General features: G+C 42.7%; 1 protein-coding gene across 1 annotated transcript; it reads left to right on the forward strand.

Annotated features, from left to right (window-relative positions):
* The first annotated feature begins 27,466 nt into the window (after positions 1-27,466).
* Positions 27,467-43,487, forward strand: Tnfsf4 (TNF superfamily member 4). The gene is made up of 5 exons (XM_071619756.1): positions 27,467-27,600; positions 29,236-29,250; positions 35,417-35,432; positions 41,414-41,459; positions 42,880-43,487. The coding sequence occupies exons 1-5, from the start codon at positions 27,467-27,469 to the stop codon at positions 43,215-43,217; spliced, it is 549 nt and encodes a 182-aa protein (XP_071475857.1). The 3' UTR covers positions 43,218-43,487.
* The last annotated feature ends 28,602 nt before the right edge of the window (positions 43,488-72,089 follow it).

Consider the following 72,089-nt stretch of genomic DNA (forward strand, 5'->3'; position numbering starts at 1 on the left):
TTACTTCAAGATGTGTGTTTATAAGGGGATTAAAATATTTCATGTCAAAATTTAGTTTGAACACTACTGATGCAATAGAGCCCATGCTAGTCATCATTTAAAACTAAAATCACACCAGTTGAATGTTGATGCCCATCTAAAGTAACACAGGAAGAAAAGGTCCAATTACAGCACCTATAAGAAACACATTGTACAGTGTATGTGAGTTCTCTTTCTCTCCACACACACACACACACACACACACACACAGAAATACTCTATGCAAAGGTACTCGGAATAGGCTGTTACACAGTACGAAGCAACTTGTTGTGTTTGCATATCCAAATATCATTTGGGCAGTGGGGTCAACTTGACCCTCCTGGAAAGCTATAAGTGCTCCTCAATCATTTACTAACTCCAGAGCTTAAGTGTCCATGGTTGTTTCTGGCTCAAAACTGGCGCTGCGTAGAATTAGCTGTACTCATGAACGGCCGCCCTGTCCAGCCAGCACTTCCCCTCCTTGCTGAGGGGCCTGCCCTTCCAGTATTGACTGTGAGAACTTGAGGGCACAGAGAAACCCCTCAGGAGACGATTTCAGAGAACAAAGCCTGCTTTATTGTGCAGCAAAAATAGCTTTTATAGTGGGAATTTGCCAATTTACATGTTAACAGTTACCAGAGGCCTGAAGTGATATACAACATGTCATCTCATGGAAGTCCAGACACAGAGAGTTCAGAAACTACCACTTAGGCTGACCTTTCACCAACAGGGGAGTAACTCCTTGTCAATGGGGCAAGGAAATGGCACTTGCCAGTGTTCTGACAGCACTGTCCCAAACATAGCGTTCTATGTTAGGACTTCCCTGCTGCCCCGTGAGCAAGATAAGCATTCCTCCATGAGTGTCCAAGGTCAGGCCCTCCAGGGTCCAAGGTCAGGCCCTGCAACACCTCCTTTTGACCGGATGTGGGACTTGGCCCTAAGACATAATAAATAATCCGTTTCTTTTGGAATGGTTTGGTTCAGTGCTGAATTGACAGAAATTTTGTTTTGTCAGATACATTGTTGTCATAGTCTATGTGAGCTTTATAATTCAAATATTTAGTCTTTATTCCCTAGTATGTAGACATTTACAAGATCAGGGGAAAGAGAAGAGGCTTTTACAGGCCTGGGAAAGACAAACCATGCTCTCCAGCACCCCACCCCACATTATGTGAGTGCACTAAGGTCATTTGGAAATTGCAAGTGGAGACTCCCGGTTTGGGACAACTCCTCAAGACTCCCTTTGCTGAGCCTATTCTGGGGACCCAGCGACATGGTTAGAAGGATTGTGGAGCAGAAGGGGACAAAACCAAGAGTAGAGACACAACAGAGACAGTGACCTCAGCACGAGCTAGTGGAGCCGTGAGGAAGGCCTATGGGAAGAACAGGCAGGTGGGCTGGGGCTGTGGCTCGAGCGGCAACGCGCTTGCCTAGCATGTGTGGGGCGCTGGGTTCGATCCTCAGCACCACATACAATAAAATAAAGATGTTGTGTCCTCCGAAAACTAAAAATAAATATTAAAAAAATTCTCTCTCTCTCTCTCTTTAAAAAAAAAAAAAAAGAACAGGCAGGTCCTGGAACCCGAGGTCAGGGAGGGAAGAGACAGGGCCACCACCTCCAGGTGGAGGGTGAGGAGTGAGAGACAGTGAGGGAGGGCAGCTGGCAGGGTGGTGGGGAAAGGGGGAGTCCTGTGGGGCGGAAAGACATTTGTCAGGAGGAGGCTGTTTCAGAACTGCCCAATTTAGGGATGTGTGACCACAAACCCACCCAGGGGCTTAAAACAATCCAAATTTATTAAAGTCCTTTTGGACGGGACTTTGACATAAGTCTCTTCACTGAGCTAAAACCAAGGTGTCATGGGGTGTGTACCTCCAGAGACCCTGGAGGAGTCGGCTCCCTTGCCCTTTCCTGAGGCTGCCAGGCTCCGGCTCCTGGGCCTTCCCCCGGCTGCAGAGTGGCAGCATTGCTTCCCTGGTCACCTCTCCCTCTGCAGGTGCTCTCTGCTTCCAGGGACTCACGTGGCTAGGACCTCAAGTTTCTTTCCTTCATTATGTCTGCAAGATCCCTTTACTATGTGAGGTACTCCGACAAGCCATTATTCTGCCCCCACAGGGTGATGCCTTGTGTGGCTTCAGTGCTACTCTAATTCTTTTTTAAAAAAAATTAATTAATTAATTTTTAATTGATTTTTAAAAATTAATCAATCAATTAATTAATTTTTTAAAATTAATTTTTTATTTGTTTTAGTTAGTTATACATGACAGTAGAATGCATTCCTATACTTTGATATACATAGATGGAATATAATTTCTCATTTTTCTTAATATACATATAATAGGATACATTGGTCATGCAGTCACATACATACATAAAGTAATAATGTCAGTTTCATTCTACTATCTTTCTAATCCCCACATCCCCTACCTTCCCCTCATTTCACTTCCCTCTACCTAATCTAAGGTAATGCTATTCTTTTTTTTTTTTTTTTGCCTTTTTACATGTACTTTGTTGGTTTTTTTGCATTACAATTTTTAATACACATAAATACCACAATTTTTGTATCTCTATTTGTATATACAGTTTGTTGACACCCAATTCAAGTCTTCATACATGTACTTTGTATGATGATATCCATCACATTTCACCATCCTTGCCAATCCCCTGCCCCCTCCCTTTCCCTCCCACCCCTCTTCCCTATCTAGAATTCATCTATTCCTCCCATGCTCCCCCTCCCTACCCCACTACGAGTCAGCCTCCTTATATCAGAGAAAACATTCGCCATTTGTTTTTTTTGGGATTGGCTAACTTCACTTAGCATTATCTTCTCCAACTCCATCCATTTCCTGTAAATGCCATGATTTTATTCTCTTTTATTGCTGAGTAAAATTCCATTGTGTATATATGCAACATTTTTTTTATCCCTCCATGTGTCCCTGTAGTATACTGTTTTTAAGTCCTTTGGGTATAGTCCAAGGAGCGGGATAGCTGGGTCAAATGGTGGTTCCATTCCCAGATTTCCAAGGAATCTCCACACTGCTTTCTATATTGGCTGTACCAATTTGCATTCCCACTAGCAATGTGTGAGTGTGCCTTTTTCTCCCCATCCTCACCAACACTTATTATTGTTTGTCTTCATAATAGCTCCCATTCTGACTGGAGTGAGATGGTATCTTAGAGTAGTTTTGATTTGTATTTCTCTAATTGCTAGAGATGATGAGCATTTTTTCATATATTTGTTGATTGATTGTATATCCTCTTCTAAGAAGTGTCTGTTCAGGTCCTTGGCCCATTCATTGATTGGGTTATTTGTTTTTTGGTTTTTTTTTTTTTTTTTTTGGTGCTTAGCTTTTTGAGTTCTTTATATATCCTAGAGATTAGTGCTTTATCTAATGTGTGAGGGGTAAACATTTTCTCCCAGGATGTAGGCTCTCTGTTCACCTCACAGATTGTTTCTTTTGCTGAGAAGAGTGAAGCAGATGGCATCTCTATATCAGACCTTAAACTATACTACAGAGCAATGGTATTGTCACCAAAACAGACTGGTCGAACCATGATACAGAATAGAGGACACAGAGACTAACCCACAAAATTACAACTATATTAGACAAAGTTGCCAAAAACATGCACTGGAGAAAAGATAGCATTTTCAACAAATGGTGCTGGGAAAACTGGAAATCCATATGCAACAAAATGAAATTAAGCCTCTATCTCTCACCATGCACAAAACTTAACTCAAAATGGTTCAAGGACCTAGGAATTAAACCAGAGACTCTGTGTCTAATAGGAGAAAAAATAGACCCTATCCTAATCTTCATCATGTGGGATTAGGTCCCAACTTCCTTAATAAGACTCCTATAGTACAAGAATTAAAATCAAGGATCAATAAATGGGATGGAATCTAATTCTTTTAATCTCAACAAAATTGAGGTCACTATTACTAGCCAGCTCTCTATTGCCTATGGAATTCATTGTCAAGAGAGGTCCTGCTATTATCTACATCTCTTCTGCCCTATTTAAAGCACAAAGTCTCTAAATATCTGAGTGGTCCTGGCTCAGTTTCTTGGTGCTTGGAGGGTGGATCACAAAGCAGGCTGCCCATGAAAGGAGATGAGTATCTTGACCACTCTCATTTTTTTTTTCATCTGGGGAAACACTGTGCTCTGCAGAGCTACCCAATCCAAACACTCTTAAGGTCATCTAAAAACCTAGCATTCTGAATACCACTTTGACTCCTTTGAGTTTCATGAGATCCCAAAGGCTTGGCTTTGAGGCCTCTTGTCCTTGCCGGGTATGCTCTCCACCCAAAGAGAAAGGCTCTGTACCTGGTTATTCCTCTGTTGGCCAGACCAGTTGCACCCCACCCGTATGCAGCCTTGGGAGCCAGCCCATGAACTACTCAAAGAAGCAACACCCCTGCCACCTTGTTACTACTCAGCCTGCCTCCCACAGCCCTGCTGCTTCTCTCTGCTCCTGAGCACCTCCTGTGTGTACAACGTACTTTCCTGGGCTTGAGCCTATGTCAGATGTCATATGTGCAGCATTTGGTGCTATTCATGGGGCTGGGAGTCCCTCCTCTGCCACGTGGGTGAATAGGAGGGGATCAGGGCCCATGTCTGCTGCTCTTGTTGCCAAAGTATCTAGCACATCCTTTGGAAAAAGAAACATTACTCTCCTGGTCCCTTCCTATGAGCCGCAGGCACAGTCTTCATATGCAAAAGGAAAAAATGAATACACAATTAGATCAGAGGCTCTCAGGATTCTTCTAGAGGGTTCCAGGAACACTGCTGAAATGTGGCAGGGGACAGAACATTAGATATTGGTTTTACAGGAAATTCGTGAGCTTCCTGGGTATAACATGACCTTCTGACACTAAGTGAATAAACTTAGAATGTGTGGGGAGGGAGAGGAACTTGGCTAGACAAAGCCCCATTCCATCTCACTTTGCAATGGTTTCTTGTCTTGAATTAAAAAAAAAAAAATAGGAAGAGATTGATATCTAGAATGTCAAAGGAATTTATAAGAATCTGCTAGGAAAAGAGAGGAAATTTAATAACAGAACACAAAGGGTATGACTAGGCAATTGGCAGAAATCCAACGAGAGAATCCTGATGGCTAATAAATGTTTGAAGAGATGCTAAATCTCACTAGTAGTCAAGAGAACGCAGATCAAAATAATGATGCTGCCTTACGCTCATTATTTGGCAGTCACAAGAAAATCAGAATATCACATACTGGCAAAATGTGTGGCAACTGGGACTCCACGCACTGTGGGGACAGTGTGGGTGGCTGCAGTTACCCAGGGTGCAGTCCCACCTAATGAGTGACTGGAGCCTCCTGTGCTCTGTGACTAGCACTGTCGTTCCCGGGGGACAATCCCAGAGAAGTCCTCAAGGAGGGGCTCATGAGGGAGTTCAGTCTAGTGGTATTTTTGTTTTTGCTTTTCGTGGTGCAGAGGATTGAACCCGGGGTCTTGCGAATGCTGGGCAAGTGCTCTCTCTACCACTGAGTTATACCCCCAGCTCCAAGTGGCATTTATGGTAGGAATGAATTGGAAGCAAACTACATGATCATTGATTGCCAAGGCAATGGATAGAATGTGATGAGATGATTGGATTATCAGCTTAGTCAGAAAATGTGATTTAGATGTATATTTAACAACATGGCTAAATCTCACATAATATTGAATAAAAACTAAGAGACAAGGTAACACTTAGAGATAATCCCCTTTATTTAAATGGAAATACAAACACAAAACATGCCACATTTAAAATGCACTTATCTCTAAGGAAATTATGAAAGGTGAAATGGACAGAGAATATTTGCCTATGAAAGGGGAAAGAGACTTTGAGTGGAGATGGAGATTAAAAAATAATAATAATAAAGGAAGTATAGCCATGGTCCTCCCTTGACAGGTAGTGATAGTGTACTTCAAAATGGGGGTCATAGGAACTCAATTCTGTGTACCGATTTCAAAGGGGTGAAGAAGGAAGGGAGGAAGAGAGGGAGGAAGGGGAAGAAGGAGAGAGGGAGGAGTGGAATGTGGGGGCCAGGTTACAGAAATCTGACTTTAGGAGGGTGAACTCCAAACACTGAGCCGAGTCTCTTGCAGCCACTTTGGGCCCCTTTCCTAGTGAGGACAGAGCCTTAGACACTGACGGCCTCTTGACCTAGCAGAAAGGAACTTGGAGTGGAAGAGACATGCACCCTCCTTTGAGTTTGGCTATAAGCAGGCTGAGTAATCTTGGTTAGCTGGCAGGACGTGTCCTCTCTTAGGGATAACAACATCTGCTCTGCCTGCCCTGCAGGGTCTTCTGAGAAGAAGAACACGTGATGGAAAAAGTTGAACGCTTTTGTAAAAGTCAGATGACTGATCTATTGTGACACTGAGGGTGGACGTACCAGATGATTCTGGTACAGAAGAGGCTGTACCCTGAACTGATCTGGTCTTGGTTCCCTAAAGGACTGAGAGAACAAAACCCAGGTCCATAGAGTTCCCTTTTCCTGCCCTCCCCTCAGGGCTTATTTGCTTCCTTCTGAAGTTCAAACCAAATGCTCTGAGTGTTGTCCACAGTGAGATCCTTGGGTGAGTACCTTTCTGTTCTGGGAGGAGGGCAGACCCGGCTCCTGAGCAGGCTGGGCCTAGTAGGTACTGGGAGTGAACCCCTGAAGGACAGAGGAAGGGGAGTTCCCTTCTTGAGTGCCAGGAGTTGATGGAAGGCCTTGTGTAATTAAGCAACAGTCCAGCTCAGTTGCAACCACTGTGCCCATCTCAGAGACGAGGTGAAACACTCTGGGAGACTTCAAGTGTTCTCGGTGACCATCAGTGTCGTACACACACAATGGCAGCGTTGAGGTTCAAATCTGATTGATGCCAGAGCCTGTCATTCTGCCCTGCACCTCCAGGGACCATGGAGGTCACCCCGCAACTGTCTCCTCCTCCAGGGCTCACCCTGCGTTTCAGATGAGAAAACTGAGGCCTTCAGTGTTAATGACCGCCCTTTGCTGTCACATACTTGGGTGAAGGCAAAAGTGGGTTTGGAGCTGGAGAGCGGTGACTTCCATCTTCTGTTATTGTTTGATGCTTCCGTAGTTGCAAAATCAGATTATTTATAATCTATTTATGGTAAGAAATATTTTTCTTTCTTTCTTTTTTTACCTTAACTCATTTCTTAAAATCTTGATCCTCATTTCATGTGACAGGCTGCTCCATAGCCTCTTTTTGGAAACATCTGTGGCTGCTCTGACAGACCTCAGACAGCACCCATGGCAGGGAATTCTGAGGCACTCAGCCTATGAGCATCAGCAGGGCCCTGAGTCTGGATTGGAGGCAGTGTAAGAAGGCTTCTCCAGGGTGATCCATAGGTGGGACTGGTTCTCTAGAAAGATGGTGAGCCCTGACCACTGAGCCTGTTGAGGCTGAGGCTGGGAGGCCGCCTGCTGAAGGGGCCTGAAATGTAAGAAGGGGCGGGGGGGGAGGGTTGGTCGGCCTATCTATATGACTTATATTGAGTTTCTAATCAAAATATAAATTACAGGAAAGAAGGAGCTCGTCAGCAGAAATATCGATGTGTCAGCAGTGCCTACAAGTCCCTCCAGGCCATCCTGTGTTTCATGTAGATCTTGTTTCCTTTGAAGTCTGTCGATGCTTGTTCTGGGTCTCTGTAGCCTGTCAGTAAGCAGTGCTGCTGGAGAGGTCGGAAGCTACCCGTCTGTCCTCCCTTTCCCTTAATCCAGGCTCTTCAGGATTCCGTGACATTCTAGTTCCTGCGTAGAAGTCTGCTGGCCTCCATCAGGAGAAATGAGATCAGATTCTTGGGGAGAAGAAGTAGCTCTTGACCAGGGGACAATGTGAGAGGAGTCTGGGGAAGAAGAAGTGGGCGTGAGATGATCTGTCCATTCTCAGGAAGGGCAGGTGACCCTGTAGACAAGGAGGGCCAAATGGGGGGTTGCAGAGGGATCAACATGGAACATTCCATGCCTGGTCCCTGGTGGGGAAGGCCTAGGACGGGAAACTTGACTTGGGGTGGTGGTGGTGGGTGGTGGTGGGATTGCTGTTCACCGTCACGCCCGGGGACTTGCCAGCAGGTCTGCAGACTGAGAAGTGCACTGGGTGTCCGCAGATTGCCTTGGAATCACTGAACAGGAGTCTGAGTGGCCTTTGTGGAGGACAGTTGGTCGGACCAATGAGTGGTGGGTGGATTCTAGTGAACTATATTATACCAAAGCTCTCTCTCAGCCTGGACCGACATGATCCTCTGGAAATAAAAACAGAAGTTGAAAAGGGAGACTGAGTCATGAGGCCCTTGGAACCCTGTTCCCATGACAGGGATAAGAAACACCTCACCCACTGCATTCCTTTCAATGAAAAGCTTTCTGAGAATGATGGGTTTGCCTCTAAACCACTAGAGCATGTTCCCACTCACACCACAAGTGGACCCTGAAATGCCCTCAAGAGAAGGCTCTTCTACCAGCTTTCTCTACGGCCCATTCTGGAAAGCTTTTCATGCCTTCTAACCAGAAGCCCCTGAAACCTGTTCTGTGGACCACCATCTCCAGTAAAGAGGGAGTACAAATTTGTCTTTTGTTGAAAATGCTTTGAGATTTTTATCCTTATATCCTGTTCCACAAAAATAAACGCAGTGCACCACTGTTTTGGGTTTGGCATGACCCGAGCCTGCGCGCCCCAGACCTGATCTCTAATGCAGCTCCACGGCTTGCTGGCTGTGTTCTCTCAGGACTGCTGTGCTTGCTGTTTCTTCTCTCAGGTCTTTGCCGGAATCTTCCTTCATGTTGCACAGGTCCATTTACTCCCTAGCTCTCTACCCCTCTCGGTGTTCTTCACAGCTCTTAGAATCACCTGTTCCAGGATTTGGTTGTTTTTTGAATACTCTCTTACCATCTGTCCCCCCATTAGAATGATACCTGGCATGGAGCAGGTACTTAATAAATATTTAGTAAATTGGTGAGGAAATGAATGAAATAGCAACTTTGGGCATCTTAGTCAATTTTACCAAGGTTGTTTATTTTTTATTTTTTTATTTAAAAAGATAATTGAACTTCCCTCAAAGGGTTTCAGTAAAGATTAAATGACTTACTATTTATACACAGCAAGCCCAGTACCTACTGCATTAAATGTATCAGGGACTTCTGGATTTCCTTTTCCTGCTGAGAAATGATTCCTTTACACTGCATCTAACGAGTACTTCGGGATCTGTACTGCTAAATGATAAATAGGTGCCTCATGATAACCATCTCAATAAAATCAATAAAAAACCAACTCAATAAAATCTCAATGCTTTTATGTGGCAATAGGAAAAAATACTCAATGAAAAATTGATTTTCGGGCCAAAATTATATTGCAGAAAAAAAGCTAAAAAGAAGACATAAAAAATAAGAACAAGATGCAAAATAAAATAATAGAAAAAACATGCTAGAAACACAGTAGGGTTCTTGCCAAACTTGGTATCAAGTTGGAGAACATTTTGTAAGACAGGGCGAATGGAAGAACGCTCAGAGGTCTCTGGCTTTCCGATCAACTCCTATCAGGGACAGGGTGAGAGACATGCAGGAAGGTGTCACTTTCCAGGTAACCAGCCACAGAGCTGGGGCTGGACCCCAGATGTGTGAGTCTCCTCTGCTTGCGCTCTGACCTCCCACACACCACTTGCTCCAAACACAAGTTGGTTCAAACCAGTTTCAGAATTTAGAGGCTGAACAGGTGGAAAATATTAATCATTCTGGTTTCGGGTTCTTGGCTGTGTTCTGGAGGTTAAGCAGCTTTCTAACACTTGAGTTATAAACATCTCAACTTCTGTCATAATAGTACTTCATTAAAAGCAAAGACAAATTTGTTTCTAGGCCCAAACTTATATTGTAGAGAATTTTTAAAAAAGACAAAAAATAAAGGGCAAAATAACAGAACAAAATGCTGGAAACTCTGTAGGATCCTCATCAAACATAGCATCAAATCAGAGAATAATGGTCTGAAAGTGTCTGTACCAATCAGTAAATGTGAGAGACGAGGGAAAGTAACGAACGTGACTTGAAAGTGTGGTAGAAAACAAGTTCAGCAATTTAAAAAATACGATTTAAAGTCTCACTTTCAATTGTTAGATATGGGTAATCTAAGAAATTTGATATTTCTTCTATAATAAAGGCTTTATAAGGTTTAAAATTAGACATGTTTTCTACTGTCAGCTTAATAGAAAAATTAAAAGTAAAGTGTTTATTAAGCTGTAGTTCCCATCTGTCTCATTCTAGGTAGAATCATCATAAACATTTTTAAATATATATTTTTTAGTTGTAGGTGGACACCATACCGCCATTTTTCCATTTTTTTGAAATGTGGTGCTGAGGATGGAACCCAGCGCCCCACGCGTGCCAGCCCAGCGCTCCCCCTCTGAGCCCCAGCCCCAGCCCGTCATGAACATTTTTAAAAAAACTAGTTTCTAAGAATGAGCTAATTTTTTTGTCAAATGGGCTTCTAGTAATTCTGCTGGCTCAGGTTTTCTTAAAGAACAAGCTCAACCATTGATTCTTCCCTCCCTCCCTCCCTTTCCTTTCCCTGTGAGGTCCCCTCGCTTCCCCGGCCCATCCCTTCTCTCAGCGTCTCCAGCCTCCTTCTGTCTTCCTTGGTGCCTCCTCCACCCCGTGCCACTCTTCCTTCCGATTCCCACGTTTCCCCTTTGCCTCTCCCTGTCCTTCTTTCCTTTTGTTGGCTCAAGTGAATTTGAAAAAATCATATAAATAAATAAGGCTACCAATGTCTTAGAAAGCCATAGGATGATCTTTTTAAATTTAAAATATGCTATTGTTTTGATTAATTAGAAATGGAAGTGATCTTAGGTATAATTTGTCGCACAGATGGCCCTAAACTTAGGACAGGGTTACATCCCAATAAACCCATCATAAATAGAAAATATTATAAGTAAAAAATCCACTTAACACACAGAACCCACGGAACACCATAGCTTGGTGGCACAGGACATTTACCCCGGGGGGTCTGGTGGCTGACTGGGACCTGAGCTCATTGACAGACACTGTCCAGCATCTCCAGAGTATCCTACCACATATCAGTAGTCCAGGAAAAGGTCAGATTTGAAATCGGAAGAACAGTTTCTACTGAATCTGTACAGCCTCTGCACCACCATAAAGCTGAAAATTTTAAACTGAACTATTTTAAGTTCAGGGACTGTTTACATATGGTGTTCACAGTCCTGTGTCTTCCCTGCAACCCATGTTTTTTGCCAAGCGACTGTGAAGTTCTCCTCCCTGAAAAGGTACAACTGTTTTGGCCAACAGAATGGGGTGAGCAATTCCAGTCTTAAGCCTGGGGACCTGTGTGTGCTCTGGTCTGAATGTGGACCGGGCACGTTCATGTGCTGTTCCTGATAGCATGAGGGGGCGCGCTGTTAAGAGGTGGTTGAATCATGCGGGAGCCTTCGGGGTGGTTAACGAGCGCGTGAGTGAACTAGCAAGCCCATTCCATCCCTTCTCCTGTGAAGACAGTGCTCATTCCCTCTGGAAGGAGCGGGGTTCAAGGAAACCTCTTGGAAGCCCAGACTTGGCCCTTGTTGGCCACCACGTCTGGCAGCACCTTGATCTGAGCTTCCCAGTATCCAGAACCCTGAGAAATAGATTTTGCTGCTTGTCCACTACCCGCTAAGGTATGCCAATAGCAGCAGAAACAGGCTGAGGCAGAGGCTTGGCATGTTTCTGCTTTGCCCTCTTGCACCTCTGTCATTACCAAGAGAAGAAGGAAGAGGGAGGAACAGGGAGGAGGAAGGCAACCATTAATCTTCTCCCAGTAAATCTTTTCCCTGTAACAACAGGCCCCAGGGGGTTAAAAACAAACAAACACACTTTCTTCCCTGGATCATCCTCTGCATCTCCTCCAAGAGCAAACATTCACCTCTTCCCAACCACAATGGGTCCGGAAGGGAGGAGGTGGATACTGAAATGCAGCGCCCTGGACTTTTACCTTTTCCCATTGCCAATGAGTCCTGGAAGGAGAACAGCAAATACCGAAGGTCTGGGTAACAATGGGGCCCAGAGGACAAAGATAAGCAATGAACGTGAGGTTCTGAGCTTTTCCCAGTGAGAAGGAGTTTTAGGCTTTCCCCCCCTTTTAAAATTTGTTCTAATTAGTTGTACATGACAGCTGTGCACAGCTGCAGCACAACTTTTCATTTCTCTGATTATACACAATGTAGTGTCACACCAGTTATACATACATGTACCTACAGTAATGATGTCCACCTCATTTCACCACTTTTCCTACCCTCTGCCCCCCTCCTCCCTCCCCTTTGCCCAATCAATGTTCTTCCATTCTTCCCATGCCCCCCACCCCCATTATGGATCAACATCCACTTATCAGAGGGAACATTCTGCCTTTGGTTTTTTGGGATTAGCCTACTTTACTTAACAAGATATTCTCCAACTCCATCCATGTACTTGCAAGTGCCATAATTTTATTTTCTTTTAATGCTGAGTAATATTCCATTGTGTATATATACCACAGTTTCTTTATCCATTCATCTATTGAACGGCATCTAAGTGGGTCCCACAGTTTAGCTAATGTGAATTGAGCTGCTATAAACATTGATGTGGCTGCGTCACTATAGTATGCTGATTTTAAATCCTTTGGGTATAGACCAAGGAGAGGGACAGCTGGGTCAAATGGTGGTTCCATTCCAAGTTTTCTAAGGAATCTCTGTACTGCTTTTCATAGTGGTTGCACCAATTTGCAGTCCCACCAGCAATGTATGAGTGTGCCTTTTCCCCACATCCTCACCAACACTTATTGTTGTTTGTATTCTTAATAGCTGCCATTGTGACTGGAGTGAGATGGAATCTTAGAGTTTTAGCCTTTTACAACTTTTCCCCTGACTGCCCAAACTGACACATTCTGCTGCCTCAGTCTCCAATGATTAATTCACCCTCATTGTAAACTATAAAACTCAGACTCCTTCTGTAACTGACAGCCATTTTCCTACCCAGAAAATGAGCCTCCCCAGTGCCTGATTAGATCGACTCTGCGGAGGAATGAAGGAGAACTTGCGGATCTATTTGAGGTCTGCTTCTGTCCCAGTTGTTTGTGTTTTCATAATGGCGATGAAACTGTGTGGGTTATTTTTGTTTACAAGCTGATCCAAACTAACACGCAAATTCATGAGCTAATAAATGCCTATTGGTATGCATGACTGAGATTGGTGGTTGTCACATATTATGTAAGCCATAGGAAATTGATACACTATGTAAACCCATGTCTATTGGGAATGTGAGAACAGTCTCAGAGAAGTCTAAGGATGCAAGTTAGTTTTTGCCAGACCTGGACCTGAGATTCAGAACTTCAGGCGGCTGCACCTATGCTTTGAATAAGTCATGCTTTTTGTGTGTGTGTGTGAAGTGCATTTGTATACTCCTATAACTCACCATTTAACATCTTTTAACTTAACTTCTCATTATTTATTTAACTAATTTCAATTTACCATTTTAGTAGTCAGATTGAATAATATGATAAAAAGCAGGAAAAAGTAGGCGTTGTTGTATTAACAAGATTTATCAGTCTTGCAGTGGTAAATGTGTGTGTGTGTGTGTGTGTGTGTGTGTGTGTGTGTGTCTATGGTAGAGAGCTAAGAAAACTTGTATTAATGGCTACTGTTAGTTGAGCAATTACTATATGTCAGATATTGTGATAAGTGGGTTTTATTCATTATCTCATCTGGTTTACACCAGGTGTTATGGTTTTAAATGTTTGTGTTCCCTCCAGTATCCCCAAGACTTAATCCTCATTGCAGTCATATTAGAGGGGTGACCTTCGGAAGACGATTAGGTCATGGGGGCCCTGCCCTTGGGTATGGAGTAGAGCTTGAGGGAACAAGGTGGCCCCCTCTTTTGCCTTTGCATCCCCTTTGCCATGTGAGAACACAATGATTATGTCCCTCCCCACCAGGGTGCAGCAATGGGTGCCATCTTGGGAGCAGAAAGCTGCCCTCACCAGACACCAAACCCTGTTGGCACTTTGGACTCCTCAACTTCTACCCCTGGAGACCTAAATTTCCATTTCTTGTAAATCACCTGGTCTTTGGCATCTAGTTACAGCAGTACAAAATGGACTGAAGTGCCAGGAGTCGCTGTCACTTGGCCTGAGTCAAGGGGTGGTGCCACACTGCAGTCGGCGCTGTGTTCTTCAAGCACCACATTCGGTAAACAAAAACGTTATTTCTATTGAAGAATGTCTTCATGAAGTACCGGAAATCAATTTTATTATATTTTGACTCTTTGAGTTTGCATCTTTTAAATATACCCCTGTTGGCCATTTCTGTCTTCTTTAGAAGAAATGTTCGTTCAGTCTTTTGCCCATTTTAAAATCGGGTTACTGTTTTCTTGCTATTGAGTTGTTTGAGTTCCTTATACCCTCTGGATATTAACTGCTTGTCAGACGTATAGTTTGCAAATATGTCCTCCCTTTCTCTAGGTCACCTCTTCACTGTGGAAACATTTTATGGAAATTTCAGGATAGTTTATGATTTTCTATTTTTTGATGAGATTTCCATTCCACCATAAGCTATAAAAATTGAGAGCTGGTGATGTTTAGAAGTCAGATGAGACTTAGAGAAGGAGATGAGTGTGTGAGAAAGGGTGGCTTCTGTTTCTCTGCTGAATTCCTTCTCCATGCACCGGCAGAAGGCGGAGGGTCACTGTAGACTTCCAACACAACCAGCCGTGGCCATCCAGCCTCTTACCACAGGGCCTTCCCTTCCTGGTTGCCATGGATACCAAAGGGAGAAAGACCAGCAGTTCAGAGAGGTGCTTAGAGTTCCCCTGGGAAGCACAACTCTGCTGATCAAACACTGTGTCAGAGAAAAGCCAGGCCACCAAGAGAGCTCAGGTAGGCAGTGGGGAGGGAGGTGGCAGGGCGGGAGAGTATGCTCCATTAGCTGCAGGGGACCTGGTGGACAGAGGGTGCAGGGGGCAGGAAGGACAGTGTGGCTGGACCCAAGGGTTGGGTGGGAAGCCGTGCTCTGACCAGTCTCCTGCTCCTCCACATGGCGGGGGGCTCCCACACGCCTGGTCACATCACTTTCACTGCAGCCCCGAGTTTGAATTTTGGCCCCCAGTGCTTATTAGTGTGTGACCCCAGGAAAGTCACTTGACCTCTCTGAACCTCAGTTTCCTTGCCTTGCAGGTTCTTGATGATTTAATAAGCTACCCCCTGCAAGATATCCAGCACCATTTTCAACTCAATCAGAACAGCTATTGTCATTATGGCCTACCCTGACGGGGGTCAGTGCTGGGGCCAAGGTGACGGCCCTGGGCCTGTAAGGATAATGGGATCTATCTAACTCGGGCAGTGCTGAGTTCACGGTCCAGCGCACATTTGCCCTCTGACTCCCAGAGCAGACGGGCAGCCCCATGTATCTCCCGCCGCGGGCCTTCTTCCCTGGCTGGGCCCAGGACCCACTGGCCACTCTGCGCGGGCTGCACCTAGTCCCCGGCCACTCTTCTTGTCTAGAGCTCTGTTCTCCTCCGCTCCTCCTCTACTTGCTTTCAGCCAATGCACTGTTTTTAGCCAAGTTTTCAGGATACATCTTGGAAAAGGAAGACGGGGGAACTGTGACATGTTAGAAATGATCCTAAACCTCAGAGGAGTTTCAGTAGGACTAGGTTGGTCTTTGGTCTTTTTCACCCTCGTTACTGATCATTTTTTCCAGTGAACGTCTGTGATCCACTCTGAAATCTTCCTTTCTGTCTCTTTATTCTTGTGTTTTATGCATTGACTTTTTTCATCATTTTCTTTCTTTTCGGTACTGGGGATTGAACCCAGGGCACTAGACCCCTGAGCCCCATCCCCAGCCCTGTTTTGTATTCTATTTAGAGACAGGGTCTCACTGAGTTGCTTAGTGCCTCACCATTGCTGAGGCTGGCTCTAAACTTGCATTCCTCCTACCTCAGCCTCCCGAGCTGCTGAGATTACAGGCATGCGCCACCGTGGCACCCGGCTTAGTTTTTCTTTTTAAGTTGAGTGCTCAATATTCAGTAACTATTCTTTTCTAGAGTGGTAGCAGAAATGCATTGGGAGAGTTGGGATGGGACAGAGTTCAGCATTCTAAGAGGTTTTTTCTTTCTTTCTTTCTTTTTTAAATGTTCATTCTCACTAAGAAAGAAACCCTGGTCCAGCCAGAATGAAACTCTAGATAATAATATAACAAGTGTAATACTTTTCAAGAGTGGTTGCCAGGTACTTTACATGCATTACCTCATTGTCCTCTAGTAGCAACTGTGAGGTTGGGTACTAGGTAGTCATTAGACTCACTCTCTCAGCTTAACCATTGGAAATCCATTATCCCACAGTGCTAGGGATGGCAGTCCCAGAGCAAGGTGCTGGCGTGGCCAGTTCCTGGTGGGGCCTCTCTGCCTGCCTTGTGGGTGCCCTCCTGCTGTGTCCTCACGAAGCTTCTCCTCCATAGGTGCAGAGAGACAGCGAGTGTGAGCGGTGTCGTTGGACTTTCTTCCACATTCACTAACGAGGAAACAGGCTAAGAAAAGTTAAGGACTTTACTCCTTCCTTCATAATTCCTCAATTATGGTTGAGAGACTTAAGATGACCTTCAAGCCAGCCAAACCCACACAGTCTGTCTCCAGAGGTCTTGTCTAGGCAGTCTCCCCAGAGTGCAGAAACTGGAGTCTTAACCAGAGGGCAGCTGGGCAGAACCAGGACACAGCCGCTAGGGATGGCACTGACTTTGGGTGGGCCCCTATTTGTGAAAGGAGGCATGGCATTGTGACTTGCCATTTCTAGGTGCCTTACCGTGGTCTTGCCTTTAGGCTGCTTCCCCTAGCTTTTCATACCAGTTTTGATGATTATATTCTCATTTTACCTTTAGAAATCACTCTGATGACTGGTGAGAAGGCTCACCCTCCCCACAGTCTCGCTTGGCATTGATTTTTCACTCTTGTCCATTCTTGCAAAGAATCTGCCATGACAGAGAAGTGGTGAGGTCTCCACAGCATTCTCACCAAGGGTGGCCTCGGGCATGATGGAGAAGGCGCTGCATCCCATGCTCAGGGAGGAAACTGCCAGGCATTTAGCTGAGGCCTCTCAGCCTCCCTGCTTGGACCAGTTCTTTCCCTGAGGTCGGTCGGGGGACATGCTCCTGAGCGCTCCTCACCTTGGGCTGTCCCTTATCAAGGTTTCTGCTGCCTGGTTGTGGTGTGTGTGGCTATTTATTTATTTATTTATTTATTTTTACTAATGCAACTAACTTTCCCTGATTGAGGTTGGGGCTTTTCTGCTTTGGTCATTTCAGACCCTGCTGGTGGAATTTTCATATCTCGTCTTTTTTTTTTTTCTGCCTTGCATTTCCTTTTCTTAGGCTCATTTCAGGTTTCAATTAGTAGCCTCCATCCCCCCCCCCCCCGCCCATGGAGAGTACCCCAGAGACCATCGGGTTCTCACTTGGTGAAGTAAACCTAAGACCTAATGCCCTTCTAGTCCTGGCTTTGGAGATGACACAATCCCTTTCATTGAACATTTACATACACTGTGTCAGGCACATTGCCCACCTACTTACTTAACCCTCACCAAACTCTAAACCAGAAACTCCAGTTTCAAGAGGAGAGAAATCAGGGCTTAGAGAGATTAAGTGCTTTGCCAAAGGGTCATGCAGCTTGTCACTGGTGGCCCTGGGATTAGAATTCAGCAATCTTAGCCTCTGTTCTGTTGTGTAAAGGAAAACACATAGAGTGAGCTAGCCAAGTGACCTCAGTTAAGTTACATAAACTCTCGGTGCCTTCAGTAATTCCTCAATTATGGTTGAGACACTTAAGATGAGCTTAAACTCTCTGAGCCTGGAAAACAATTTTGGTGCTCAAACAAAGAGCACGGCATCACAGAGCTCTTGATTTGCAAACTACTTCTCTGCTCCCAGGTGCTTGGTTAATGGCACCCCCTCAGCCCAGTGACCCAGAGCTGCCCTGGATTCCTTCATTTACTGTATCTAACCCGGTAAGTCTTAGTACTCTACCTCCATGGTACTTCTTGAATCTGATACTTTGTCTCCCTCTCTACTCCACACCCTGGAAGTCAGGGCACTGTACTCTTCCTGGACTGAACTAGACTCCCAAGTCACCTTCCTGCCTTTACTCCTATCCCACGGAAGTCATTTTGCCCAACACAAGCCAGAGTCAGCTGGCTTTTCAAAAAGCAAATCTGTTATCACTTCTCTTTAAAATCTCTCCCTATTTGAAGCCTTCCTATAGCTTCCCATAAAGTCCATGGCACCAGGCTCCACTCAGTAGAGGGCCTGGCTACCTGCTGATGCTGTGCGGTCCACTCACTTGCCCCTCACTGTGGGCACCGAGTCAGCCCTTCCCATTGTACCAGAGCCACCTTCTTTTATTCAAGAATCCAAACTTATTTTTACCTTAGGGCTCTTGGACTTGCTGGTGCTGTAACCCAGAAGGTAGTTCCTCCAGTTCTACCCATGGCTGACCCACATGAAGCTTTGCTTAGCAACTCCCACCTCAGCAAGGCCTGGGATGACAGAATCACCAACGGAGGCTCCTTGTCCCTGTCCATAGTGTACACACCCTGTAGGAGTGTGTGTGTGTGTGTGTGTCTGGTGAGGGGGAGAATATTACCACCTAAAAACTCTTAGCTTGGACTGCTACCGCAGAATCCAATATACCGGTGGCTTAAACAACTAACACTTACCTGTCACAGTTCTGGAGACTGGGAAGCACAAGATCAAGTTGTCAGCAGATTTGGTGTCTGGCCAGGGCCCTCTTCCTGGTTTACAGATGGACACCTTCTTGCTGTATCCTTCTATGGCTGAGAGATTCTCATCCTTGTTTCTCTTCTTATAAGGACACTAATCTCACGTGTGGGTCTATCCTGGTGATCCAATCACCCACCAAAGGTCCCCTCTCAAAGTACCATCACATTGGAGATTAGGGCTTCAACGTATGAAAAATTTGGAGCAACACAAAGATTTAGACCAAACATTCAGCACTAAAATTATTTGTCTGTGTACAAGTTTATTGTATGTTTTCTCCAACCGAAATAAGAACTCTAAGAGACCAGAAACCATACCTAGTCTTTAGTAGGGATTAAATAAATAGGTTTTAAGAATGAGTCTTGGCTATTCCCAGCAGTACGCCCTTTGGAACTTCTGGGTCATTAATGAGGCAGGGAGTATAGATCTGTTTCAGGTTTAACCAGGACACCTGGGGAAATCTGTCAATATAGGAACTGCAGGAAGCAGGTCGCAGCAGAGAGTATGGAGAGAAGGCCCAGAGCAACTCCATGAGCCGATTTGCATATAGTGGCAGAGAGTTTGCCTCTGTGTGTGTGTGTGTGTGTGTGTGTGTGTGTGTGTGAGAGAGAGAGAGAGAGAGAGAGAGAGAGAGAGAGAGAGAGAGATTTTTGCAGAAAAGACATGCCTTCAAAGACTTCCAAGCATAGCTTAGGGTGGTGGGAAGGAGAGACCAACAGTGCACAGTGGTACTGAATGGGAAGACAGGAAATACTACCTTCAGAGAGAGAGAGAGAGAGAGAGAGAGAGAGAGAGATTTGCTGAAAAGACATGCCTCCAAAGACTTCCAAGCATAGCTTAGGATGGTGGGAAGGAGAGACCAACAGTGCATAGTGGTACTGAATGGGAAGACAGGAAATACTACCTTCAGAGAGAGAGAGAGAGAGAGAGAAGCAGGCAAGGCTCATTGTCTTTTCTCAGTCTCTGATCATTAGGACAACTTTCTGTAGTTCTTTCTGTGGGGGACAGTGTTTTGGAAGTGATAATGTATTTCTCCCCAGCTATTCCCTGTTATTTTTTCCCAGGCCTCATTTAATCCACTTGTCTATGCTCATTATTTTGGGGGAAGGAAAGGGCGAAGGCCAAACAGATAAAAGGATTGTCCTGACTTGAGTTTCCAAAGCTCAGGCCCCAGAGGAAAGCATGAAAAACTGATGAGTAAGTGGAAGGCTTTCCTGCCACCCAAATAAAACAAAGTTCTCCTGGCCTTAGGGGAAGGGGACCAAGGGGTGGGCTGGGTGCATAGATACAGGTCATCTGAGCACCAGGAGCCCCGTCCCTGCTGGAGCCTGGGGCAGAGGAGGGTTCAGCCATGCCCCAGGTGTGTGTTAAGATGTGAGGTGCTGTTCTGAAAGGAAGAGTCTAGGGTGTCAGGGATCTGCCCTCAGTCTTCATCAACCACTCGACCCTTCTGTCGATGCTTTTGCTCAGTGCTTTTCAAATGTCATGTAGACACAAATTTTTTTAAAATATGAATTCCAATTTGGTAGGCCTGGAGGGGGGCCTTGGATTTCTTTCTTTTTAAATTTGTTTTAGTTATACAGGACAGCAGAATGCATTTATGCACTTTTATGTATCATACATAGATGGGATATAATTTCTCATTTCTGTGTTAGTTTGCTTTTCAAAAAGCAAATCTGTTTAGCAGCATCCCCAGCCTCTACCTACCAGAAACTAGTAGCACCCACCTTCAGTCCAGATAGCCAAAAATGTCCCTAGATATTGTCAGATGACCCCTTGGGGGGATCGACTCTTGGATGACAACCATCAATGTATACTGATTCTAGCTTGTACTCAACTTAGTATATCTTGGAAATAAGGGAAGATGACTGCGTGCTCAGTGTAGATCTGCTGTTACAATTACTAATATTTCAACTAATTGCCCTTTGAAGGTGCATAAAGTTTCATCATATTAGTGTCTCATCAGTTATACAAATGTTAAAACTCATCTTTTGTGCACTTTAAATAGATGCAGTTTATTGGACATAATTATATTTCATTATGATAAAATTTCCTTTTTAAAAAAGAAAATTCTCAACATTTGCTTATGAGTTGAAAATTGTACTTACATATTTTTATGTGTGTGGCCTGAAATTCCATGTGGGCTGAAAGTCTCTGCAAATACGCACTCTGTCGGGCAGCTTCTTGTCACCGTGATCTAAAGACCGGATGAGAGCAACTTAGAGGAGGAAAAGTTTGTTTTGGCTCCCAGTTTCAGAGGGTCAGTCCGTGGTCAGCTGGCTCCATTGCTGTGGACCTGCGGTGAGGCAGGACATCTCGACGAAAGCTGCTCCGTTTATGGCCGCCAGGAAGCAGAGAGAAAGCTTGAAGAGCCAGGGACAATGTGTGTAATTTCCCAAGACCCCCCACCCCCACCCCACCCCGACAGGCACTTCCTTCACCCATGCCCTGCTGGAGCCAGAACTGGACAGGCAGTCAGTGTAGATAGGTAAATCCGGCCAGGGCGGATCAAGGAGGCCAGTTTTGAGTGAGTCCCCCAAGAGAGACTGCCCCCTGAGGGACTGAAGTGTGAATTCCTTCAGAGCCCTTCCCCCCACCCCTTACCAATCCAGAACCACCCCCTGCTCCAACCTGTTGCTGAGGTAACCTGTCCAGGAATGGCCCTCCCTACAGGGAGTATGAAGTTGTTCATGTGTCCTGGGCTGCTCCATCCTGCCCTTCCCCCTCAGCCCACCTGGTTCCCACCTTCTGGCCATCCCACCCAGCACCCCTGGGCCTAGTCACGGACACCTGAAGGAGAGAGACAAGGGGAGAGGACAGGAGGACAAAGGCAGCCTAGGAGATATAAAAGGGCAGAACCCCTCACTTCTTGGGATACTGGGAGACCAGCTATGGCCCCCTTCTCCCTCCAGGGAGAAGTCTATGTTGTCCCTTTTTGAATAAACCCTGCCTTATATGCTTCTCTAGTGTTATACTTCAACATTGAGGGAGCAGAACTCGTCACCAATAACCGGTGGTATCACCGCCTGCCTATAGTTACCACCCAGTAATTCACATTAATTCTTCTATCATGTGGATTAAACCACTGATTAGGTTATAGCTCTCGGAATCTAATCATTTCACATCCTGCATGAACACAGGAGCACTTGGGGGACACCTCATATCCTGACCACCATGCTTGCTGATGGTAGGGTACTTCATGGGCACAGTTCCATACAGAGAAAAATATGTGTGGCTGTTTTGTCCCACTGAGTTTTAGAATCTATCATCATGCCCTAAAATAACTGCTTGTGGTCAATTCAGCTATTTTAAAAAGTACCAAGCAACATGAAGAGTGAAAGGGAAAACCAGCACTGGAGGAAAAGGAGCCGACAAGTGGGGGCTAATGATTCTGAAACACAAGTGGAATATTGCTATAGGGCTCACATTTGCATCTGAACTAATAGTGTGTGCCTGGTTTCAATGAAAAGTACACATTTCAGATTCACAGATCTTTCAAATCTAAGATCAAAGTCCAGCAACCCAGAAACCTCTGTGTTTAATAGTGCCATTTTCAGTATCGTTTAGTGTCTTATTCTTTTCTCATCCTGTAGACTGTGCACTTCAACTTGACATGGCACATCACGATAAAAAAGCTTCCGGTTCTGTGAGAATACAGTGTAGCCCTCCTCGCCTCAGAACCATACAACCCCCGGTGGGAGTCTGAAATAATTCGAAGAGTTATAAAAGATAAAACTTAGTTTAACAAATGTTTTCGACGTGGGTGAAAACAGTCCTTCTTCTCGGGCCCCGGGAAGGCTTCCCATCATAGAAGTGTGACAATGAGGGAGACCTTCAGTGGTCATTTGGGGAGATTCACGAATTTGGTTCTTAATGGAATCTTTTAGAAATACAGCTTCCAAGACCCCACCTCAAACCTAAAGAATTAGATTGTCTAGAGTGGAGGGATTAGGAATGTGAATCTTTCCAAAGCCTTCAGAGTGATCTGAAGATTAACTAGACTCTGGGAACCATGATGCCATCAACCCTGTACCCAAAGGCAGGGTCACCTGATGGTGTTCTTGTGCAGACCCACTAGCTCACAGGCAGCCCTTCATGGAGAAGAGCATGGGTTGTAGGGATCTGATGGCAGAGACAGAGGGTAAGGGTATCTGTGGCTGCATTAGTAGCAGGAAGAACCTGGAATGGAAGGAGATGAGTTGGGAGGGGAAACCTGGGGCTTCATCATGGAGTGATCAAAGTGTGAAGCTCGAGAGTCTCCACGTTGCCCCTTGTGTGACGGAAGCCCTTGACAGGACCATGACCTCATGAGTGGAAGAAGCCTGCCCAAGCAGAATGGATTGGAGACCGGTGAGAACCATGCTGGGGGAATGGTGGGCAGCTTCATTTGAGAGTCAAGTGAGGAATAATAAGAACTCGGAGGAGAGGCAGTAGGAATGACAAAGAGAGGGAACGCGTGGCTGCATCCCAGGGCTGGCTCTTCAAAACGCCACTGACTGGGGGCAGAGAAAAGTCAGGTGGATTCTGGGGTTCTGAGGCCCCCGAGTGGCAAAACATTAACCAGAACAGTGACATTAAGATCAAGAGCAGATTGAGGAGGCAGAGGGCAAAGGAGGTTTCTGACATTTGATAATGTGTTTGTTTCTGTAACTTCCCACATCAGCCCCTCACCTGTCCCCTGGCAGAGCCGATGTAACTCTGTTATGCTCAGAGGTGGCACAAAGACCAGAGAAACGTTTGCTGAATGAAAAGCCACTGTCCATCATCCTCCCTGCTGTTTAGAGCCTCATTATTTCTCACTTACTGCAAGCCCAAGGACAGCCCTAGCTCATGCTGGGGTTTTGTGTGAATTAGAGCAAAGTGCCTCCTCTGGGCCTATGAATTAGGAAAGCCGTGGTCACCTGCAAGGATGCAGCCCTTTTCTTCAGGGCTTGGGAGGCAGAGCGCACCTGTGGGAAGAGAAAGGTGCTGCTTCCTGTAGGGGAAACCTCTCCTGCCGGGACCAAGGGCTGGGAGGGCTCAGCGGTGGGATTTTAGGTGCTCATTCCCTCGGCTGGCACGGAGAGCCCTGGGAGTCTCTCCCAGCTGGCTGCCTGGAACCAACCCTGCCATTTCCGTAGCACTTAGAGGATTTCCCCTTGGGAAATGCAGTCCTACTGTGTCTCCCCAGCTCCGTCAGATCAAGTCCAAAGTCCTTCACTGAGAACAAAAGTCCCTTCAGGACAGCTTCTCAGGGCCACCACTCTCCTTGACATCCTGCTCTCCAGTGCAGTTCCTGACGCCTCCGTACACAGCAAGGTTTGCCCAGACTGCATCTCCTGCCCCTGCCCACTCCCTCCCAACCCCTCCCTCCCAGACTGGGCCTGGTTTTTCCAAGATTTACCTGGTTCACCTCAAGGGAGCTGCCCTGCCTTAATTCTAGTCTAGACTAGCACCTGCCCCTGTGCCCTGTCCCTCCTGCGGGGACACCTGGAACTCAGCACTTTCCAGGCTGTGGATCCTGCCTTCCTGTCTGTGACCTCAAGGATGGAGGATGTGTTTTCTTTACGCCTTTCCCCCAACATTGGGATGTGGGCACCAGGCTTAGTCTTGTTCAGTGGACAAATGACGCCTGGTGCAGATTTTACCAACCAATCAACAAACAAACAAAAACCCCCCAAATATCAAACAGAACAAAACAAGAAAAAGCAAAATGACAAAATCCCCCAAAGCAAAAAAGCCCCCCAAAAAGTTTTTGCTGTCTTTTGAACATGTGGTATTCTGTCTGTTGTCAAAGTTGTTTTTTTTTTTAAATAATTTTATTTTCCATACTTTTCTAGAGGCTTGAAATTATTATTCCCTTAAAAAGTCAATGATCAAATTATCACTTGGCTTATTTGACCTCCTGAGGCTTCATCCCAAGGCTAGTTTGTTCTGGTATATGTATTTGATCTTTTTGAGATGCTTTGAAATATTTGCCCAGAGATTCAGTAACATAGTTGGCCTCTGGGGTTGGAGTTGTGGCTCAGTGCTAGTGCGCTTGCCTCGCATGTGTGAGGAGCTGGGTTTGATCCTGAGTACCACATAGTGATAAATAAATAAAATAAAGGTAGTGTGTCCATCTACAACTAAATCATTATAATCATTTTTTAAATTTCAACTTTGTTTAAAAAAATAAAGAAAAGAAAATACCATTTTTAAGGTAGACGGCTCTGCCCATCTGCCTCAGACTGAAACCCATCAATAGTATCTCTGATGGCGGTTTCATGAGTGTGTTCAAATGCTAGACAGCTCCACGATGAATTCTGGAGTCTTTGCTGGAATTTCCAGCCCTGTTTCTAGTTTTTAAAATGTTTGTATTTTCTCTCTCCTTTCTCACAAGAATGCAAAAAATTGGAGAGAATGTGATTAAAAAGAAGAAGAAGAAGAAGAAGAAGAAGAAGAAGAGAGGAAAAGAAAAAGAAGCAGCTAAATGTACAGTGTCACATATCCAACAGCACTCACTCCAGTGAGCCACCAGGAGCCCAGGGGTGGAGAGGCTCAGCTGGCTGCGCTGGTCCAGCTGTTGCTCCAGTTGACTGCTTTCTTGAGAGAAGGAAATTCACTGTGCTACACAGCTGTCATTGTCTCTAAAGAAAACATGGCATTTGTCAGTTCTTCTTTGAGAAGGGACTATTGTGACAGTGAGAAGGGACGCTGCGGGCGGGGCACAGCTTTGGGTCCTGTACTGTTTGTTTGTTCATCATTTTGGCAGTCACTGGAAGACATTCTCTCTGCCGTTCGTCGCAAATAGTTTTTCCTACTTCTTTTGCATCTGGTCTCTAGTTTCTATTGGTATTTCAGGCTTTGTGGGGGGCGGTTGTGTCTTTTAATCATTTTTTGAAAAATAAATGAGTCAGTAGTTACTGATTCTAATGCTTGTTTGTAACTTAGCTATGATGCAAGACGTGGGCTTTGCACACTGATTTTCCTTTCGACTTTGGTCTTTGTACCCTGTATTTTGCACATACTTTGTTCACGGGGATAACTATTACAAAGCAGCTTAGATGGAAGTTGGTTTCTAGTTTGGGCCTGGCATCTTGATACAGTGACTTAGTTACCTATTTTTCAGCTAAAACCTTGAACTTCTGAAGACTGAAATGTTCTCCAAATAAATGCAAGGTATGATTATTGTAGTGAAGGTATTTAGTCATTTTAATTGATTCATACTGCAGTAAATTACTTTGCATTTCTTTTAAAAATTATTTGTTTTTTAGTTGTAGTTGGACCCAATACCTTTGTTTTATTTATTTATTTTTATGTGTTGCTGAGGATAGAACCCAGGGCCTTGCACGTACTAGGTGAGTGCTCTACCACTGAGCCACAATCTCAGCCCCTACTTTAAATTTCTTGCAAACTGTCTCTCTTTTTAATATGCCTCATATCCATTTTTGGTAAAAATAAGTTACATATAACATATTTCCAATAACCAAAAATTACTCTCTCCCTTCTTTCTATAAATATCTGCTGGATACTCCATAGAGAGCTCAGAGGAACGTATTTTTCCATGGAAGGAAGGCAGAATTTGGCCTTAAATAGGTCCTGCCCAATATCCCTGAGTTGTCCAGTACAGCATTGGGCCCAAATTACATACTCAGCAAATATTTACCAATATGACATAATTTTATTGCTTATTTCATTTCACTGTTTACTTTAGCGATAAAGGCTAAGAGGAGTCTATTGCTAGGATATTTTTACTTTCCAAGTTCTGAGTCTAGCCATAGCCTAAAAAATGAAATAACCTTGAAGGGTAATTTGAATCTATACTTTTGTTCCCTCATGCAAAAATGACATATGGGAAATACAAAGTGGAGGGAGGGAAAAAACCCAGGATATGCTTCTGCTTCTTTTCTGGTATGCAAAAAATTAACTGTGTCTATTGAATTTGCCTGAAAGGACATAGTAAGAAAAAAAAAATGACAGGATCATCCAACACAGTATCTGACACCACATAGATGCTCAATAAATACTGACTTCTTTATTTTAATGTATTGGTCTCCTTAACTGAAGGGTCTTACTCCTTCATTTCTATATGATCCACCTTCCTATTTTCTTTGTTGTCTTTTTCATTTCAAGAATGTTCTGTGGGTGCTTTTTCTCTGAATCCCTAAAATGGGCTCAGTGTTCTGTTACATAATAGAGAGAAGTATCTTAGCCTAACATTTTCCTTAAGTCTTTCACATGATTTAAGACACCGCGAGGAAGGGATCTGTGAGCTCCTGTATCAATGGATGATGATCTTTATCTTTACCAAGTGACCCACAAATTGGTAACTAGTGCAATGAGAAATTAAGAAAATGGCACACTTCTATGACTGTCATTTCACAGTCACTCAAATCAGAACTGGAATGCCACAAAAACAGCTCCCTGTTAGCCCTGAGGAAAAAAAAAAAGAAAGAAAGAAAGTAAAGGGGAAATTCAGATTAGTCACAAAGAAGTTCCCCCGCCTGCTTGCAAAGTTGCAAAGTTAAAGCTGAGCGAGTCCGCTCTGCTCTTTCAATCGCCTTTCCTCTCTGGCCCCGGGACCGGGGTCTATCTTCTGAGTGACAGCTTTCTGTGGTCTTCTTCTCCTCCCTGGTGGGGAAGGCGCCAGTCTTCCCCCAGCTCCTCTTGGCCACATCTGCATCCTCCCTGCTTCCAGATTGTGGAGATGGAAGGGGTTCAACCCCTGGATGAGAATGTAGGAAACACACTACGGTCAAGATGCCAGAGGAACAAGCTATTGCTGGTGGCCTTTGTGGCCCAGGGGCTGGGGCTGTTCCTGTGCCTCACCTTCATCTGCCTGTACCGCCCTGCTCCTCAGGTAAGATGCGCCACCAGGCGTTTTTCCCCTTCGGCTCTGCTGGTGGCAGCTGCAGTAGCAGCAGTTACTTGGAAATAATCTGATGCCAAAATTGTTGTGTCCCCTCACCACCAAGTGATCGTAAGGTGTGGTCAGACACCCCCTGTCTCTCCTTTCCTTCCTTCCTTTTAGCGGTGGCAGGGGCAGGGCACAGTGGAGATGGGGCAGAGGCACCACTTCTAGGTTTTTTCCTTTCTCTGCAGTGCAAGGATCCTAGTCTTCCTGCATGAGCTGTCACTTTGAAGCTGAGTCACTGATTTCCACACTTGGTTTATCCATCCTGATAAAAATGTGTCTGATGAGGGAATTGATGTAAAAAGAAAGAAGAAAGAGACCAGTTCTACTTTTCTATCATAGTCATAAATTCTGCAGGCACTCAAACGATTTGCTTTTTAAAACATGCTGAAGGTATCCAGATTAAGTTCTTTTAAACAGCTGACCTTGCATTTTAAGGGCAGCAACGCATGCATGCATGTGTGTTTGCCTGTATGCCCACACATTCATCCCAAAGATCGGATCCAGGGTTGTTCCTCCCAGTCTGTCTCTGCCCGTCTACCTACGCTGTGCGGAGACATGGCTTCATCTTTTCCCACTTGGGGCAACACATCATGCAGTGGGGGTCCTCAGCATCCTCCTCACTTGACACCTTCTTCCATTTCCCCCGCTCTTTACTCTCATTCCATGCTCCCCTTGGGTCACATCATTTTTTTTTCTTATTTATTTATTCAGATATACAGATATTATTAGGTCTTCAAGAGTGTTCTTCATGGCAGGTGTGAAGCCTAGAGCTTCCCCAGCTTCCTTTGTGGGGCTGGTCTGACAATTCTTATTTCCCTGGATGGTGGCTTTGGGTTGCGAAAGTCTTCCCGGTGAAGGGCAGGCAATAGGAATCTTTTCTTATCTATTTGGCTTATTAGTGCATTATAGTTATATGTGACAGTGAGGGACCTGCATGTTGATGGCCATGTCAGAGACTGGCTGCCACATTACAGCAGGACGAGTAGTCCCAGCAAATGCCCGGGCTTGTCTCTGCCCACAGGAAACGGGGATTTTCAGTGGTCGGTGGGAGCATGTGAGCCGATGACTGCTGAGCCACAGGGAGGGCTCGTGACTTCAAATTCTAGAATTGGGGCTGGTGTGACACAGCCAGCACACCTGTTCTCCCCCCACCCCACCCCACCCCACATTCACTTCTCTGTGCACAGCCCTCGGGGTGAAATCAAAGTAGGTGCTCTGGGGAGAGAGTGTGTCCACGGCAGGGCACCCAAGACACAGACCGGAATCAGGCTCTTCTGAGAAGAAAGCAAACAGAGTAGCTAAAAATAGAACCGCTGAGTGCATTCACCAGGTCTGGGAGCCCCGCGTGCTTTTTAAACCACCGCAGAGCTGTGCGCTTCCTTACTCTGTGGCATGGGGAAGACAGGACGTGTGGCCCAGGCAAGGCTGGCCAGTTGTACCAGGGCTCTAGGCAGGGGACATCAAGGTGAAGCATACCTGTCTAGCCTGCTGGGTCTGGGGCCACCTGGAACTGTCAGCGCCCTGGGAACCCTGAGAAGAAGAGAGGCCCCTTTTACAAGCCACTCAGCAGCTCTGTGTCAGAACTGGGAAGCAGACTGACAGCTGGTTTCCAGGCCACTGGGTCTCAGGTGAGCAGCGGTGTGAGAGAAGTAGCTCCCGTAGTCCTGGGGTAGAAATGGAAGCAACTACGTAGGTGGTATGAGTTGTTCGCTCAAGAAACAGGATCCCATATATTCTGGATAGAGATTTTTTTTTACCCTTTTTTTCGCTCAGATATTTGAAATTCTTCACGTAACATTGACTTAAATTTCTTCTTCCATTTTTCTAGCTAGACTGTTTTAGTTAGTGTGATTTATTTATTTTTATTTTATTTTTTAAAACTGTTAAAGGACCTGGAACGGCACAATGAGTTCTTACGTTTAATCTCATATACGTCGGCATGGGGAGGAGAGCGTAGACAGGTTGTGTGGGTTTTGCCTGGAACTTGTTGGAATAGTGTTGGTGGCAGCAGCAATGGCTGCTGGGGCGGGGGGAAGGGGGGAGGAGAGAGAGAGAGAGAGAGTTGTAGAGTAGCCCTAAGAAAAGTGTTACAGACTGATAACCTTTTAAAGCCCCACATGGATGTCTGGCCTTCTGGCTGGGAGCCGGGTAGGTGGTGGTGGGATGCAGACCACACCTCTCTTTCCTGAGACACACTGCTCCAGGGGTGTGCCATGTGCACTGGAGGCCAACTGAGGCTGAAATGCTCCTCATTCACCCAGTTAAACTGGATCTCTTCTTCAGTTGCAGGAGAAAAATATTTGGAAAACAATCGTACTTTCCCCCTGATTTCTTTTATTTGATTTTTAGCCTTAGAAAATCATTGCCTACATGCATGGCTCTGTAGAAACACAGACACAGCTTCTAACTCCACTTGGCAGTCACCCTCCCCTTCAATCAACTTTATTTAGCGATCCGTTTCTCATCTCTGGGTTAAATTTTATTTACACACATGAAAAGCAGAACTTGTTGTTTTTGAGATGCCGGAACAAAGATCCCTCTTGCCTTACCCACTCCTCACAGCTCACTTCCCTTTTGGGGCCTTGATCTTCTCACCTGTAGCAGAGGAAGTAGGGCTGGAAGATCAGTAAGACCTCTGTCAGCTCAATATCCTGAGTATGTTGATTACATTCATAGAATGGGCGTGAGAATTTGAGAAATACAAAGCTTGAGTTAACAGATTTTTGTGTCTGAGCTTAGAGATTTCCTGGCTCTTAGGAAGGGACTGGGGAAAATAAAATCAGCAGGAATACACTTTTCTACACTTAATTTATATTCCCTGTACTTATCTAAATAGCCTATTCTGAGTTAGCTAAATACCTGGTTTAGAAAGAAGAAATAAGTGAAGGCCCTAGAGGAAGACCCACAAGTTATAAAACTGAATGCTCTGTCACCAAAACAATCACACATTGGAGATCATACTGGGGCTGCCACTTAAAGGTCAGGCTTCTAGTCTTACCTGGAACTTCAGCTGGGGTCGGGGCAGAAAAAAAGCTGGCCTATGAGAAGCTTTGGTGAATTTTGTCTGAGTGTTCCAGGGATGATGTAGCTTGCCTCTTCAAATATTTGTCACTTTTCAAAGTTCATTTCAAGTGCAGGTACATTTAGTTATAATTCCTTAGCAAATTCCACTGTCAAAGGTCGACAGTCTTATCATTTGTTTCTGCTGGAGAAACAGAAGCAGAGGTTCTTGAACATAAGTCAGACAGTTCTGAATCAGTCAGAGTCAGAATTAAAATTCACAGTTTCTTAATGAAGTTTCAGGCTATAACTTCCACCTTTCTTTGTATCATTTAAGAAGAGAAGGAAGAATTTCCCTTAAAAACCGTGTCTCAGATTAGCTCAGTTTAAATAGCTGCATGTAATCTAACATTTTTTTTTTTAGAAAACCTTTTTTAGGACAGACATGTAAATGAAATAATTTCGAATGTAAATTTAATTTGCTCTTCATAAGCAGCTCTTTGAGAATTAAAAAAAAAAACAAACCAAAAAACCCAGAAGTGGCAAGCTGATTCATCATAAAGTATTTTGAGATTCCTAAGGGAGGTATTAATGAAAAGGCACAGAATCATTAGCTATCTGAGTAGGTATTAGACATAGTCTATTTACAGATAAAACAAACAAACAAACAAAAAACCCCCCCAGAAACCCAGAGAGGGTAGGTGAATTGATCATGATCACTAAACTAGTTAATTAACCCAAACTCCTCACTCCAGTGCTAGGGTTCCTCCTATTACTATTTAAGGTATCTTTTCTCAAACTCATCCCACCAACTGTTCACTTGTACCAGGTGCTGTTTGAGGCTTTGGAGACAAACTCATCGGAGAAGGTTTTTGAACTCTTTGACTGGATAGTTAAGATTCAAGTTGGGGCCAAGAGTGTCAGACATCTGGAGACATACTCAAGGGACAACGGGAAGAATAGAGGAGGGAGGAGGGACCCACCCAGGACCACTGGGGGTAGAGGATGCTTCAGCTGATGTTGGAAGGAGGAGCAGAAGTCCGCAGGTGAGAGGCACAGGGTGGGCAGGCAGGAGGCTGCAGGCTTTCTAGGCAGGAGCAGCAAGTTGCTGAGAATGGCCTACCCATTCGGAATCTCGTGAATCGCCCTAAGTGAACGCACTTTATTCTCTTCTATACCAAAGAAAATGTAGGAACAATTACGAAAATCCTTGCTTCTCCAAATTTTGCTTCTTTCATGTGGTCCCCTTACTGGCAAATATAGAAAGTGAGTCTGATGTCTTCTGGCACTAGGGGGCACCACAGTAAAACAAACCATCCTGCGTGTTAGGGCCGGCCTGCCTTCTCCTGGAATTGAGACAAAAACTGTTTTCTCAGGAAGTCAAGTGCTCATCTGTGTCGAGGAGGGTGAAAAACTCCAGGGGGACTAGTAGTGCTCACTGTTTACAAGGTGACGGTATTTTCTAAAATTTAGATGTTCTGACCCAAGTACTCAAAACAGGATGGAATCATTTGGATGGGGATTATGCTGGAGAGTGTCACAGGGGGACACACCACAGAGGAGAATTGGGAAGTGAGCAAAGAGGCTCTTGGTTCTGATCTAGGGATGTCATCTTCCTCTTCTCTGCTTTGACCTCACCCCTGGCTACTGGTACCGAGCAGACCCACCCTGCCAAGGGGCCGGCCCCTGTCCTTCCAGTTCTGTTTCTGTTAACTGCCTTTGTGCCCTTCGCTGTCAGAGGGCCTGCAGCTTCCCCCCATTTGGGGACTCTTCATTTATGGAAAATGACCATTAATCCTTTGGAGTGTGTGGTTACAGTGTTGTTATTACTATTAAATGAGAGACAGAAGAACAAAGATGACCCAAACCTGAGTTGGGAAGGGGCAAGGTTATTTCCCCACAGTCACAGATGAAGCTCAGGGTGGAGCTGGACTGAAACTGAACTCTCCACCGTGCCATGCCTTCTATTCTGTTTGTAGTTCCCCGTGCTTTTGAGAGCCACATCTTTTCAAATGAAGAGACTAAAACACTTTCTTACGTAAAAATACAAAACACCTCAGATTTAGGGAGAGTCATGGAGTGTAACAGAGTACACTGGACCAGGACCCAGAAGACTCTTGTTCATTCCAGACTTTTAGCTTTGAGTCCCTGGGTGAAGTCCCTAACACCAGCCAGTTTAATGATTTCCAGCCCTGGAATGTGGCTGCTGTGAGCTTTGGGAATGCCAAGGTGGTTGTCACGGTCCTCATGCTGGGGTTATGAGGTTCAGTGACTGGTTGAAAGTGGTCCAGAGATCTAAAATCACACACTTGGAGCACCCGGGCCTGGCAGATTCCGTTACCCTTCACTTTAATATTTCCTGCAATTCTCCAAGGACTTGGCTGCCAAATCCAGCAGAAAATTGTATTTACAAGAGATATGTGATCGGGTTCACAGTGCTATAAACACTGAGGATCTGGTTGGCATAACTAAAAATTTTTTTTTTCAGTAGAAGTTTCATTTGGAAATGCACGGTAGGTGTGTTGATCCGTATACATTTATCTAGCTCTGGTGACATACAAGCACTATTTAAGAAAACATGCTGGCTGACAGAAAGAGTCCCTCTTTAATTCTTCCCTTGCTTATTTAATAAGAACTTGAGGATGGGAAACCTTCAGTCCTTAAATCCTGTATCTTATAGGTGCAGATTGAGGGCTGCTGGGAGCTTAAGTGACGTATGCTTGGCACTGGGCTTCCCTGCAGGCAGCCGGAGCCAGAGCCTAGAAAGCCAAAGAAGCCGTGAAGATCAGGAGGGCCTGACAATGGTATTACAAAAGGTTGTAAAGAGACACTTAAAAGTCACCAAATAAATTTTAAGACCCTTGTTGAGTTATAAATTGTAAAATGTCTTTTATTATTTAGTAATATAAAATGTATTTTGAATTATGTGCGTTGAGTGCTTAATGATTTTAGTTTCCAAGCCCCTACTGGCATTGATCTAGCCCTTGTTCTGGCCTAAAGAGGGCTGGTTCTCAAAGCTCTTCTGGGGTGGGGTGGGGTGGGGTGGGGGCGTGGGGGGCAGGGCCTGGAGGCTGAGCAGCGTGACTCGGGCACTCCTTGCAGTGACAGCTACTCATGTTGGCAGAGCTTTTCCCACTTCTGTCCTCACTTCTTTATTTTGACCGTGGAGGAAGAGAGGCAGATATTTGTTTGCTGTCTTATGCTGGGAAAGTTTAAAGCATAGAGACTTGACTAGGTTTACACAGACTGGGTCAGGGTTAGAAATCAAGGCCAGGTCTAAACTCCTTGATCATGACTCCATAACTCTGAGCTTTAAGGATGTTGGTTGGCTCTTTTAAAGATTCATTTTCTTTAAGTAAATAAACAAATAAATAAATAAATTCTTTTTTTTCCCTGACATTGTTGCTTTTGAAGAAAAATAGAGAATTTATGCAATATCACAAAAGGAAAAAAGACTCTTTTTAAATAGGGATTTAAATGTACTTATACAAATGTCAGTAACATGATTAATGAAGCTTTAACAATTACATATACCTTATAGCATATTTTTATAAAATGATTGAAGTGTGCCTATGTTTGCTTTCATCTTTTTCTTTTTTTTAAACAGAAAGGGGATTGTATTATACGGGTCTCTACTTACTTTAATGGGGTAGTATGATTATTACATTGTATACAAATACCTACTCAACCATGCAGTGATTTCCTATGGCTTCTGTAAAAATCATCACAGTGTGTGGGACTTAACACAGTAGCTCTCTCACAGCATGGGAGGGTAGAAATCCAAATCCAAGTGTTGGAAGGGCCACACCCCCTCACTGTCCTGGGGAAGAACCCTTCTTCCCAGCCTCTGTTGTTTGACTTGCAGCTGCAGCACCCCAAGCTCTACGCCATCCTCCATGGATTTCTCCCCTGTGTGGACCCTGTGTGTCCGCTCCTCTTCTCTTGGGGATACTAGTCAGGTTGGACTTAGGATCCACCCTGACTCCCAACCTCATATTTTAATCAGCTTTTTTGCTGCTGTAACCAAAAGACCTGACAAGAACAATTAGCAGAGGAAGAGGTTTTTTGGGGGACTTATGGTTTTCAAGGTCTCAGTCCATAGATGGCCAACTCCATTGCTCTTGGCCTGCCTGAGGTGAGGCAGAACATCATGGCAGAAGAGTGTGGTGAAGGAAAGAAGCTCAGGACTTGATAATGAGGAAGCAGAGAGGCTGTTCCACTCACCAGAGACCAAATATGTATTCCAAAGCCATGCTCCCAATGACCTGCCTCCTCCAGCCACACCCCACCTGCCCGCAGTTACCACTCAGTCAATCCTCATCAGGGGACTCTGGCTTTCATGTCCCGATCATCTCACCTCCATACCTTCTTGCATTGTCTCACACATGAGCTTTGGGGATATAGCTAATTCCTAAACCATAACATTGACTAATTACATTCATAAATATTCTATTTTCAAATAAGGTCACATTCTGAATTCTAGGTGGACCTGGATTCTGGGGACACTAGCCCACTGAAAGTCATTCATTCATGTACTTCTTCAACAAAGTTTGGATCATCAGTCACGAGTCAGGCACGGAGAACACAGAGAGGACGCTAGATGGGGTCATCTTGTCCTGCCAGAGTTTGTACCTTTGGGGGAAAAGGAGGCAGTTAAATAAGCAGTAGGAGGAGTGGGGATAAGCGCTGGCAGGCAAGTAGGGCAGAGTTCTTCAGTGACAAGTCTCATCGAAGCTCCAGCCAGCTCCAACACCCAGTGTCTCAACTGCAGGTCGGTGAGCACCCTTCCTCTGGCCCTCGGCCTTGGGCTTCTCTTCCCTTAATTACTGGAGAGCTTTAGCTTGAACTGCTGTGGCCATCCTGACCACCACCACCCTCTCATCCCGCGGCTCTGCTGTGATAACTCTGCTAGCCACGGTCTTGATCTATGTCAGAGCATGCCTGGGGGCCACGTGCTTCACTGCACACACCACTAGGCATGACCTCCATGTTCTGCAGCTGTCCCAGGAGCCACCTGGGAGGAGGGCCTGCGGTTCGTGTCATGCAGAGGTCGGTTGTGTTGAAGAGATCTTCTGTTCGGTCTCTTGAGATTTATCTTTTGAATATGGGATTTGCCTAATTTCTGAGTTGGAAATGTCCTTGGGTACTTTAACTGGAGAGTGGATGGGGATGTTGGAACTGAGCAGGGAAGGGACTTGTTCTAGGTCACTAACAGAACCCAGGACTCCCTCCTGTCAGCCCAATGCCCCGTCCGCCCTCAGAACTTGCCTTCTTCTTTTTTTTTAAGAGAGAGAGAGAGAGAATTTTTTTAATATTTATTTTTTAGTTTTCGGTGGACACATCTTTATTTTATTTTATGTGATGCTGAGGTTCGAATCCAGCGCCTGGCGCATGCCAGGCGAGCGCGCAACCGCTTGAGCCACATCCCCAGCCCGAGCTTGCCTTCTTAAGGTGAGAATTTCTCCTTTCATAATGCAATGAGATGGGGAATGAGTGATCTCAAGTAGAAAGGTATTGACTATAATAACTCTGTCCCCCCTCCGTGTACTTGAAGATAAATAGGACAGTTTCAAAAACCCTGCCAGACATTATGTGATCCTGCAGTCCCTGGCTAAATTCCCCAGTGGTCGGCAAATGCTTATTTACCGAGTGTCATCACGTTTGAAGTGTGGTAGGAGGTGTGCTAATACAGTGGGCACACTGGAAACCTGCCCTTCATTTCCTAGACACTAAGCTGGTGTGAGCCTTGATCCATGAGGTGAGGAAGGGGAGGCTCAGGAACGTTTTGGTGAACTTCAGGGACTTCCCTGGTCAAGGTGGAGTGGGAAACTCAGGTATAAGAAAATCTTCCCTTGGGCTGAGGATGTGGCTCAAGCGGTAGTGCGCTCGCCTGGCATGCGTGCGGCCTGGGTTCGATCCTCAGCACCACATACAAAGATGTTGTGTCCGCCGAAAACTAAAAAATAAATATTGAAAAATTAAAAAAAAAAAAAAGAAAATCTTCCCTTAGGTATTAGGTCAATCACATAATTTTGCAGAGATTTATGTTACAAGGATGTCTTTGAATGATTTTGATATTTATCAGAATATCTGTTCTCACTCTTGGGAACTGTCATTTGTCAAGTATCAGGGATAATGAAACCATGGTTCATGTGCCTGAGAGAGGAGGAATGTCTCTCTGAGGGGAGACACGTGTAGCTATTACTCAGACTTGAGAGAGAGGGAAATGGTGGGAGCAGGTTATTAGTATGTCACCCAACCTGTCTGTGTGTGTGTGGGGGGGGGGGGGACAAAGGTGGAGGTTAAAGGTGAAGCTGCAGGGAAAGGTGGCGGCAGTGATGGTCAGGGGTAGGCATGGAGACAGGCGGCTTTGGATGGCAATTAACATGGCTTCTCTGTGGGCTTATCCCACTAAACTGCTGGTTCAGCAAGGTCTTCAAAGCCACATATCTTTGTCTCTAAAAGTGTAACTTTGGGGATAGTTTTACTTGAATATGGAAGACTCCTTGATCAAAGAACTTCTCTTCCTTTCTCTGGGTGGGGTTCTGAACTTCCTCCATCCAAAGTGGGACCCGTCCCTTTGTTACAGGCTGTTTTGTGGAGTGTCCACTACATCCACCAGGATGGGAGTCTATGCTCTCATCCTGGTGAGAGTGGAAAGCTCCACTTTCCTCTTTGGAGGAACCTTGAGACATATCTGCAAGCCTGTGGGGTAGTGTTTTTATGACCTCCCAGGTCTCCTCTGATTAAACACAAAACCCAAGGAGAGGGTAGGAACTGGTCCATCCCAGGGGAGGTGGTGGGGTAGGGTGAAGAGCCACTGTTTCCTCCACTGTCCTCTGCTGACTCACACCTCAACCCCTCTCCCCCAGGATATTGACATGGTGGCCTGGTAACAGGGTGAAGCAGAGCCCACTTCCTGGTTTCATATTTGATGGCATCCCTCTACCAGACAAATGACAAATGAGTATAAGATCGACAGCCCCAAGCCACATCCTAGTGAGTCAGACTCGGAGGCTCACACTCTCAAAGATGAGCTCTTTAAACAAATTATCACTTTCTTGTGAATAGAGTAGAGGCTGCTAGATAAATACTGACACCAGACTCTTCCATCTAGCTTCTCGGACAGCCCAGCATTCACAGCACCGAGGAGCCAGGAAGGGTCTACTTGTGACTCTTCTCTCACCAGCTTACAGTGGTTTACACTTTTCATGAGCTTGCTGCCCCTTGCCAGGACAATAATGCCTAATCAGAGCCCAAGTCATGATTTTGCTAACCTCAACTATACAGAAAAAGCTGGGACTGGTTGAGGAACACTTCTGGATATTCTGAAATAACAGGTGGCATTTCTTAACTCCTTACAACATTCCATGCCAGGTGCTGGGCATTCACATATTTGAAGCTCATTTAATCTTCATGACAATCTTCTGAGACAATGGATCTTTACTGTTTCTATTTTGCAGATGAAGAAAGTAAAAATCGGCAAGGTAAATACAGTTTTCCCCAGGTCACACAGATAATATGTTCAGAAGGAGAGATGAAACTTATCCTAGGTAGTGATACTATAAGTCAATAGAGTGACTTTTTTTCTTTAACATTACGGTCCACTCTTGGGGTTGTGCTTTCTGTATTCTGGGAGTTTGGGTGTATGACATATACCCTTCATTATAGTTTCATACAGAATGAAATCTGCCTTAAAAATCCCTATGCTCTACCCATTTGTGCCTCCCTAGCTCCTAACCCTGGGAAACCAGGGATCTTTTAGTTTCCATAGTTTTGTGTTTTACAGAATGGCATATCCTTGGAATCATACAGTATACAGCCTTCTCAGATTGGCTTCTTTCACACAGTGATACAGATTTAAGATTCCTCCATGTCTTTCATGGCCTGAAAGCTCATTTCTTTCTAGTGCTGAAAATAACATTTCTTTCTCTGACTGTTCCAGTTTATCCATTCACTTATTTTTTAAAAAAAATTTTTTAAAGCTGTAGATGGACACAATGGCTTTATTTTGTTTATTTATTTTTATGTGGTGCTGAGGATCCAACCCAGTGCCTCATGGATACTAGGCAAGCACTCTTATCACTGAGCTACAATGTCAGCCCTATCCATTCACTTACTGAAGGACATCTTGGCTATATCCAAGTTTTGACAGTTATGAACAAAGCTTCTATAAACATCTGTATGAATAAGGTGATTTTAAATACTTGGTATGGGAATACAGATACCAAAAAACAAGGATTTGATGTAGGTCTGCAGGTGTTAGATTTTGATGAGCAGAGATAGGTGAAAAGATTGTTTTGGAAGAGAGAACAAGATAGCAAGTATTTTTTCAATGTTTATCATGAGCCAGGCAATCTGCTGGATATAAGTCATTCTAATTAAACCTAACAGTGATCTCCTAGAACATTCCAGTAATGGCATTATGACTTTTTTCCCATATGTGAAAGCCAATGCTAAGAAATGGTGTATATCTTTTCCAAATTTCAAAGCTACAGAAGTCATAATTGAAGTGGATTTGACTCTACTGCATACACTCTTTGTCCTACTCCACTGGGCTCTCTATCCAAGGGCAAGGAGATCAGAGTGACTCAGTGGCTTGATCATAAGACTCAGAAAGCTCATAAGACAAGGAGACTGGAGCCAGGCTGCAAAGGGCGCTGACTTGAGCAGTGTGTGGTGACTATGGGTAGTGGGACCACCAGTGTGTGCAGGTCACAGAGAGAGATGGAGGATGTGCAGGGAGGAAGGGGAGGGAGCTCCTTTTTCTACCTTACAACTTGTCTGAACTGTTGGTTTTGATGCTTTTAGAGGCTTCTGAGAATATGCAAATGGCTACCCCTTGGTGACCTTCTCAGGAGAGGGAACAGGATGTCTGAGTCTGGAGTTCCAGTAGATCAACCCAAGGGGGGCAGTCACACGTGCTTTCCTTGCGGCCTCTTCAGCTTCTCAGTCCCCAACGATATCCTTTTGGTCACTAGCACCGCGTAACATCAGGGCACTTCAAACAGCTGGGAAATTTCTTTGGTTTTCAAGAACCTTTAGGAGACTTTTGCAATGTCCATTAAAAAAAAAAAATCACAAGGGCTTTGAGATCAGACAGCTTGGAGTAAATTTGTGAATGAGGAAGTTTCATGTTTTTTTAAATTAAAATTGACATAGAATTGCAACTTTTAAAATTGGTGCCCACAATCTTCTAGTGATCTTTAAAGATGACAAACTGACACCTATAAGCCTTATAAAACTAGCCTAGAATGACCCAGGACCTGCCCTGAACCCAGGTGCTGCCTGCTGAGCCTCATGTTCCTTGTGCCACAGGCCGCTTCTGACCCTAACACATGGCCATGCACCTGGCACACACTAGGCAGAGAGCAGCGCGGGCGTTTATTTACCCAGGGAGCACTGTGTGGGCACAAAGGAGTCACAACAGCACACAGAGGGGAGGGAGCCAAAGACTCCCACTTCCACCATGTCAGCCGCTCTCTCCACAGCTTAGTATTGAAGGAAAACTCGTGCGGAGGCTCAGTGCCTGTTGGTTTCAGCTGGGGGAGGCATGTGATTGTGCTTAAAGGGAAGTTCCTCATCTGTGCGGGGAGTCCCCACTGGAATCCTCTCAACTGGGCTGTAGTCTGCCAGGAGAGTGGGAAGCAGGGATTCCACTGCCCAGGGCATGAAAACAAATGTCTCCCACACCTTCGATCAGGACATCCTGCCAGAAATAACCTTGTGGGAAGAGCTGCTGTCTTGGCAGGACAACAGGCCTTCTTTTTCCTCTTCTAGTAGGAAATACAACCATATGGTACGAAATTTAGGAAGGAAAAAAAAATAGACCAGGAAGAGCAAGGGTCCCTACTACCCCTGGCCTCAGGCTTCCAGTTCCCTTCTCCAGAGGGAACATTTGCCACCAGTTTCTCCTACATTTTTCCAGATACCTTCAATGCCCATAGAAGTGATATTACTCTTCCGTCGCACATGGCACTATACTTCCTGTATGATTCTGTCCTTTGACAGTTTCACTTAACAGACTTTTGATTTGCTCCCTATTGAGCTTTTGTTTTTTAACCACCAAATGACTGTGGACATTTACTCCATCTACCAAGCTTCCTCTTCTCATGGTTTCACTTGTTTTCTTGCCACTGAGGGTGGATATGGTTCACATTAGGTTTTTCACTGTGTTGAAGAAAAGGAAAAGATGCAATGTTTAAAAAAATAAAAGCTATATTTAATTCTATTGAACTCTAAAGGATTAAAATAGATTTTATTGCCTGTGTCCCCTGCAAACACCATGTGCTGATTCCTGTGTTATAGTGGAAGAAAAGCACACAAGAAGTTTCCAGAACTTGCACCCAGCAGGTTCTGGGAATCTGTGGTCATGATGGATTGATTGGTCACAGACTTCTCCATGAGGAACTCTCTATGAATGGGTTTCTTAACAAGAGAACTAGTAAGTGTACTGTTATCTAAAAGGGGAAGTTGGGGCCCCAGTGAGCCAAAACAGTGCACCAGAGAGGAGCTTGGCAGAAAGGAGAACAGACCTCAAAGGCTGGCATGAAAGAGCAGAGTGACCCTGGCTTATCTTAAGAAATGCTATAGAAAAGCAAGAGACAGGCAGAAAATCCAACTCTGAGTCTTTGTTAAGCCTTTCCCTCCACAGGCTCCTGGGTTTCCGTTTCATTTGGCTCTGATGCCTTTTTCACGCCCCCCTAAAATATATCCTTTTTCATCCCTTAGGTGCAGTATCCTTCATTTCAAAGTATTAGAATACAATTTAATGGTAAGTATTGTCAAAAGTTTAACTGATCCATATTTTTGAAAGGATCTTCTCTTTAGCCTCTTAATTTCCTCACAAGATCTATCCTTTTCCTTGGGGAAGTGTGACATCCCAGGATTGTTGGGACCTGAATATGATTTTCATTAGGGACACAGAGGTGCATAGGAAGCAGGGAGGAGTGGTCGGCCACCACATCCATACTTGTCTCTGTACTTCACGGGCCTCACTTTATCCTCCAGGGACGCTTGAGGGTGAATAATTCTCATGCTTCAGCTAAGGAGACAGAGGCTTTACCTTTTACAAGTCTGTCTGACCTTAGGACACATCATCTGCTGGCTCTGTTCTGGGACAAGATTTTACCTTAATGAGAGTTGGGGAAGGCCCTGATATTTTGACTATCAGGAGAGCACCATGATTACAGTCAACCCCCACTGGTTTCTATATTAATTCATTGGCTTGTTAAGTTCTCTGAGGCTGAAGGGAAGTACCTTTTGCTCTCTATAAGTGGTGTTTATTTTCAATTCAAAGTATGCCCCTTGGGACTGATATAAGGCAAGAATTACCAAGTTGTGGCCAGCAGTGGAGACATGTTTTTTCCCATCACTAAAGAACATCCTCCAGAATAGGTGTCCACGATGTAGTTGCTTGGCCATTCATCATGCTGTTGGGCTGATGTGGAATAAAACAAATTTAGGCTCTTTGGTTTGCACTTAGAATTGCCCCATACACAAACTACCAAAGCTTCTCCTGCTCCTGTTCCTCCTCCTTCTCCTCCTTTTCTTTCTTGTATGGCAACAACTCTTCCCAAGTCACCTTCCAGGAAGAATTAGCAATAGAGGGGGAAGGGAGAAGCAAGTCGGAGTCCTGGAGCTCTTCAACCTGCACTGGCTTCCTGTGCTTAGCTGCAGACTAACCTCACTGGCTGCTTAATACCGTCAGTAAGTCTGATGCCCACAGGCAGTGGGGAGAGGCTAGGAAACTATTAAAAGCAATTACTTTGAGTGAAGCTAGGAAGAGGTGTGCAGGACCAAGGCCAGGGGCACCACTGCCACTCTGTGCTATAGTCTGTCCCCTGAGCAAGCAAGGAAGAACTGAAGCTGCCAACTCCATGCAGTTTTGAAAAATCTGGGAAACCTTAAAGCCACCTTTTCTGCAGTAGGTCAGCCATGACAATTTCTATAATCCCTCAACTCAGGAATCCCAGCCCCATCTGAGACTCTCTCTGCAACTGGGATTAGCTCTGCCTCTACTTGCATTCCACAGGGGAAGGGGATTCCAACCCATGGGTAGAAACACAGTGCTTGCTTCCACTCTTTAAAAATATCTGTCTTCCTTCACTTTCTCTTCACTTGATTTTAGTTGTATTGGAAGGTTGTTGCCTAATGTAGTACTTAAGTATCTCTATTTTTTATTCTAGCCCTGCCCTTTTCAGGGTGTGAGAAGAAATTTTTCCGCATTATACCAGAAAAGGCTGAGACCATGAAGGTGGAAAACAGCTCAATCATTATCAACTGTGATGGGTTTTATCTCATCTCCCTGAAGGGCTACTTCTCCCAGGAGGTCAATGTCAGCCTTTACTTTCGGAAGGGTCACAATCCAATCTCCATCCAGAGCACCAACAAGAAGGTCAACTTCATCACAGTGGTCTCTTTGGCTTTCAAAGACAAGGTGTACCTGAACCTGAGTGCTCACAATACCTCCTGCCTCCCAGTGAATGGTGGGGAATTGATTCTCATCCACCAAAATCCTGGTGGATTCTGTGCCCACTGAGGATCTGATGGCCATACCCCAAACCAGGCACCAGCACGAACACCAAGCTGGGGGTGGCAGGACACTGATTCTTCCTTGTGAGTGGAGTTCTTCATGCTCGGCCACACGGGATGTGAGCAGAAGCAGATCCTGCCCTACCCCCTCACTCAGGGATATTTAAAATGTACTGTGTGTACCCCATTAACCTTATTTATCCCTCATCTTCAAATCACCCAACTCATCCCCCACGATTGCCTTCAGCCCACTAGGAACTTTTGTGAAAATCAAAAACCAAATGCTTCTAACAGACAGATTGGTCAGGCAACTGTTTAAATAAACTTTAGTCACTGAAAAAGGCACTTGGCTACAATTTGCTGGAAATTTGAGATGTGTATGGCATTGTCAAAATGAAGAGGAGCCAAGAGAGGGTTATGAGTCTGCAAAAAAGTGGTGTTCACCAATCCCTGGGAATCAAAATGAACTCTCCAGCATTCAACTGATGGCCGTTTGCATACTACTTATATCCCTCTTCCTTGGTGGGGTTCAAGAGGGACTTGAAGACAACTGTCTAAGAAATACCATGTACTCTGGGACTTTTTTTCATTACCACTTAGCTTTTCCAACTTCCAGACATATGTAATAGAAATCTCCCTTCCCAAGATCCATCTTGGGAATACTATGCTGTGAAAAATCTAATCAATGATTAAGAGAAACCAAGAGAGATTTTTCCCTGCAGGGAGTGTGTGATAATGTGAGAGTTATCTTTATCTCATGGGAGAGCAATAAACTGGACCTCAGGATAAAAGTCAGTAAGGATTGGGACGGTCTGGGGAAGAAACCCCTCTCTTGGCCATAGACAAGCAAAGCAGTGCACCCTCACCTTCCTGCCATGTTGAGATCCCTCCTCAGCAGCACGCTGTGTGCTGAAAAATTGCTAGGTCTCCCCCACCCCTGACCAAAAAATGAAGTAATACTACAATCAAATGCAGTTTTATGTCAAACAGCACTAAGAAGCAATTATACCTTATGAAAAACAACCATCTCTGTCCAGAAGTACTAAGTGCTACATATGATCTCACAATGAAACCAGAAGGACCTATAATTGGCCATTACCAAATCTTCATATCCCTGTTGAACTTGAAATAATGAACCATGCATATGGCATTGCGATTTTTATGTCAAATTTTTAGATTATTTGCAAGTTCTCCGTGCCAAAATTTTTGGCAATTTAAAAAATTGTAGTGAATGTTTCCCTGCTGTTTTAAATAGGAGATACAGTGTACCCTAAAGTCTTTCTGGATGATTCTGTGTCATTGCAGGAACTGTACTGAGTGAAGTACGTGGTTACCTCTAGGACCTCCAGGAAGGCAGAAGACTGTCATCCTGACACTAAGTGGTCTCAGTTCCATTTGGGCTTTTTCCTGTCTGATGCTTTTCTATTTCTTCATAAGTGCCTATCTCCAACTATATTCCAACCCTCTACTTCAGGCTATTAAGAAAGAAGCTAAATAAAAATTCTATACAACTTGGGGGTAAGGTAAGAATAATCAAGTTCTGAGTGGTCACCAAGGTACTCATAGAGTCACGGTCATGGCTAAACACTTATGGAGGGTCCACTCTAGACCAGGAACTGGGCTAATTGCTACATGAATTATTCTGAGCAAGATATTCTGTGCTGTATTTGCCTACTCAGAAGATTTATGTGTGTTTTGTGTATAGTTTACTTTTGTCATTGACTATATTATGCAAAATTAAGTGATATTTTAAAAAGCAATGTTTATGACTACAGGTAGTATTTAAAAAAATATATGTCCACTTTTTAAAGTTTGGAATTTTTGTCTGTGTTTCTCAGAAATGTGCGGTGCACAGGCCAGGCCGAGCACTGTTGTCCTGTGGCTGGTTGTCCTGGACACCAGGGCCTCTCCCTGTGGGGACCCCTGCTTGGCTCTTTCCATGCTGGCCTCCTTCAGCCACACAGGGATACTGCTGCTGGGCACCAGCTTCACCCCCGACTGCCACCCGTCGAAATCTGTTCTGTGTGCCAGGCCCTCCAAGTCATATCCTTCAAAGAGATGATTAACCCTGAACTCAACGATGTGGAAGAGATCTGTGGAAAGGGAATTAAGTGACAAGTCAGGAGACAGGACTTCTAAATTTGACTTAGTTACTAACTAGCTAAGTGACCTTGGACAAATAGTTCCTCATTTCTGCATCCTGCTTTCCTCTTGTTAAGTGACAGGAAAGGTAATGTCTAACAGTTTAGAATGTTATGCTCATGTAGCTGAGAATACATATATTAAATGTGCTCGTCATACTAGTTGCTATATTCAAGAGACTTAACTTTCTCTTTTACTGTATGGAGTATATTTCTGCTCCCACTCTGCCCCGCCCTGGCCAAACCAAACATCTTCCTTTTGCCTTCTTGGTAATCCCAGTTGTTGCCTAGCTAGTGACTTTCTATCTAGAGAATGCTTATGTTATTCTAATCCTAGGGAAGGTAATACTTTCTTCTTGAGCACACTGGGCAGGTCCCCTATTCAGTCATAACTTTGTATTTGTGCATTCTTGGTTCTCAAAGAATATAAATATTGATATTAATAATATAGATGATTAAAGTATTGATATTTACATAAAAACAAATAAAGGATCTCAGAATCCAGTACTGGTTAGAGTGTTGGAGTTATTATTTTTCCTTCTCCAAGTTCTGGTTAACTAGTCTCCTGGTGCGGGGAGGATGAGATGAGTTTTCTGGTTTCCTATCATCTGCCTCCAATTTTACCCATCAGAAGTATGTCCAGAGGATGGTTGAGCTGGTGAAGTCCATTTTTGCTTTTGAAAAGATGATCTCTGGAAGTCCCCAGAGTCACAGTCCAAGACAGTGATGAGGAAGAGTTCCCCCATGCACAGCTCCCCCTTCCCTCAGGACCTCTCACCTCATTTCTAACCGTGGGGTCATCGCTTTGAGCATCATGTCCCCTCTTCCTAGTAGTAAGTATATCTGCTGTCTCAGGAAGAGGTCACACTGCAGTGGGCCGTGGGGCACAGTCTGGCCATGCTGACCTCTGTGCTCCCTTGGATGGTGTTGGTGACCCCCTGAAGCTCCCCTCTGCCACGGCTTCGTTGACCTCACTTCCTCCCCTTCCTCTCTGTCCTCTGCCTTTCCTGGTCTTCATTGCCCTTCCTTTTTCTCTGTTCACCCCTTTGGTGCTGGAGTTCCTCAGAACTCTCAGTCCTCCTTCTCTACATCAGTGATCATAGTCTGGCAACAAATAAGCCACAGTCTGACCTTGTATGCCTTTTATTTGTTAAGCTGAATTTAGTTGCCAACATTTAAACATTGAGAAATTTTTGGCTTCTTTGGAGAGCAAAACCCAAAACAAAACAGGCCCCAATTTTGGCACGAGAGTAACCATCTAAAGCTTCCATCTTCAGGGATATTCAGCGTTTCCAATTTCCAGGGTCCCCACTATTCACACGATGTATAAATGTGCTCATATCTACTCACTCCACTCACTTGTTGCCTGGCTTGAGGCATCTGAGTTGTCACCTCTGCTCTGAACACTTACCAATGCCATCAATTATTATGCCTAAACCATAGTGCGTGCACTGATGATATCTAAAACCACTTTTCTGCCAAGTATCTTCCATTCTTGTGTCATGTTTATTGTCACCACTTGTGTTAATCATAACATGCCACTTACTGAATACTCACTCTATGGAAGGATCAGATTAGCCATTTATAAGCATTATTTAATTCTATCCCCCCAACAACTCTTTGGGGTAGAAATTATTATGATTCCTAATTTGCATATGAGAACTTGAAACTCTGAGAGGTAAACTTGCCCAAAGGCCTGCAGCTACTAAGTGGTGGGACTCAGATTCAAGACCGGACAGTTGACACCAGAGACCATGATCTTAACCACTGCTACTGTCTCTGGGCAGTTCACATGAATGCAGTAGGTACTTATACTCACATGTCGACAATGAGCATGCTGTCTTCCTCGCCCAGCCCCTCCTCCTGAACCATGATTTTGGTTAAAGGCATTGCAATCACTCCTGAATCCAGAAGCCCAGGATCTGCCTACTTTCCTCCATCCAGTCTTTACCCACTAACTACTCACACACGTCCTATTTATCATTGCAGCCCCATAATGAACTCTCAGGTTGCCCCCAACTCCCAGGCTCCCCAAACCACAACTTGAAGGAAAAAAGAAAAAAAAAAATATATATATATATATATGAATGTCTTTGCTAGTCACACACACACATCCTTATGAAATGGTTTGACAATTTCTTTGGAAAATATATATGCAGGAGGGGTATTTGTAAGTAATAGTTTTTGCCAATATCCAAAAGCCTACAAGCCTGTCGCTATGGCTTCCCCAACTCTTCATTTACTCTCCCTCATACTTTTATAAGGAACTCCCATGGGGCCTCCTTGCCTCAGTTAGTTCTGTCTGATGAAGAAGGGGATACACATTAGCTCAATGGATGAATGAAATGAACAAACAGAATGAGGCAAGGTGGGGATTCAAGATGGTGAATCAGAGGAAGGCTGCATCCAGTGGTTCTGCAGCTCAGGATTCAGCATGAACACTTCTCAGCAAGGTAGGTGAAAGAGAGAGTTCACTAAAATTCAGTATTGAGCAGAGTGTCTTAGAGACTCAGGAATTTGGGTGCATTAAACAAACAACAAGAAAGAATACCTTAGAGCTCAGCTGGTTCACTACAGAGGGGAGGGATAAAAAGAGAAACAAAAAAGGGAGATTTGGCATGGAAAAACCTGTGGATTAGAAAAGCAGTTGAACTTAGTTGATCCAGAGGCTGCACAGCAAACTAGTACTCTGAACCTCTCAACTGGCAAGCTGAGGGTGAGGTGGGAGCCATCATGCGGTGGCCATGCTGCAGTTGCTGCTGCAGGAGCTGGGAGGTCATAGTGCGAGTTGCCATACTGTCCTGGCAAGTGCCTAACATGTGACCTAGGGTGTGCCTAGCTGAATGTGAGTGTAACATGCACAAAGAAGATTGTACTCAAGGGGATTCAAGTAAGAAAAATGTAGGGCCATTCAGATTGCTTTCCCTTTGAGTCTGGCAGCTCATGTGACCAGCTGAAGGAGGTCAAGAATCTGCACAGGTAGGTGTGAAAACACTCAGGGACTTAGTTTGGGAAGGCTGTGTCCCCAGGCAGCAGATGTGTGGAGGATCGGCTTCCCTGTCCCACAAGTCGAATTCTTGAGGGTCTCCTGAGATTCAGACTCCCAGCAGGGATCAGCATTTGCTAATTTTTCCAGAGCAGATATCACCCAACAAAGTCCCTAAGGCTTGACTGGACCTAAGCCACAGCCAATGGGATTTTCCTTTTAGAACTCTGCAGCAGCCCCACCCTGGGATTGCGTCAATTTGGTCTATCCAGGCAAAATTCCAATCAATAGTACTCCCCATTCCCTCCTAGCTTCTATGGTGAGAAAGGAAGTGGAGAGCTATTCCAACCAGCTTCAGTTTTAGGGCACTCCAATATGCAGCTCAATGAGCAAAATAAAAAGATGAAGGCATTAACAACCTCTAGTCTATGCTCAATCCTTTTCTCCCTCCCCGCTCAGTACATAGCCCAAGAAGAATGGAAAGGACAGTTGGGCATAGGAAGTGACCATCTATTCTTGTGGATTGTTTTGTACACCACAGTTGAGATGATTCTTTCATTTTTTTTTTGTTAAGAATCTTTTCTTTTCTTTTAGGGTTTTTGGTTTGTTTGTTTTCTTTTGTTTTTTTCTCTTTCTCTCTTTTTTCCTCCACTAATAGCCAAATTCACTTTTTCTCTCTTCTATTGCTTTTTCCTATTTTTCTCCTCTTTAAAACCATTACTGTTCTGGGTTCTCTGTTCAGATTTTAAACATTCTGAACTCCCTTCTACCTTCCTATAACATTTTCTTTTCTCTTAATGTACTCTATTTTTACCATCTTTTAGATTTGTTTGGTTGATATTTCTCCTGCCCCCATGATTCATGTTGTTGCGATTATTACTGCTGTGGATGACATAGTTGACACCTGCAGTTTACTTAATGCCTGATCTAGTTCACAGTGGTTTATTGGTTTTGGCAATTGCTGACCCCATCTTTCCTATTTTTGTGATAATTAGTGTCGTCGTTGATGTCATGGTAGGCATTGACTATTGATTTCAATGCTGTATGTTGTTTACATTGGTTGTTGCTACTATTTGCATCTCCCTTTTCTGTGAGGCATTGGGAACTATAGGGACACTATAGGTTCACAGGGTAGAGACTCTGCTGCTGAACTAAACTCAGCTAAAAGAAAACACATGTTGTTCCACACACACAGATTAATAACACTCAAACTTCATCTATGCTTTAATACAAAGAATATAAGACACAAAAACTCCAATTAATGGCCAGGCTCCCAATAGGAATGGCTAGGAGTTGGCCCTCAGTGCCCACTCACAGACATCCATTCCTACAGCAAAAACAGAGAAAATTAGCACAAAGACTGTGGATATCACACCTATGGAGGGGTGTCTTAATCTAGATTACTCTAGGACACTTTGGCAAGAGAAGGCTGTTCCATAAAATAGTAGAAGAGAAATCCATCTCAACAGATGTATAAAACCCAGCACAGGAAAACAAGAAATGTGAAAAAATAAGGTAACACAATGACTCCTAAAGTTTATAATTCACCAGCAACAGATCGCAAAGATATCAAAGTGGATGAAATACCAGATAAATAATTCAAAAGAGTGGTTATAAAAAGGATCCATGAATTCCAAGAGGATGAAGAAAATAAATGAATTAAGATAAAGTCAGTATAGAATATGAATGAGAAATTCAATAAAGAGATAGAGATATTGAAAAGACCCAAACAGAAATCTTGGAAGTGAAAAACACAATAAATCAAATGAAATGTTCAGTTGAAAGTTATTCTAGTAGAGTAGACCTTGCTGAAGAGAGAAACTCGGGACTGGAAGAGAAGTGGCTGCCTTGAACATTCAGAGAGTATCAAAGAAAAGAAAATAAATGACTATGACCAGAATATACAAGAACTAGAACAACAACAAAAGTCCAAATTTAAGAATCACTGGAATTGAAGAGGATTGTGAGATGCAGGCTAATGGGATGGCTTATCTTTTTAGAAAAATAATAACAGAAAAACTCCTAAACCTTGAGAATGAAATGGACATTCAAATAGAGGAGACAAGATCAAAAAAAGAATTTCTCCACAACACGATATAATTAAAATGCCTAACACAGAGATCAAGGATATAATTTTAAATGTCTGAAGAGAATAAATTCCAATTTCTCAAGACACTCTAAAATCTAGAAGAACTTGGAAGGATGTACTCCAAGTCCCGAAAGAAAATAACTATTAATCAAGATTTATATATCCAGCAAAGCCTTCTTCAAAAATCTAAGAAGAAATAAAACATTCCAAGATACGCAGAAACTCAAAGACTTCTTCACTACTAAACTGCACTACTAAATTTATTAGAAGAAATACTCCACACAGAAGAAATAAAAAACAAACCCCAAAGTTCACAAATGATCAAATCTCATTTGAGTAGCTAAGTGAATGAGAAACAGTTAAACATTAGAAATAAATGTGTGCCTACATAAGAAAATCAAAATGATCCCAAATAAAACCTAATGATGCATCTCAAGGCTCTTACAGAGGAATAAAACAATTCCAAAACAATTCCAAAATCGAATAAATATTAGAATAAATATTAGAAATAAACATTAGAAATAAATCAAAATAACAGGAATTAATAAACTTCTCTCTATAACAACATTAAATGTAAATGGTCTCAACTCTTCAATTAAAAAACATAGGCTGGCAGAATGGATTAAAAAAATAAGACCCAATTATATGTTATTTGCAAGGGACTCACCTTACAGACAAAAACAGGCGTGGATTGAAAGTGAAAGGGTGGAAATACATATACCATGTGCATGGAACCATAAAACAAGCAGGAGGGGGCTCTGAGCAGATTTCAAGACAAAATTAATCAGAAGAGACAAAGAAGATCACTTCATACTGGCAAAGTGAACAATCCAACAATAACATATAATGATAATAAATATTAATGACTCAAATGTTGGTACATCTAATCATATAAAACAGACACTACTTGAATCAAAGGCTCAGATATACTCAAGTGCAATAATATTAGGTGATTCCAACATACTTCTGTCACCAATAGATAGGTAGTCCAGATATAAATTTGGTAAAGACTGTTTGGATGTGAAAATATCATGAATAAAAAGGACTTAACAGACATCTATAGAATAATTAATCCAACAACAGCTGAATACACTTTTTTTTTTGTTTCAGTGGTTCATATAACTTTCTCCAAAATAGGCCACATTTTAGTCCATATAAAGCAATTCATAGAAAATACAAAAATATTTATATAATTCTTTGCATCTTATCAGATCATAATGGAATAAAATTAGAAACCAACACCCAAAACCCCTACAGAAAATATATAAACACATGGAAGTTGAAAGTACACTTCTGAATGATGAATGGGGAACAGAAGTTTTTAAAATCAAACACAATAGTGATGCAGTATACCAAAACCTCTGAGACAAAGCAGTTGTAAGAATGTTTATAGCTATGAGTGCCTACATAAGAAAATCAAAATGATCCCAAATAAAACCTAATGATGCATCTCAAGGCTCTTACAGAGGAATAAAACAATTCCAAAATCAGTAGAAGGAAGGAAATAATTATGGCCAGAGCCAAAAATCAATGGAATTGAGAAAGAAAATACAAAGGATCAATTGAAATTTGTTTCTTTGAAAAGAAAAACAAGATTGATAAGCTCTTAGCCAAACTAACCAAAGAAATAGAAGACTCATATTAATAAAATCAGAGATTTATTAATAATAAAATCAGAGAAAAAGGAGAAATCACTAAGATATCACAGAATTCTGGAGGATCATTAGGGACTTAACTGAAAAATTATATTTCAATAAATAGAAGCCTAAAAGAAATTAATACATTTCTAGAGACATACAATCTGCCAAAACACCTAACAATAACTAGTAATGAGGTAAAAGCAGTAATAAATAAAGAGCTTTCCAAAAAAGATAAGCCCAGGACCAGATGAATTCTCAACTGCATTCTACCAGACCTTTAAAGAAGAACTAATGCCAATGCTTCACAAGTTATTCCACAAAATAGAAAGGGATGGGACACTTCCAGATTCATTCTATGAAGCTAGCAAGTATCTCCCTGATACCAAAACCAGATAAGGACATACCAAGGAAAGAAAACTACAGACCAATATCCCTGATGAACTTATATGCTAAAATACTTAATAAAATATTAGCAAATTATATTCAACAATATATTAAGAAGACTATACATCACGACCAAGTTGGTTTATCCCAGGGATGCAAAGATGGTTTAACATAGGCAAATTAATAAATTTAATTCATCACATAAATAGAATTAAGGACAAAATCACTTAGTAATCTCACTATATTCAGAGAAATTCTTTGAAAAAATTCAGCACTCATTCATGATAAAAACACCAAAGAAGCTAGGGATAGAAGAAATCTATCTCAACATCATAAATGTTATATATAAAAATCACAAAGCCAAAATCATAGTGAGTGGGAAAAAACTCAAAGGCATTTTTAAAAAAAAATCTGAAATAAGAAAAGGATGTCTACTATCACCACTCCTATTTAACATAGTACTAGAACTTTTAGCCAGAAAAATTAGGTAAGAGAAGGGAATAACATATATATATATATATATATATATATATATATATGATTTAGGAGCAGTCAGGGAGTTGCCTGAGGAAGAAGGGGCTGGGTATTCTACCTCTGATACCACAGCCCTGAAAAATCTGGAGCCACTCTTCCATGGGGTATGGTTAAACCTGGATCTGGATCAATGTTTTGGTTTATGGAACTGATTGACTTTGTTCATCTCCTGTGACCTGTCTATAGGAGGGGATAGAGAGATATTAGAAACCTGAACACTGACTCTTAGCATGTACGTTTTCCTAGAGTCGTGCCAAGACTGAGAAAATTCTTTTATTTTCATATATGGTGATGATTAGGCTAGAACTTTCATTTTCCTCCTGATTTAGACAGTCTTTACCTTCTTGGGTTTTTGAGGTTGGAATAATAATGACATTTAACAGTAATAAATAAAAATTGTAGAAATGTTAGCAAGAAATAATATCTAAAGAAATAATATCCTTTCAGGCCAGTACTCTATTAATAAATAGGATGACTATTTATTAATAAGTTACCATCTTAATTAATATCTTAGTAGCCTTTTATGATATAGCAGTCTATATGTTACCCTTACATAACATTCTACAATCTATAATTAAAGTAGATAGAACTTTCCAATTCATGAGAATCTCATTCACTATTTCAAGTTAGTTTGGTACTAGGCAGTTGGCATAAGTTTGTTCTACTCCTGCTGTACGCCAGGCATTGTGCCAGGCACTTAGGGATACTTTATTTCCTTAGGGAAATGAAATTTTGCTGTTATTCTTGATCTTCTTTAACTCTCAAGGATAAGGACTTGCTATTGCCGATCACACCCAACCCACATGCATTATGCAGGTGCACTTTGATGATATTCCACTGAATTATTTTTATATTTTTCATGAACAGAAACAGTATTATTTTATCCCCTTAAGTCATGATCATTCTATTTTAAACTTTTGAACATTGATGCAAACACACTTCTAGATGAATAATAAACAATACCCATTTTATTTATAGTTAGATCTCATTTTATTAGTAGTCTAAGAGTATTTTTTGAGAAGACTAACATTTAAAAGTCCAAAATAATTTCATTTATGCATTTCCTGACTCAGGGTATTGAATTCATAAGATCAGGAAAACCTCATAAACCATAATTATCTACCCACAAAGAAAGCAATTACACCATTACTAATTACCTGCTCCAAGTTCCTTGTGAACACAACAAGATACTTCAGAGGAGACATGGGAGGCAGAATACTCATTCTGAGTCTGCACACAAGTCATGTGCTTATAATAAGATGGTTGTAAGAGGAGATTTCAGCCAGCTGGTCTTAGACCAGAAGAAGCATGAATTCCTGCTGACTTGGCAGGCTTCCCTGATAGTTTTGGGAAGTAAATCCACACATCACTCACCAGGAGTCTGTGCAGAAGAGAAGGCTAAGGAGCTGGAGAAAAAGCAGTATTTCTAGCTACATCAAGACATGGAGATTAGTAGGGTCTAAAGCCACATTTCACAAAAAGTTCTGGTCTGAATGAACTTTTCCCCATAAAAATAATTAAGACAGAGGCCTCTCTCAAATCACAATAAATTGTGCTCTTCTTAGGGCTTTCGCCAGAAGTTCTCGAGTGGCTGAGTGGCAGCCCAGTGTGCACTATCACTTCCCAAGTAAAATCTTCCTTTTTAGGAGGACTGAGAAGGCCCTTGGGATCTTCAGGGAAAAAATGGGGGAGTGCATGTGGGGGAGAAGCAAAAGTCAAACAGACTTGGAGAAGAAAAGGGAACAAGCACGGGGTAATATAGTGGACCTGAAGGAACAGAGATTCACACTAGAGACTTACTAAACTCCAGGGCATATGGCACAGTTTGGATCAGAAAGGTCCCCCAAAGGTCCAGGAGTTAAATACGTACCCTGGGTGGCACTATTGGGAAGTGGTGGAGCCTTTAGGACGTGGGGTCTATGGGGGGTCTTCAGTCCCTGGGGACCTCAGCCACCTCTTCCTTTTCTCTTTTCTTCCTGATCATGAGGCAGATACATCTTCCATGTGCTTATGCTCTGCTGGGCTGCCTTACCACAGGCCTGAGGCAATATGGCCAATCAGAATCTGGTGGCCACTCTGTGAATTCCCAGACCTTACACATTGCTATCAATGAGGCAGAGGAGAAACTTGCAACCCTGGGTGCCTCAGACCCACAGCCTATCCATGTGTAACTGTGCTCCAAACTCTGGTTCCATGACTTCTCCACAACTGCCATACTTCAACCAGAGTTCCACAACCATCATTAGTGTTCCCACAAATAGGACCCAGTAGAAAAATCCTTAGCCATGACTTCCCTTGTTGGAGAAAATGAAATTGGGAGAACCCCAGAAGTTTTTGATGCCACTACAGAAACATCCACAGGTTCAGCTGTTGAGGACTCTTTGCTGATGCCATCCAGCCAATAGCACTGCATAGGGACTATACCATTATGCACTCAAAAGAGCCACAACCCACCCAGCTAGTGCCCTCACATCCACCCAGCAGTGAAGGTCTTTCCCCACATATAGTAGTTTGTGAGTTCTGGAAGAGGCGACTCTGATTGCTCCATCAAATGCACAGACATCTGTGAAAACCAACAAGGAACATGAAGAATCAAGGAAATGTCAGAACCAAAGTGACTTCATACATTTCCTACTAACCAATGCCAAAAGAATGGAGATCTATAAATAATATGACAAAGAATTCAAAATAGGTGTCTTAAGGGAGCTCAAGGAACTACAAAAGAACATAGATAATTCAGCCAAACCAGGAAAGCAATGAACAAAATTAGAAGTTCAAAGGAGAGAGAGAAATAATGAATAAAAGAATTAAACAAAAATTCTGGAAGTGAAAACTACAATGCATGAAATGGAAAATACAATAGGAAGCACCAACAGTAGACTTATTAAGTAGAAGGAAAAAATCTATACAATGGAAGACAGAACATTTGCAAATATACAGTTCAAGGAGAAAAAGGAAGAAAAAGCCTGTGGGATTTATGAGACATAATCAAGAGAGCTAACTTTCATCTCAAGGAGATATTTATTCTTAATCTCTATGTTCATTGCAATACTTTTCAAAATAGCCAAATAGCAAGCTCAGTGTTTGTTGGAAGAATGGAGAAAGAAATTTGTCATATAGGAGTAATAGAATATTATTCAGCTTTCGAAGCAGGAGAAAATCCTGTCATCTGTGACAATATGGTTGAACCTAGAAGAAATTATGTTAAGTAAAATAATTCAGACATAGAAAGTCAAATACTCTATGATCTCACTTATGTGTAGAATTTTAAAATGTCAAACTCATACGAATAGAGAATAGAAGGGTTACTAGAGATGGCAGTGGGGAGTAGTGGGGGAAATGCAAAGATTTTGGTTAAAGATATGAACTTTCATTTATAAGATGAATAAGATCTGTATACCAAATATACAACATAATGAGTATAGTCAAGAATAATGTGCTAATACTTGAAATTCACTATGAGAGTAGACGTGGAGTATTCTCATCATATACACACAAAGCTAACCATGTGAGGTGATGGATAAGTTGATCAACTTGATTTTTGAAATTATTTCACAATGTATACATATGCCAAAATATCATGCTGTACATCTTGAAGATGTTTGATTTTTATTTGTCAATTATATCTCAATAATCCTGAAAAACAGAAAAGATAAATGTCTAGAGATAATCAAGTTTAATTAAAAAGGCAGAATTAACTGCTTCACGATGAGAAGAATAATTGAGTTAATACTACTAGCTACCAACTGTTTTCTTTTTTCTAGAAGTCCTGGCATTTCTTATAGTTAAGGGTGGTGGTGGGACTGACTTCTAACTCATGAACCACTGGTGAATCATGGCTCATCTCAATCCTACTCTATAAGCTCCTCTCTTCTCCACTGGCTGCACACTGACATGCAGGGCAACTTTGATGTCTTCATGAACCCTATTTCCTTCATTGATGGCTTGGAAGACTCTTTCCCAACCTCCCATCACCAATCAGAAATACCTGTTTGGTCTACATAAGCAAGACATTTTTAATATTTTAAGTCACTGAAATCCCGTGGGCTTTCTTTTTTATTGCTTAACTAACACACTTTGTAAGAATATGAGACTGGCCTTATGTATGAGGGAGATATAGAAGGACTTAGCAGCCAGGGCATGATGACAAGTGAGGAGGTTGGGGGCAGGGCCAGAACAACAGAGCATGGAGAGGGTCTCCTGATGAGGTCAACTTCCTGCTGGATGAAAGCATGTAGACATACATGGGGGACCCAATCAGACAGGCACTTCCATACTCGTGCCCCTAAGCAGGGGATCCAATAGAAAAACTAAAACAGATGTGTGGACAGAAAGGGCACCAGTCAGTAATAGTGAGGAAAGCATGGACAGTGGAGGAGATAAGGAAAGAAGGAAATTTCAGAGACCATAAAAATAACAAGCCAAAATTCCCCCCACTGGATTCCCAGCTCTGGGGCCCCTTCTCTTTGGAGAAGACTGTATCTCTCTCACTTTTGCAATAAACCTACTGCTTGCTTTCTATCTCTGTGTCCTGTTCCTCAATTATTTGCTGAATGGAGACAACAAACACAGCACCTCTAGACAGTCACCTGTAGAGTCACTCACATAGCAAAGTTTATGATTTCAGGGCATCAAGGAATCAGACCACAGATCTCTCCTTTTCTTTTCTATAACTCCTTCATCTTTAGATGTAACTTAAAAATCAGACAATTTTTGGTCTGGTTCACATTTGTACAAATATTGATGCCTACCAATACTCATATTGAGAGTAAAAATATGATTGGTCATGTGTAAGCATCACCTCAAGGCTGTGATCTGTTATCAAACCCTCCTTCATTCTAATGCCATTGTACAGTTAAGTCAGGCAACACAGCAGCACTATAAATAGCGCTCTTCAGGACTCTAAATATTTGAAGAAATAATTGAAAATTGAAATAAGGTTTTATATTGTAACAGCAGTAGAATCTTCAAATAAATTATTTGGTCTTTTCTCTCCTCTAAAATTATAGCATGATGGTCATGATGACAATGACTAACTTTCAAGGACCTTATACAATGCCAGGTACTGTGTTAGGTGACTAGAGTATAGTCTTATTTAACAACTACTTCAAGGGGTCTGGAACTCCACATCTCTCCTCAAGAGATTTAACATGACTTGCTGGAAATTTTACAAATATCAAGAACTCCATGTAGCAGTGATTCAGAAAAGAAATGAAAATTTTGCCACTGACTTATCTGGTACAATTTATTGAATTTGCTTTCTTAGGAAGTTAGAAGTCAAGGTGTCTTTGGAGACCTAGCCCATCTGGTGGACTAGAATGAGCTATGTACTTAAGGCCAGACCTTTGGGTTCCACCATCAAATTTTTCACATACCTTACCACCCTTGACCTTAGAACTATGATTTTTCATCCTAATTCTTTAAGTTCTAAATCAATGTAATGGGGAATATGTCCATGTAATCTCTAATATTTCTCCTAAGTCCCATGCTCTATGAGAGAAACAGCCATACTTAGGGGACAAGCTTACCACCACCACCAACATCACAATCCACGAATAATGGCACCATAGAGTGGCCAGAAACCAAAATATGGTACTAAATGACCTGCACTTGGATCTTGGTTCCACCATCACTAGCTGAATGACTTTAGGAGAGATACTAAATCACTCCATGTATCAGTTTGTTCATCTGTAAAACAGGAATGAGGAAAATAATATTCACTTCATTCATATATGAACATGCATTTTGAAATGCTTGGAATCTAGTAAGCACTAATTTTGTCTTAATTATTCTTAATATGTTTTTAGGTAAGTCATGGCACTAGGGAAAACACAAAGCCATTGAGGTCTCAGTCCTCATCTTTCTGTGTCTATAAAAGTATAAAAAGCATGGTAATGGGTAACCAAAAAGAAAAGTATTTTGAATTTCTCTGGGTGATAGATCTTGTGTTAACAAGGAACTATGGTTACTACTCTGATTCTTAAGTTGGATAGTGGATAATGACTGTTATTTTTACCACAATGCATAATGTACACATACATAGTATGTATTACTTTGCATGAATCAAGTATTTCATTAAAACAGTTAACAGAATTTGTGAAATCCAATTTAGGAATCATAAAAAAATTCATATGCAATGTGAATGGATTTTCAAGATTAAAGATCATGGGTTGAGCATCCTAACTACCCTGAGAGCAGAGTGACATTCAAAGAGCTGAATTCAATGCAGGGCAGGTAATCAGCCTAGAAGGTGAGGTGAAGTGGGATGAGCCGTGACAGAAGCAGTGGCAAGGCGGGCGAAGTTTGCCTTTGGGGTCAATAGGATTCTTTTCCTTTTTCCTTCCCTCTCCTGTTTTCCTCCTGGTCTCACTTCTTTCCTTATCAATCCACACTTTTGGGGCCCCATCATCTGTGGCCTAGATTTTTTAGCTTCCTCCTAACAGGTCCCTTTGTCACCAATCATATCCCCTCCAATTCTCTCTCTATCCCAAATCCAACAGGTGATTTTGAAAATACAAATATGACCATGTCCTTGCTGAGCTTGATACATGCAGATGTCTTTCTGCTGATCTCTTGACAGAGTTAACATGGTGTGGAGATACTACCCAAAGTTTACAGAAAAGATGATAAAAGGGAAGCTGATTCAGGGAAACTGCAACCTGCTACTCTTTTTCTGTTCTTTGAACTCCAAGTAGAATGGTGGCTGATATGGCCATCTTAAGTGGCATTAGGGAAAGACTACTGTACTAACAACAGAACTAAAAGCTAGAATTTGTTGGGAGTTCTTGCCTGCATCATGGAGGTAGTTTGGACTGCCTCCTCCTGGAACTATTTTACGTAAGAGAAAAACAACTTTATCTTCCCTACATCATTGTTGTGGTGATCTCGATTTCCCACAGTCATGCCGACTTCCACACTATACCCATGGCTTTATGGCCTGGGTTCTGCCTATCTCTTTGCCCCCGACTCCTACACATTTTGCCCTCAACCCTCAAAGACCCACATCTCAAGCTGCATAAATGGTTTTCAGTTCCTCAAACTTCTTAGTCTGTTCTCTCTGCTTGAAATAGTCTTCTCTTTCTAAATGCTTACTCTTCTTTCTAGTTTTGCTTGTCACTTCTTCCAGGAAGGCTTCCTTTTCACTCCAAGTCTGGACAGCTCTGTTCTGTGTATTCCCAGAAAACATTTTGCATCTCTTATATTATCTGGTATTGACTGTAATTTCTAAATCACTGTCTGTTTCCTTCATTAGGTCATAGGTCCAAAGGGAGTGTGTCATGTGTAAAGTCTCATCCATGATGCTTAGCAGGAACTCTGGTACTTGGAGCTAATCGGTACGCATGTGGTGACTGGAGAATGAGGGAATAAGTGAAGGGATGGATACATTCTCACCAAAGTGCAAATGACGGGTTTATTTTGTAACTGGACTGTTTTCCTGTCAAAAGAGGTCAGAGCACTGCTCCGGTGAAAGAGATTCAGGTCTCCTGATGTCACACAGGCCTCCTGTTCCACAGAAGTGAGTGAGGGTGGCAGATTTCCACTCCTGTCTATGGCTTACCTTTGCCAACATGCACTTCTCATCCTCTCTCCTCCTCCTCACCCCTCCCACATGCCACGGCTTAGAGGGAGATTCATTTACAGACGAGTACTTCTCCAGGAAAACATCAAATCAAACAAATTTCAAGGAGTTCGAGGGGCTCTCTTGAGGTTGATAATGGGTTGGAGGAGGGTGCTGCCATGTGCCAGACGCCACACTGGTACCGTTGGCCCAGCATAAGCCTGACCACCCACCTCCCCAGCTTGTATCATTGCTCACAATTTCATAATCCTTTTTACCTTTCTGAAGAAATAATAATTTGCCTAAAGTGATTTTGTCTGGGGTTTGCATCTAGCAGAGGCTGAAACCTGGTTGAAAATGTTTGTGGCCCACAGTGAATTACACTACTTCTGATTTACTTGGATAATTTTGTGACTTTAAGAAAACTAACAAAAAAATTGTTGAAGTAGAGGACCTACATGAGATTTTCATTAGTTTTTTTTTTTTTTTTTTTGTAAAAAATTGGCAGCATTTTTTATTAGGGGAATAAAAAAGTTTGCAACTTATAAGGATGTTACTTATATTTTGTAAAACATAATATTCAAACCCTGGAACATAAAAATAATTTATGAACAAAAATTTCAAAATTTTAAAGCCTCTCTAGTTTCAAGCCTCTGATTGTAAGAGCTCATTACTATTTAAAAAATAGATGTTTTAACCTTATACACCCATAGGCACACACACACACACACACACACACACAATTATGTAATAGTCCTTCTTTATCCACTGCTTTAGTTTCCATCAATTCAATTACCCATGGTCAACTGTGGCCTGAAAATATTAAATGGAAAATTAAAGAAATAACCAAATTATAAGTTTTAAATTATGCACCATTCTCAGTAGTATGATGAAATTTCACACCAACCCCCTCAGTTCTGTGACAGTCAAGCCAAAGTGACTCCATTTTGTTTTGTGACTCCATTCTGTAAAACTACCATGCCAAGTAGAAGGGTCATGACCGGGGCCAGATGTTCTTTTCCTTTTGCTATAGAAACCTTTAAGAACACGGAACTACCTAATGAGGCATTGTTTCTGTAACTAGGGTAACGGGGCTCTGTTTCTGTAACTGGGGTGACTGGGCTGATTGTGATGGGCTAAGTGTCCCTCCGCCTGACTGCACTCTCCTGCTTCTGTAACCTGGATTGCTTGCATTGGCTGACCCCCAAACAGTTTTCAGGCTTATAAGGAGTGCCCTTGCAATTGTTTGGGGCTGATCAGGGGAACAGATTTATGTTCTGGTCAGCCGCCACCAGTGTGCTTCAATAAAGGCTTGATTTATTATTGTCTGGAAGACAATTTATGAAACCCCGGGGCGGTGCTTTAACTGTAACACTTCAACTTGGCCATGAATCATCTCTCTGTCTATAATGTCTGCACCCATACACTATACATCACTTCTCCGTTACTCACTAAAGCTGTCTGGCTTATCAGATTGACTGTGGCAGCCTTCAGTGCTGTGCTGAAGGAAACCTCAGGTAGTAGCCTGACAGTATGTCATAGTAGCTGTCATTCGCCCCACTTCATCTCATCATGTAGGCATGGCATCCATGAGTGCAGGGCAATAAGAGGTTTTGAGAGATAGGGTTCACATTTCCATAACTTTTATTGAAGTGTGTTGTTGTAATTGTTCTATTTTATCATTAGCTCTTGTTGTTATTGCTCACTGTGCCAATTCATAAATTAAACTGTATCATAGCTATGCACATATAGGAAAAAGCATTGTATATTTAGGGTCTGATGTTGTGGAAGGTTTTAAGAATCCCTTACGGGTCTTGGAATGTATTCTCCATAGATAAAGGGGGACTAGTGTACTCACTCTGTACATGTATACGTACATATAGTGTGTGTGTGTGTGTGTGTGTGTATATATATATATATATATATACACACACACACACACAAATATATTCAATTTTATTTTTCTAGATGACCATTGGTTTGGTTTATATAAAGATAAATTGTGACATTGGCTAAGGAGGTAGAAGCAGATGTGTTGGGAAACATTTTTAATATGCATACCTTCTGAATTTTTAAGCAAGCATGACACAACTAAAGGTTGACATATAAATCTCAGAAATGCAGTTTCCCTGGTCCATAGCCTCAAAATTCCTTTCTGAATTTCACAATTCCATTTGAATACCTTAAAAGAAGAAAATTTAGGAAATATTTCTTTAATTGGAATCTCCCCTGCATCTTTTTTAAAAAACCTATAACTGACAAAAATTGTGTACATTTAAGCTGTACAACATGATATTTTTATATAGCTATACTATAAATGATTGCTATAAATTATTATAACAATTATAATAATTAACATATCTATTACATTGCAGAGTTATCTTGCATTAATTATTGTGATTTGGCCAAGGAATGAAATGCCCACCCTCAAAAGTTGACCAAATAAAGTAGCCAAGCTTTAAGTGTTTGAAGAATCAGTTATTTCCCTTATTTTTATATTCTTTTACTAATGAAATATTTCTTAAATTTTCTTTTTTTAAAGGTATTAGATGGAAGTTTGAAATTCTAAAAAGGAATTTTGATACTATGAACCAGAGAAGCTGCATTTTTGAGATGTATGTATCACCCTTTACTTGTGTTGTGCTTGTTTAAAAATTCAGAAGATATGCATATTAAAAAAATTTCCTAATAGTATTACTTCTACCTCTCTAGTCAATGTCATAATAAATTGAAGTGCAAGTAAAATTCATGGTGTATGTTGGATACTTTTAGGAGCTGTAGCAAATTTGGGCAAAGTCAGCCAAATTTTTAAAAAGTAGACACTCTTGAAATGCCAATTGTAAAGATGCTTTACTTTTTTCAAAATCAGAAATAACTAGCATATTTTAGACCTACATCCACAGATGGAAATTTAGTCATCAAAAAAGATGATGATGAGCAATGGAGGCAAGGCAAGTAGGGAAAGAATAGGTCTCAGTGTGGCAGAGACTGTCACCATCGCCTTTCCTGTCTAAATCACAGTCAATCCATCTCCTCTGTTTTGCCTGATGTAGATTCAGAAGTCGTTTTGACAGTGTTCCAGGTAGATGCTAAATTCAATTGTCATTGATAAAATAAAGACTTCTTTTGTTAATTCAGTATTAAATATGGAAGTGTTGGGAGTATTTAAAAACCAATGAGAATCTAATCATGGAAATGGGCTTAAGCTATTGTAATTTCCAAATAACATGGTTAAGGGACTGAGTTAGAAGGTGGATCCTCTAAGTATAGAATTGTTTCAGGGATGAATTTGAAGAGGGTTTGGACTCTGTGCTGGAAAGCTGAGCATCCTGTGTTTCCCTGCATGGAATGAAGCTCACAGATATCACATCTGTCCTTCACGGCTGTGTGATTTTGCACAAGTCACTATAGATCTGTGAACTTCTCTATCCTTATTTGTAAAATTCCATGATAAAGTTGTGTGGGAATTAAATAAGATAATCAAAATAGTTTTGCAAATTATAAAGTGTTATGGAAATAAGATCAAGAGAAAATTGATTTGTAACAAACACTGAGAAAGCTACTTCAAAAGTGGAATGAAATTTCAAGATATATTGGAAGGATAAAAAGCATACTAAAGCCAATTTATAGCAGAATCAATCCTCCAAAATTATAAACCTAATCATAAGTAGGAGAAAATAACAGTGAAGGCAGGAGTGGTTGGGGACCTCTAAGCCTAGATAATCCCAAGGGGAGCTGGGGCTTCATCAGGGTGCTCAGTGGAGTCCCCGTGCTTGGAGGAATTAGGCTCTTGTGCTGAGCAGTGGGCAGTGGTGGTGTGAGTGGGCAGTGGAAGCAGAGGCAAGGCTGAGGTCCAGGTGCCTGCTTTGCTCCTCACCCTCCAAGAGCAGTGGCAGGTGAGGGAAACCAGACAGACAGGCCCAAACCAGTCCCTCAATACAGAGATGAGCAAACACTTAAGGGAAACCCACTCCTGACAAAGAGGCACTGCAGCCAACAAACAGAACTCTTTCCTCTGGTTAGAAAACAGTTAGAAGGAACTTATTTGTGGAAGAAAGAACAGAGCTCAGAGAAGGATGGCATCTGATGCTAATCCAGACCCAGGTGAGGGCTCACCTAAGCCCAGAGGCTTTTCCAGAGTGACTGAGCGAGCTACAGCCTGCACCGTAAGCCGCACACCTTACTTCTGATGTGTCCTCAGTACTTACCTTTGGTGTTATGGAATATTTTGTCCGAGGGTTGTGAAATAGTTTGGTGTCCAGGGGTCCTTGTGAAACTGACACTGGAGTGGGCAGAGATGCTGCCATGTGGGGGTGGCAGGTAAGCACTGAGCTCCTATATTCCGTGGGCAGCTCCTGAGAAAGCACTAGGCAGAGGTGGTGCCTGCTGAGAAGGTAGCAAAACTTAGATCACATGACTTTGGATTGTTTTTTAGAAGCCAACTTCCAAATGTGACAAGTGCACACGTTTATCTGAACACTTATCAAGTGTGAAGTGTGGAAGTGTGCGTAGGAAAGTCTGTGGGAAACAGTTCCAGACGTACTTCTATTTATACTACTTCAGTTGCTTCCACAAATCACATAACAGTTAAATAACCACAGTGAATGATAGTGTAATGCAGATGTATGGAGCAGACATGGGGTGCTACAGTATTCGAAAAAGGAGGAGTCGTGAATTGAGAATTTTCCCTGAGAAATTTTCCTGGATGTGATGAACAATATTGACTTTTAAGATTTCCGATTGAATAGCAGAAAAAGTGAGAACATTGAAGCTGGACCCACGCCTTGCAGACTCCACGGATTCTGAAGAAGTGTATGGTTCCTGTGATTAAGGAGAGCTACTGAACTCCAGATCTCCCTATCAGACTTTGGAAACAAAGCAAGAAAGAACCCAAAGTGCAATGGACAGGGAAAGAAACCAATGAGAGCGCCACTCTAAGAGCTTGCCTAGCGGGATCAAGGACCTCTGCCCTTTGTGGCTATCTAACAGCTTTCAAATAGTCTCTGAATTTGATTGTTCCTCTGTTAGGATTCCTACCTGCTACTGGGCTTGGGGTGAGCTGCTTTGTTCCCCCTGTGCTCCCGCCATGATGTGCCATGGGGCCACTGACTGCCAGCTGAAACCTCCAAGACTGTACACCAGAGTAGACCTTTTCTAAGTTGATGATCTCAGGTATCTGTTATAGTAACAGAAAGCTGACTAAAATACTGCCTTTATTAGGTAGAATGTTGCTGGTATGTAACGTAGATTCCACTAATCAGTCCCACACACACAACTTTGGAATGAGTTATGTGAGGAAACAGTCTGAGTGCAGGTCTCAGTGGCTTGGTTCTGGGATGGATGGAAGAATTACAGTTATGTGGTGAGATTCTTTTTGCAAACTCAGCCATAAGCTTATTTCTCTTGCCCTCGGAGCCAACTAATATCCAGTAAATAATTCCTTGTCTGCTTAAACTAGCCAGAGTGAGTCCTCCTTTTGCAGCTAAGAGGCCTAGCTGACCTTCTATGGCCTAGGTAACCTTTGTAGGCCTTGGCTTTACACTTGCCCTTCATCCCTCCCTGATTATCAGGTGGGTCACATGAAGTCTAAGCAGTACAGGGATCATGCGTAACTCACAATAGAAGCCAAGTAGGGGCCCACTGCCACTCTCTATCTGTCACTGTTTGTTCAGAAGAGATATCCCTTCCCTGCTCCCAATGAACTCTAGTGGATTCCAGGCTTTTTTCTTATGGAGGTATGGCCATTTTAAGTATTAAACAATCTGTTAATTACTATCATACAGATTTCAATGTGGGACTTAGTGGCATCGTGGCACATTCTCTCTAACTCTTGAAAGCTCTGACGGGGAAGGGGATGAAATTGGTTGCTTCTCTGTCTCCTCATCTCCTCTTCTTCTCCCCGGGAATTGTTGGACAGGGAGTGAAAAATGAATTTTAAAAAACTCCATTAATTGAACTGACCAAAAAAAAAAATCAGTTTAAACGCGGTGTACGTTCAAAGCAGAGACTTTCATGAAGGCCTCTTGGACTTCATTCAGTTTCCTTGTCCTCAGCAGACACTTCTGTCATCTAGATGGTCGCGTATACCTTTCTGGGAATCCAGCCTTCATCTAGGTTTTGCTGTTGATGTGTGGCTGGCTCTTGCAGTCATATCAGACAAGCACCCAAAGTGACCCTACTCTGGTCTTTCCTGCACATGGTCTCATTCCCATCCCTTCCCCTGACCAACTCCAGCAGTATTTCCTATCAATACACCAGCCTTGCCCGGTTTCTGCCACCTCTGTTTGAATCAAGACAAGATTCTCATCAGAATTTGAACTCTTATCTTTCAACTGCAGTGGTCCATATTAAGATCTTAAATGTTAGCCCCTGGAAGCCAACACTTCTCCTGTGATGAGATAAGACACTGAATAATGTTGATACGGAAATAAAGGACAGGTGTATGTTTTGTTTAAAATAAAATGTTCTGAAAATTCAACAAACTGAACTCAGCACACCTATATGCAACACGCAGTGAGCATGTGTCAGAGAAATGGTGACAAATCACTGCTGGAATGATCTTGTTAGAAGAGTAGATTCTTAAAGAGTGTGTAATGATATTATTAAGAGAAAATAAATCACATTAATTCGATGGAAAATGTCTGGATGAATGATACTGACAGGAAAATATGGGAAATTTTGAAACTGAGAGAAAAGACTATGCCAGGAATTTGGCTTACTGAGGAGGTGGTTTCCTTTATATTTGTTGCACGGCAGTTGCTGATTGGGAGATTGTGTCCTGAGGGTATGCCTCGAGTGATATCTGGAAGTCTCAGTGCTGACTTCAAATGCCGCATCAAGTTTGGCTTGGTTTCTGGTGTCTACAGGAGTTTTGTGCACAGCAGCGAATACTGACAAGGCTTTTGCTTCTCTGAATTATCTCAGGAAACACAAAAGCTAAACACTAGGAGTTCTTTAATGGATAAAGTTATTATCCATTGATCAGAGTCTCAGAATCCTGAAACTGGAAAGCAGGAGATTTAAAAGTTGTATCAACCCTTGTTAGATCACAATCTTCATTATTAACTTCTGCTGGAGAGTGGATTTGGAGGGAGAGGCCAGAAGCAAGAAAAGTAAGAAGTCCTGTGAAGAAATAATGCTAAGTTGAATTTACATACCTCTTTAAACTAATTAAAGACACATTTTATTTCATCTTCTATATACAACATGCCTGAAAGATAGGTAAAGAATAGAATTACTTTTGTTTTTCTTAATTTACTTATGAGTCAACAGTAAAGCTTTTAAAGTTCATGCCTCCTAAGTCCACAACATCTGGCAGAGACCTTAAAATAAATACCATGCAAATTAACAAGATTATATATGTAAATCTCCTCCTCCTATAGTCATTATCTCGGTGCCAAAGTTTAAAAGTGAAGCTCAACAAATAGAGTGAAGAGAGTGATTTTATATTGCTAAAAGGCCCAACTAGCACTGAAGACAAATATATTGTACTTTTAGGCACAGATTAACATATAAACAAAATGTATAAGAGAAAAGTTATCAGAAATTCAGAATATGCTGATAATAGTTTATAGACAGACACTGACATCACAAGCAATCTATGACATACAAAGCTTTAAAAAATTCTGAGTCTTGGTTTTCTTATCTGTAAAACTGGGTTGATATTTGCTATCAAATTTATTAGGATTGATAGGGCTGCTTTCAAATGTCAGGCACCAAAGACAACAGCTGTTATGAGTTTATGCCCAACATACAGTAGTAGCTTTAAAAACATAGAAATTGTAGTAGCACATAGGAGTAGCTACCTTAAAAGCATATAATTCACTTTCTTTTAGAGAGTTGTAAAATATACACAAAAACTAGACATAAAATATAAATAAAAGAATAAATTCTCCAGATTATGTTCCCTATTCATAGTGCAATACATTTTTTATTAGAACTGGTGTTGGCCAGGCACTGGATCACCGAGTCCAGTTGCTGCCACTACCTTGAAACACCACATCTCTATTTTATTTTTCTTACTGTTATTGAAAAGTAATAACAAAAACAAATACGTAACAACAAAAGTTTATAGAAAAGGTTAAAAACTACAATGTAGTGCTTGCCTTGTGTATACACGGCCCTAGGTTCAATCCCCAGCACCATAAACAAAACAAAAAAAAACTACAATGCAACCATTAAAATAACACCTAAGTCTATTAGTTAACAACAGACTTTGTTGTTAACAACAAACAAAAATTAGAGCTCATAATACAGTAGCTTTGGGAATGAAGTCAGAGATTCTCAGAGGTCAATTCATAGTTTTCAATGTTTTACTATTAAAAATAATAAGAAGATAAAATCTTTAACTTCTTTAAGGAAGAAAAACAAACCCATTAAAAGTCTTAAGGGTATTATCAGAAATGAAGCAAAGCAAAAGCCTCTAAAATAAATGGTTAAGCAAAATAATATAAAGGTAGAATCAACAAACCCAAGAACCCATAATTGCACTTACAAGATTCTGGAGTCTCTTCAAGCAAAAAGTTGAATTAAAAGGAGGAAAAACAATGTCTGGGTGACTGACTGTTAGCAAGAGCTCCCTGGACAAAGATGAAGGAGGCCTCCTGGGAGGTGAGCGGCAGGAGACTCCACAGCCGCTCCTTGTCACAGAGCTTCCTGACTTCTTGCAGATGTGGCTGCCTTTCCCAGGAAGGCACCCAGAGCAGAAAGTTCCCTGTGAGACAGGGACAGAGAAGAGGGGGGCTGCTGCGCCCTGGAGTGAGCCAGTGCCTCCAGGAGAGACGACCTGCTGGGGCTTTTCCACTTCTTCTCTGGCAGCCGTGAAAGTCTGGCTCACAGGACACCCACAGCCTCCTTCTGGGGGGAGAGAGGAGAGGTGCTGAGCATGGGGCACAGGAGAGGCTTCACACCAGCTGCTGTCAGAGGCTGTCATTGCTGCAAGGTGCAGGACTCCCTGCGTCATGCTTCATAAGTTAGGAAGCCCCGTGAGATGAGGGACTAGACAGGGTTGCCAAGTCCAGCAGGAGTTTCACATGCTGGTGTTGGCCAGACACTGGATCGCCGAGTCCAGTTGCTGCCACTACCTTGAAACACCACATCTCAGGATCACATCACATCCTTACTGCCCAGATGAAACTGTGACAGGAAGATGGCCTCATCTCACAGCTGGCCTCCGTGTGTCATGAGAGAGCCCTGGAAGGGCCTATGTCACATCCAGGTCGGGCAAGGAGAAACCGTCTGGGGAGTGGAGTCCATAGCATTAAGATTAGCAACATGAAAAAAAAAATATATAAATAAAAAATATAGAAGGGGCTAGAAATAGCTGCCAAGTGCTTATGGCCACATTCAATTCAGTGTGCTAGACATAGAGATTTCCTTTTATTTACTGTGGGCTTCCTGAATCCTAGAGTAGTTGTCCTTTATGGATCTCAGCCATTATCCACTCAAATGGTGCCTGTCTGAGTTCTCTCTTTCTCTTGGCTTTTGGTCTCTGAAAATTCATCATTCCTAATTTCTCAGTGACTTTCTAAAAAGAGCTTTTGGTGGGGCTGGAGTTGTGGCTCAGTAGTAGAGCGCTTGCCTGGCATGTGTGAGGCCCTGGGTTCAATCCTCAGTGCTTCATATAAATAAATAAATAAAATAAAAGATCTATTGACAACTAAAAAATATTTTTTTTTTAAAAAAGAGCTTTTGGGGGGACATGTCATCCAAATATTATTTTTTATACCCTTTCAACTGGACTCTACCAAGTGATATAAGAAGCCTGCCTGGCTCAGCAAGCACACAGATGATTCAGAGTCCTCTTCCCAGGGGTGCTAGGTGTGAGCCATTGGTAAGAAACAGCAAGCAAAGTCTGAGAAGGAAGCAGTGAGTACACTAACTTGCAGCAGTTACACAGCCAACAAATGATTTTAGTCCTCAGGTGGCCAATCTGGAAAGAGGTGCACAAGCAGTTTCCAACAAGAGTCTTTTAAATCCAGATACCCCCATAGCAGTTCCCACATGTGCAATTGAAAACAGTTTTCCTCACTCTAGGAAGGAAGCTAGTCCGACCCAAATCCCTCACACACAACCTCTCACATACAGCCAGGAGTACAGATGGCAGTAAAGGGTCTCTTGGGAGCAGAATCCACCTGGAAAGAAATACAGGTTGTTACATATTCATTTTCCTTCTGCAAACTGTCCCTTGGGTGCCAATGTAGGCTAGCTATGTTTGGAATGCAAGAAAGAATCTCAGGAATTAAGTTAGAACACTGATGGCAGAAAAGGGTCTTCTTGGGAGCAGAACCTCTTTCCCCCTGGGGATTAGGAATAAGTGTATCCCACTAGGTTCTGCCCATCTGATGAAACGCAGCAGGACACGTGACTCGTGGCCCCAAACTGAGATTGGGACCCACGTCCTTGCTGCTCTGAGCTTTAATCTTCTGTGAAGCATAGACATGCCCAAGGGAAACATTCAAGTTTACCAGCTGATGCAAGTTCCTGCTCCAATTTGTTGCTTTCAGTTATTATGTGCTTATTAAAATACATCTGATTCTGCCAATATCCTGCTTAAAATTCTTCAATGAAACCTTTGTGCCATATAAGAGCACTGGGGATTGTAAACACTGGCTACTTCCCCACTCCATTATTCAAAATATTTTGGTTTTCCCTGGTCATAGCTTGAGTCTCACACTGAATCAATGAGTTTTCTGCCCAAGGACTTCTGGGCGTGAGGAGACATGCACACATCAGTCAGTCAGTCCATCTCTGAGGGTAGAAGCTGTAAGAGGTCAAACTCAAGAACTGCTGGGGACCATGGTTTATCCAAATACGGAGAGAACTGCTCAGCAATGGGAGAGGATGACTGCTCATATGCACAAACAAAACAGGCTGAAGGAGAGTCCTGGCAGCATTACGCCTCCATTTCAGGTGGGTTTCATCATATTGTTGACCTGGCTATCTCTGCATCCTTGGAAGATGAATGTGAAACGTTACACAGAAATTAGGAAATGACATGCCACAGAGAGCACTGTAGGAGCACACCCTTCAGGGTGGTCTGTCCTCACAGCTGACCAGAGGCTGAAGATTTCCATTTACTTCCAGGTTGTTCCTGACTCATGAAAAAAACCTGAAAACAGTCTTTAAGTTCTTCTTTTTTTTTTTTTTTTAACTTTTTCAAGCTAAATCTTTCCAGCAATATGAGATGATCCCGAGCTTCTTGAAAATATCTGATAATTTGATTTTGAAAAACGTAATACATTTGGAACATTCAGTGGAAAGAAATACAGGTTGCTACATATTCATTTTCCTTCTGCAGACTGTCTCTTGGGTGCCAATGTAGGCTAGCTATGTTTGGAATGCAAGAAAGAATCTCAGGAATTACGTTAGAACACTGATTATCTGTAAAGCATTCCGTTTAGGCTTCAAGATTGAGCAAGCTTGTGCTGTTTGAAGTTGGTGAGTGGAAACTTACACTAAGAAATTTCCCTTTCATTGTTAGCACAAGTCAATACCTGGGAAGCCGCCTGGGAAAAGGCGCAGCGGGTGTGCCTCTGAGGAGTGCTT

The sequence above is a fragment of the Marmota flaviventris genome, chromosome 12 (assembly GCF_047511675.1).
Source record: "Marmota flaviventris isolate mMarFla1 chromosome 12, mMarFla1.hap1, whole genome shotgun sequence".
Lineage (NCBI taxonomy): Eukaryota > Metazoa > Chordata > Mammalia > Rodentia > Sciuridae > Marmota > Marmota flaviventris.

Bases quoted from the DNA above. Each gene is read 5' to 3' on its own strand.
- Tnfsf4 (XM_071619756.1), top strand. From the start codon at position 27,467: ATGGAAGGGGTTCAACCCCTGGATGAGAATGTAGGAAACACACTACGG. The intron at 41,460-42,879 runs GTCAAAAGTTTA...TGCCCTTTTCAG, and splicing joins ACAATTTAATGGTAAGTATT to GGTGTGAGAAGAAATTTTTC.